Consider the following 72089-nt stretch of genomic DNA (forward strand, 5'->3'; position numbering starts at 1 on the left):
TATTGCAAATACAGTAGAAAAGAGAAAATCACGAAAAAGAATTTTTAAGTAGGTCAAATAATTAGGTCAAGGATCCGAAAGAAATATCGAATAACTTACAAACCGGATTGAATCAGTGAGGGGCAATTTGGTCAATTCACCCCTAGAGCTGACTCCTGACCTAACTGTCCAATAAAATGTGAGAAATTAAAATTTTGAAATATAGAATTAAATTAAAGAAGTGGGGAAAAAGAAAGGAAAAGAAAAGAAAAGAAAATAAAAAATAATGACATCATCATGGATGACATCATGTATGACTCAATAAATAATTATCAATTATTTACTTAATTTGACTAAGTCAATTTGGGATAAATACACATAAAAAAAAAATAAAGAAATCTATTTTTGGTCTTCCTCCTCATGGGATGCTGCCACACACTCTCTCTCTCTAACTCTCTCACAATTCCACCATTTTTAACCCTTAAAAGCTTGATTTCTCCTCCCTTCCTCACCATAAAAACCCTAACCTCCAACATTAAAGTTTGATTTTAGACCTTGGTGGAGTGATTAGTAACTAAAAGAAGAAGAAAAGAAGGAGACTTGGAGAATTAGAGAAACCATAAATCAAGATATGTATAAATTGGTTTTAAATCTTTAAATACTACTTGGAATTGAGTTGAGATGCATGGAAATTGTGAAAAAAATGAAAATAATCTTGCATGCGTGATAAGTAGAAATTTATGGCAACCATGGTAACCTAGGGTTTTGATGGTGTTTAGTTAGATTAAACATGAAATCTTGGTGAATTGATGTTGTCTAGGTGATTGGTATGTTTAAATTGTATGAATTGAGGAATTTAGTAAATTAGGGTTCTTGACTTAGGGTTTGGAAAAGAAAAATTGTAGAGAATTGGTCAATTAATGAAAATGACCTTATTTGAGTTGAGAAATGGTCAATTGTGACCATTTGTGGTTTGTGTGAATTGTTAGAACCAAGTTTCAATTCGGATTGGTTAAGGTCAATATGCAGACAGCTTGACCAAGGTCCCTTTCAGGGACTAAAATTGGAAATTTACTAACCCAATTGATGTGAGGTCAATTGGGAATGAAACTAGACACAAAATGACTATTTTTCATTGAGGAATCATGCCTAGAAAATGACCATAACTTAGTGAAAAATTAGGCCACATCCGGATCAGGGCACACTGCCCTGTACAAAAATGACCAAATAAACAGTAGTTACTTAAATGACCATAACTTGGTCTAGGAAGGTCCAAATGACCTGAATTTTATACCGATGGAAATCTGAGACATAGCCCTACAACTTTCATAAAGAAAACAAACCAAAATTTTGACCATAACCTATCTAAAAAACCACTTGCAGTTAACACACCAAAAATGGCCAATATCCAGAAATTGCCCAGAATTTTGGGTAGAACCAAATCTGGCCAACATTAGAAAAATAGGCATAGCTTAGGTTACAAAACTCCAAATGGAGTGATTCAAAAAGGAAAATAAAGTTAAGACAATAAGGAACAACTTCTATGAAGGACACTTAGCGAAATTCTCACAGTAACCAGACCAATAGAATAGTAGAATACAGGGGATCAAAACTGAAAAAATTGTAATTTCTCTTAGGAGACTTAGAAATTGAATTGGCAATCAATACCAACAAAATTGACACCCAAAATGTGGTATATGGGTGCAATTATAACTAATAAACCTATTAAGCATAAGAAAGTCAAGAAATTGACTTAAATAGTATCATGAATAGTAACCCCAAAATGAAAATTACCGAGAACGTTAGTTTAAGTATATTGGGGCTAGAATTAAGTATATATGAATTAATTATTGGAATTTAAGTATTAGAAATGGATACTGGAGCACTTTAAATTTATGTGTTTCAGTTGGAAAGGGATCTTCGAAGGAGAAACAAAAGTTTGAGTAAATTAAGTTGACAAAAGAGGTTTGTACACAACTAGTTTTTAATTGAATTTATTTTGAATATTTTACGTAATTAAATGATTTTATTTTTCCTTATGCACTATGTTTATCAATTATGGGATTTATTTCAATGATTATTAAAATTGGTATAGCAAACATGAGTTTAGTTTTTTGAAATATTATTTCAACAATTATTGAATATTGTTTTGGACTGGATAAATTATGTTTTGAATTGTGACGGGCAATTTGCATGAATAAAATGCAAATTTTTTTTTGGATTGTGATGAGCATAAAAAAATTATGGAATATTAGAATTGATCTCGAATTAATATTGTGTTGTGATTTATGCTCACAAAAAGGACAAAGAAATACATGATATGGTTTTATATTTCACTATAGATGCTTGACTAGGTTGTTACCCATCTCTATATCATTTGTTGATGAGACAATGGAGTTAGCTTTGTTTTGTTTTGAATACCATGGTATGTGCACAGGATTAGATTCTCCTCTTATTAAAGGTTAGATCTAAGTAATTGTTATGGTTCCATCGGAAGTTTCATTATTGTGTTGTGTACTATGCACGATGATTCGACCTCCCCGACCATAGGGAGTTAGAATCCCGATTCGACCTCCCCGACCATAGGGAGTTAGAATCACCCCGAAGATGGCCCTTTCAGACTAGTCTTGCATAGTTAGTGAGATAAAGAATGGGTTTTGATTGATGAGAAATTGTGATTTTAAATGAGATTGTGCAAAAATGATTTTGTTAAAATAATTGTCTATTTCCATAATTGCAGAAATTATTTTTATTGTTCAGTTGTGATTTGACAAATTAAAATTTTGATCAAGGTTATTTTAACAAGTGACTATTATTATTGGCTATGAAAATTTTGATATTTGATAATTGGTTAAATTTCGAGATTCCAAAATTTTTGGTATAATTATTGTCAATGTATATTGTATTACATTTTAAATTATAGTTGTACACCACTGAGTTCACCACTCAGCGATAGCTTTGTATGCTGTCGCAGGTGAAAGTAAAGATAGAGCAACCGAGTGAAATTTCCGGTAGCTGCACCTTGAAGAATCATTGGGATTAGCCTCAGGTATATTATAGGTATACTCTTGTATATTAGATTTTCAATATGGATGTAAATATATGTGTGTAAATTATTTAAGCAGATGTATAAAACTTTTGAAATGTTATTTTGGGTGTGTAATGGAAATGCAAATTATTGTAATGTTCAAACTTATTTTTGAGTTTTGTAATAAAGGTAAATTAATTTTTCTTTAGTGGAATATGAATGACGTTATTTAATATTATTTTTGAAGACAACTGAATTGAGAATTGTTTTGAATTATGGAGTTGGGAGAAATGATGTTGATTTGTGCTGTGGAAGTGGTTCATTTTGATGAAATGAATTATTGGAAGTGTTTTTACAGGTGTTTGAAGAACAGTTTTTCCAAAATATAGATGGCACTCTGCCAAAAATTTTCCAAAATTTGCGTAAAATAAAAATGTACAAAAATTTTAACTAGTCTTTAAACTTTAAGTAAATGTTTTTAACACCTATTATAAAAGCTTACCACTTTCAAAAAGTAAGAAAATTGTTTTAAAATCCCTTGTAGTGTATTTAATGGGTTTCCGGTAGGCGAAGTACTGTAATTTATTAGATGTACTACGAGATCATGTTACATCTTACTGAGGGGTAGGTTGTAACAAGGCAGATTCTGGAATCCCAAATTTGTCCAACCATTTGGACATATTATAGTCATATTTAGGCCTAATGTCCTTCATATGAGTTTTTCCCCTATGTCTTAGGGTCACACAGATTCAAGAATCACTAAGTTTTAGGTTGTGTAGGGTGAGTTATGACCAATTATCTGACCTGGACTCATTAATCCTACACATTCAGGATTTCAGGTTCAGGTCACTGTTTACAATTCCCATTTTAGGGTCCTTACACTCAAAATTTGAGTGAAGTTCTTAAACCAAAGTTAGAGTCTTGTTTCTTCAGTTTCCAAAACAGTTTGGCTCATCCTAATTGGAGTGTTTTAGTGGAAGTTATAGTCTATTTACCATTTAGGTGTCAAATGGCACATCTGTTCAGGTGCAAGAATTTCTAGATTGGGAATCCCTAACTTCTCCTAGCAATTTCCCTAAGTTGCACTTAGTTCTTGTCACACCTTATCCTTCTGTAAGGTATGGCATGATCCCGTAATATATCTAATGAATTATCGAACTTTACCTATCGATAACCCATTAAATATATTACAAGAGATTTTAAAACGATTCTATTTTTAATTTTGAGCTAAACATGGTGAGAAAATAATATTGAGGAGTTATTAATCTATGTTAATGCCATAAATTTGTTTGAAATTAATTTAACATTTTTAAAATTTTACTAAATTTCGGCATGATACCGACTAAAAATATAACAAAATAGTTCTTCAAAAACCTGCAGAAAGCAATTTATAGTAATATTTCATCTCAACCATCACAAACACAATCAATCTCAACATCACCCAATTTAGTTTGATTCATATATATAAATTTTAAAGTCAAGAAAAAGATAACAAAATACTATTATTACAAATTTATTGTACAACTGCTCATTTGGTTCTATAGACACATATGAACAAACAATTTACATCAAAAAGTAATTTACAAGGGCATAAATATTATACCCGTAAAAGATCTCAAAATTTTCTTCAATTGCAGCTATAAGCAACTCACTCTGCTGCATTATCCTTCTTCTTATCTGCGACAGTAAGAAAAAGCTATCGCTGAGTAATTTACTGTCACACCTCACCCCTCTGTAAGGCATGACATGATCCCGTAGAATACCTAATGAACTATCGAACTTCACCTACAGATAACTCATTAAGTATCCTACAAAGGATTTTAAAACCATTTTCTTACATTTTGGAAGGGTGTGCATTTTGGTAGGAATTAAAATCATTTATTCAAAGCTTAAAAACTAGTAAAAATTTTTGTCCATTTTTATTTTTCAGCAAATTTTACAAAAATTTCGGCAGAGTGCTGTCTGTATTTTGAGAAAATAGTTCTTTAAATACTTGAGAAAAACACTTCCAATAAATTTTCCACAACTCCCAACCTCCAAATAATCTCAAGTCAACACAATTCAATTCACTCCACAATTCAACAAAAAATTTATCAACTTAAAATATTTCATAACTTCATTCACAGTGCACATAGTATGAAATTCACAAAAAGAAAATCCAAAATAACATTATTACAATTTATTATACAACTACTCAACTTTACATTGATACATAGAACACTACAATATTTACATCAAATAATTACAAGGGTATAAATAAATACCCGTATAAAAGTGATCATAGAAGTTCTTGCCAATCCAGCAGCTCACTCTGCTGCTTTTTCCTTGCCCTTATCTGCGACAGCAAAATAAGCTATCGCTGAGTATAAAAATACTCAGTGGTACACAATAAAAATTTAAAATACAATACATAAATCATTCATTGACAAAACACAATTTAAATATTTCTCAATCACATTTCACAAATTATCAAAACTCATAGTAGCATAATTTGGTCAAATAATTTAATAAATACAGTGTTGCCAAATCATACACAACTTAAGCCATGACACAAAATTTTCGATCAATGCCATGTTGTACACCACGATAAAGCAATCAACAACCCCACTAATCGAAATCAATGAGAGAGGTGGCTAGCTAGCTAATGAGTACTCATCCGATCGACAACCTCAACTGGTAAACCAGAGAGAGAGGAAAATAATCGATCTCAACCCCATAAATGGAGGAGGAATAATGTGGTACTGTCATGCTAAGTGTGAACACAAAATTAATTCAAAACAATTTAATCAAATAATTTGTGAGAAATCTGATCAATTCCCAAAGTCATATTTGCGTTCATAAAATGGCAACACAATACATAAATAACACAGAAGTCAAATTTTCAAGAATAAAATATTTAAATAAGGATTATTGTGCACAGACCTGACGTGAGTCGCCTCTAGGCCTTGACTCAGTCTCTCAGACTTTCCGAGTCTTTTTCAGCTGAAACACAAAATTTATAGTGTCTCAGTATCTTTACTTCATAACAATTCCAATAACTAATTCCAATATGTTTAAACTTACATTCTTGCAATTTCATGTTAAGGTTATTATTAATGGGACTATTCAAGTCAATTTGTTGACTTTCTAAGGCTTAATAGGTATGAGAACTCCAACTTCACCCACATAACACATTTTGGTCACCAATTTTGTTGGTTTTGGTTGTTTACTCAAATTCTAAGTCTTTTAGGCAAATTTGCAAATTTTCAGTTTTGGTGTCTTAAGTTGCACTGTTCCATTGGTCATTTTACTGTTAGAATTTGGCAAAATTTTCTTCACAGAAAATGTTCCCTATTGTCTTAAATTTATTCTCCTTTTTGAATCACTCCAATTGGAGTTTTGTAGCTCAAGTTATAGCCATTTGAATCATGTCTGCCAGATTGGACTTAACCCAGATTTTCTGGGCAAATTCTGCTTCTGGCAGTTTTAAGTCACCAACTTTGGGTGGCTAAATAACTTGGTTAAGGGCATAATTTGGGTTTGTGTTCTTCATGAAAGTTTTAGGTCCATATCTCAACTTTCCACTGGTAAAATTTCAGGTCATTTAGACCTGCCTAGCCCAAGTTATGGCCAAATGAACAAACACTATTCATTTGGTCATTTTTGTATAGGTCAGACTGCAAAAATCCGGATTTGGTCAATTTGTTCGCTAGGTTTTGGTCATTTTTTAGGCATAATTCCTAAATGAAAAATATTCCATTTTGTGTCTATTTTCATTCCCAATTGGTTTCATACCAATTGGACTTGTAAATTTTTAGTTTTGGCCCCTCAAAGGGACCTTGGTCCTGCTGCCTGCAGCATGGCCATTTTCAATCCGAATTCACTCTCACTTCCAACACATCTCAATTGGTCACAAATGACCATTTCTCACCTCAAACAAGGTCAAACACACCATTTGACCATTTTTTCAATTTTTGGCTTCCAAAACCCTAGTCCAAACCCTAATTCATATTTTTGTTACATTTACTTGATTCAAAGCATACCAACATCATTCATCAACTCAATTAAGCTTCCTAACATATTTAATTCAATCAAAACACATGCATTTCCATCACAAACCCTAGCTGCCAGAATTTCCATCTAGTCCTCCAAAGATGTTTTCATTTCATTTTAAGCATATTTCTAGGTTCTTCATGCTATAAATACTTAAATTAAACTAAAAACTTAAAGTGAACTCACTAACCTTGAATTATAGAATTTTTTTTTTCTCTTCAACTCCTTCCTTTCTTCTTTCTTTCTTTCTTACTCAAACTTCTTTTCAAGACTAAAAGACCAAGTTTAATTAAGGGGTTAACAATTTTTATGGCTAAGGTTTGGTTTCTTCAAGCTCAAAATGAGCTTTAATGGTGATTTGGTGAGGGAGAGTTGAGAGGGAGTGTGGTTCACATTTTTTTTAAGAAGATGAAGTCTTTTTTTTTCTTTTCTTTTTCTTTTATGAATTTAGTCATATGGAAGACCATAAATCAAATTAAATAAATTTTTAATTATAGTATTTATGGCATCATGCATGATGTCATCTCTTTTCACTTTTTCAATTTTCTTTTCCTTTTTGTTTTTATTTATTTTTCTCTAGTTCTTTAATTTAATTTTCGATTCCAAAATTTTCTTTTCTCTGATTTTATTTGACACTTAGGTCTGGAGTCAGCTCTCGGGGTCAATTGACTAAATTGCCCCTCGCCGGTTCGACCCGATTTGCAAATAATTCAATATTTTTTTTGGCTTACTGACCTAATTATTTGACTGGCTTAACAATTCTTTTTCGTTATTTTCTCTTTTCCACTGTGTTCGTAATAGTCCTAAGGACCACAGCATCACATTTTACGGTTCGAAATTTGAGTTTAAATCGACTTCGTAATCCTTCCCGAGAAGGTCACCCATCGCTGTGGCTCTCGGCTCATTTAATTTCTTATGTTCTGTTTTTCTTATTTATACTTAACTAATTGGCAATTACTAATTATTTGTATTTAAGGCTTATCTAGTTGTCTTAATTGTGGTTCTAATCCCCTTAATTATCCAGACCAACACCGGTCACCGGAATAGTGAAATATACCAGGCTATGCAAATAGGGGTATTACAATTACTCAGTGGTACACAACAATAACTTTTAAAAGTCACTAAAAACATAATCATCAATTGGTAAGCAAAAATTTAAAGATTTTCATAATCCATAATTCACAAAGCTGATGCTAATGTTTTTTAATAACAATTTATCAAAATAAATTGTAAACAATAGTGTTCTCAATAATTAACACAACTTGGGTCATGACACAAAATTTCATGATCAATGTCATGTTGTACACCATGACAAAGCAATCTACAACCTCACTAATCGAAATTAATGAGGGAGGTGGCTAGCTAGCTATATGAGTACTCATCCGAACTCAACCTCAACTGGCAAGCCGAAGAGGGAGGAAACATAGTCAAACTTAACTCCATGGATTGAGGAGGAACACAATAGAATTATCATGCCAAGTGTGGTTTCAAAAACCCAATTCAAAGCCATATCATTCAAACATTTCATACAAATCACTAATCATATTTCTCAAATAAAATTCTCAAGGCCATATCAATAAAAAATCATTCACAACACTTATTCAAATGAATTTCCAAATGGAAAACAAAGAATTAAAAAAAAAAATTTTGTGCACAAACCTTCTTTACTTGTCTTGATCTAATCCAATTTTTCTCCTTCCTTGGAAGGCTCCTTTCCTACTGAAACACATAATTAAAGTGTCTCAATACTTATCCAAAATGTTTCCAATAACTAATCCAGCAATTGCATTATGCATACTTAAGTTACTTATGAAGTTTCATAAGATTTGAAATTTGGATAGTTTTACTGTTTGACTTTTGAACTTAATCTCGACCTAGTTTTAATCATAACCTTATAACACCCCGAACCTGTAGGCTTTGAATAGTGTCTTTACTTGTAATTTTTTCTTGACCAAGAGGGACTCAAATGAAATTTTCATAATTTAGAAATGAAAATTTGTGTTTTGAAGTATATTCATTGAAAATTTTATCAAAATAGTTTTCCAACGATTCAAACGGATCAAAAATCCGAGTTCTGATTAAAAAGTTACGCAATTCCAAAGCTTAAGTGCCCTTTTAACACTTTTTGTCTAGAGAGCATTTAGGCAGCCAAAAGTGGGAAGTTCGGCTGCCGAAGTTCATTCTTGATGTAACACCCTTACTATAGCAACTCCGTATATTCTACAGTTTCGGTGACCGGTGTCGGTCCGGACAGCTAGAACGTCTGGAAGAATATTTAAACTAAAGTGAGGAACCATAATTAACTCAAATATTAATAAGAAAAATTTAGAAAAAATTTTAGAAATAAAATACAACCAAGTTAAATGAGCCGGTGCCCTAGCGATGGGTAACCTAGTGGAAAGTTGCAGTTCTCGCAACTAGGAGCTCTAGACTCGAGGAAAAATTCATAAAATAATTTTTGGGACTCCAGAGAAGAGTCATTGAGGTTTCTAAGGCATTAGAATGCCAAGAAAATGCTTAAAAAAATTTTTCAATCAGTACAGACAATTTTGGTCTGTTAAGCCAAATGGAGGGCATTTTGGCCATTTCGCCTTCAGAGGTGATTTTTGGCCGACTTGTTCAGTTAAGTAAATAATTATTAGGACATAAAATGTGAATAAATATTGCTAAAAATTAAATTGAAAATGAGTAGAGGAGACAAGAAGAGAAAATGAGTTAAATGTGAATTTTTACCTCATGCTTATGTCATTTAAACCCTCCCCACCAATCACAATTAAGCTAACTTATTAAAAAGGGATAATTGAGACCAAAATAACCAAAAGCAATCAGATTTCATCTCCTTGAACAAACTTGCCGTTTCCCTTCAACCCACCCAAAATCACCATTAAAGCTTATACAAGCTTTCCAACTCACCAAATCTCACTTGAAACCCTAAGTCCACTTCAACAAAATTTGTCTATACAACTTGGCAAGGTGATTGGCTTCTAAGAAAACTAAAGTTGTGAAGGGAGAAAATTCTACTCACTTGTGGTAAGTAACCAAACTCTTGCTCTTTTTAGTTTAATTCATGTTTAATGGCATGATATGTGTAGGAAATGTAAGAAAATGAATCAAACAAGCGTGTGTGTGCACCCTACAAGTTTAGGCAGCTAGGGTTAGTTAGGGTTAGTGATTTTTCTTGATTGTAAAGTGTTGAAGAGTAGCCCTTAGTGCTAAATGCATGATTGAACTTAGTTGTGTAGGTGAAATGCAAGGATTAGGTATGTATGAACATGGAAAAATATGGACACTTAACAATATTAGGGTTTGCTCATGTAATGGTTCATTAACCTTGTAATGGTCAATTAGTAACCATTTGAATGTGTATAATGAGGAAATGAAGTGAGCTGAGGCTTGGCATTTGTGTATGGGTGAGCTACCTTGGCTGACCTGTAGAACTGAGCATGAGTCCAGCAAGTTTGGATAGTTATAAATGGAGTTGTAGAGGTTCAATTGGTAAAAGACCAATTGGACATGAAACTTGACACATAATGGCACAACTTTGGTATAGAAACCCTGCCAAGAAAACCAAACCAAGTTGACCAAAAAATTACCCAAATCCGGGTGACCTGCATTCTGCCTGGGCAAAATAACCAAATAAACAGTGTTTATTCATTTAGTTATAACTCAATGTAGAAAGGTCCAATTGACTTGAACTTTTACCAGCTAAAAGCATAGATATAGACCTACAACTTTCATGAAGAAATCTAACCCAAATTTTGACCATAACATGTTCAAAAAGTGACCTACAGTCACTACACAAAACATTGTGGATTTGGTCAGTCCAAAAAATCTGGAAAGTTTGCAATCCGGCCAGTTATAGTGTTTAGGCCATAACTTGTGCTACAAAACTCCAAATAGAGTGATTCAAAAAAAGAAATGTAACTAGACATAATAAGGAACAACTTTCATGAAGATAACTTTGCTAAATTCCTACTATAAAAATGGCCAATGGAACAGTAAACACAAGGTTTGAAATCTGAAAATTTTGAACAACTAACACTAAGCTTAGAAATGGTATTGGCAACCAATACCAACAACTTTAGATTGCAAAATGTGGTATGTTGGGAGTATTAGAACCAATGTACCTATTGCCTATGCAAAAGTCAACATTTTAGTTGACTAATGAAATGAATAGTAACACCTAAACTTAAATTTCAAGAATTGTACAATTTAAAAGTGTAACATGCCCTAGTACACCTTGCAAGGCTGGTTTGGATAGGTTGGCATGCCAATAGGGTTCAGTTAGTAGTACTACACATGGCATTATGCCATTTTGTGATTTCATGGCTTTTATCCATTCTGACATTGTGTTGATACTTGGCTTTGTGCCTAATGTTATTACAGCTTATTAGCTATTCTGTTGCACACTGGGAGATACATATGTGATCGATGGTGTGACGGCCCGGGGTACTTGATACCCAGTGCTAGTTTACCCGTTTATCCAGTCTAGTCATCCAGTATTGGTTACTTGGGCAACTAAAAATGAAAGTGGATAAATTTAATGAAATTATGAATATAACAAATACAAAATAAATAAAATTACCAATAATGATCGAAAAATTGTCTGCATAAGACATCAGAACATGCATTGCATATTTATTTTCTGTTATTTCTTTTTATTTTATTATTGGCACCACTAAGCATTATTGCTTAGCGCGTTGCTTTTTGCCAAGCGTAGGTTCTGGAGAGACCGACCGAAAGCCCAGTAGACCACAGACTGGGTGAGACCTTCTGCAGCTCTGCATAGTGTCCGTGTCACCTAACCGTCATCAGTGCATTGGTAGGACACTAGGTTTTATTTTGATATTTTGTAATTAACTTTTACTTTCTCATGTGAAATTGAAACTCATGTAATGTATTTCTTTATCAATGTAAATAATGGAAATTGTGCTTCTGAATGAAAAAGTGAATATTTATTGATGACTTTTACATAAATATCATATGAAATGAATGATTGAGAAATGGAAATGTTGTTGAAAAATATTGAGATTTTGTTGATGAAATGGAGTTTGGGATTGATTGAAAATTTTGGAAGTGTTTTTCACAAGTTTCGAAGAACTGTTTTCTCCATTTTTAGTCAATACTCTGCTGGATTTTCTATAAAATTTGCGGAACCTCAAATAAATTTGTAACACCCCTCACCCGTCTACAGTGTAGCCGAGCAAGGCGTGCTACAATCGGTGCAGAAGCACCCTAATTTATCTTACTTTATTTTTTTAATAATTTTGAATTCGTTAAATTTGACATCAATTATTTTTTTTCGACGGAGAAACTAGCGGAGTTTCTCCTATTTTATTATCATTTGACATATTTCAATATTCACCTATTTGAAATTCAATAATATTTCCAAAATAAAATCTTATCCATGCTAATCATAATTATCTTATATTTCAAATCTCATCCATACAATTTAATTTCATAATCATTTCCATACATTTCCATTCATACTCAATTCATATGTAAACATTCTCAAATTTCATGAGCAAAATTTTCAAATTTCCTTAATTTACATAATTTACAAAGTAATTACAAAATTTCATAATTTACATGATATACAAATTAATTACAATTTGCTAATTTATATTACAATATAAGAAATAAATAACATACACAAAATACATGATATGCTTAAGGTGAGCCCTATCTACATGCATTGCTGAGGAGGTGACAACCTTGAATGCTCTGCAGATCAAAACTCCAAAATCTCTGTTTAGTATTCGCTGGGCTTTAACTTCAGTACCTGCGCGAGGAAACAATTCCATCGCGCTAAGCATTGCTGCTTAGTGGTGCAATAATATAACAAGGAAATAATATATAAATAAAGATAGAAACAAAATTCGGATAATTAAGATTTATTTATACTTCACATGCGGTTTCTAAAATTTAATATGTTTTATCCTAATTTAGTCTTCTTTGGAAGTGTTTATTTCGCCAATGTACAGTAATAATGTACAAAGAAAAAATGATCTAAAAATAATAAATATATGCTTATTTTATCGTGTAAGTCACATTTGCAATATTTATGTGTGTTATAATTTTTAGCATTTTCTCAATACTTTCTAGGTTGTCTCAGATTATTTCATAATAAGTAAATTTTGATATCGGTCCAGTTCATTTCGATTTATTTCTAATAAATAATTATTCCAATTTATTTTAGGTCATCCTACTCATTTACTTAATTTCTAATATTTATAATTACTAATATTCTTAACTTATTTCAATAAATTTCACTGCCCAAGTAACCTATGACAGGCTGACTAAACTGGATAACGGGTCGTTGGCACTGGACACCGCGGTGTCTCGGGCCGTCATACCATGGGACGCAGAACGTCAACCACGTATGCAGTCAGTATGGCTAAGAAGCCATGATATTACCTAATCGGGCATTAAGCCATGAGTGCAGGCATAAAGCCATGAATACGGGCATAAAGCCATGAATACAGGCATAAAGCCATGAATACAGGCATAAAGCCTTTCGCAGTACTGCTAAAACAATACCCTATTGGCATGCCAAACTATCCAATCTGACACACATGTCTAGGTAATACAAGGGCACATAATATCATTAAATATTAATATATTGTGTTTTATGACTTTATTATTTCATGATAAATTTCAATTATAATTCATACATTCATTTGATCATTTATATGATCACAATTCACATCAATTATCCTTTTATACCATTTTACTCAAAATACTCCTCCCCTCTACAATAATGAGAACTAATGTCTCATTCATACATTAATATGGTTTATTTATTTATTCATTATGTTATTCATATTGATCACAATTCTAAACAATGGTTCACATGTACCATTGTATTCAAAACATTTTTCCTTTCTCATTTATACATTCAAGAATCTACTTATGTAATTACAAATTTTATATTTCAAGTTGAGTTACTAATATTTTATGAATTCCATTTGTGATGGGCATATAAGCCTTAGCTATATATTCACATCAATTAGGTGACTTATTTTTCATGTTTCAAGTAATCCATGAATATTTCATGGATTTCAAATTTATGGCCTTAATTTCTTTTTAACAATTTTGACTAGGATACATAGTCCACATTTGTCATACAATTCTAAGCATTTAAGCTTAGAATTGGTTCTAGGTCTTCATATTAGTTTGCTAATTATTTTGATTACTATTCACCTTACTAGTCAACCAAAATGTTGACTTTTTAATACATAATAAATTTATTGAACCTAAGTTCTCCAAGATACCACATTTTGAGTTTTACATTTGCTAGTATTAATTGCCAATTGCAATTTAAAGTCCCCTAGATGTATTTCTAATTTCAAATTTTGAATTTCAAGTTTTGGTGTCACTATTCACCTCATTGCTCAACAAAAATGTTGACTTTTGGATAGAAAATAGGTATATTGGTTTTAGCACTCCCAATGTACCACATTTTACATTTAAAACTTGTTGGAATTAACCACAAAATCCATTTCCAAATCTAAAACCAAGAGGGCATAATTTTCAGTTTTTGTGACCCAATTTTACTGTTCCATTGGGTCCTGTTGCAGTGGGAATTTGAGGAAATGGTAAACATGAAAGTTGTTCCTTATTTTGTCTAGTTGAATTTCATTTTTTGAATCACTCCATTTGGATTTTTGTAACTCCAGATATGGTCCAAAAACCGCAGCTGGCCGGATTTCAATTCTGCAGAATTTACCAAATCTACAGTACCATGAACAGTGACTGCCACTGCCTTGTTGGATAGGTTCTGGTCATAATTTGGGATAGGTTTCTTCATGAAAGTTGTTTGTCTATGTCTTAATTGTTGCTGTAAAAATTTCAGGTCAATTGACCATTTCTACAGTGAGTTATGGCCAAATGAACAGTTACTGTTCATTTGGTCATTATGCAGAATCAGTTTGCAGGGTATCCGGATTGGGGCCAACTTTTGGTCCTCTTTCTTTGGTCTTTTGGGCATGATTTCTTCAGCAAAAATGTGCCATTATAAGTCTAGTTTCATGTCCAATTGGCCAAACACCAATTGAACCTACACAGCCAAAGTTATGGCTGTCTAAGTGGGCTGGAATCACAGCCTCAATCTTTCTTGTCTCTAGGCGACTGCACATTTCACTTTGCCATGCATTAGCTCACTTCAAATTATGATTAACTTGCCTCAAATGGTCACTAATTGACCATTAAAATGTTCATTCACCATTACCTAAACAAGGTCCAAGTTTCTCTCCAAAACCCTAACCCTAATTGACCAAGCCTCCAATTCATGCATCCCACTCCTAATTTGCTATACTAATCATATAATTTATAAGATGGGCAGCAATATGTCACTTTAAACCAAAGATTTCTCCTAACCCTAACTCATGTCAAGGCTGCCAAAACTCATGGAATATAACCATGCTTCATTAATTCAATTTTTGTCAAAATTTTAACTTAACTTAGCTCAAATTCATGATTAGAAAGATGTAAAAGCAAAGGTTATGGCACTAACCTCTTTGGTGATTTTCTAAGCTTGTTCACACCTCACTTTCTTCCACTTTCTCTTCTTCTAATTGCTGCCCAAGTGTTGCTCTAGTGGTAAGGGAAATTTTTAGTGAAGGGAGGACAAGGTTTTGAGGTGGTTTGAAGTGGGAAATGAAGCTTAAGGGAGCTTTAATGGTGGAACCTTTTCTCTCTCTCTCTCTCTCTCAACGTTTTTTAGGCTGCCCAAAGGTTGAAGATGCAGATTGGTTTTTCAAATTTTAGGTCACTTTTATCTCTTTTAATGAGTTTAACAAATTGTGATTGGTGGATAGGTTTTTAATGACATCATATGATGTCATTATTAGGTATTTTCTTTCATTTTCTTTTCTTTTCATCTCTACTCATTTTCAATTTAACTTTTAGTAATATTTATTAACATTTTGTGTCATAATAATTATTTACTTAACTGGACAAGTCGGCCAAAAATCGCCTCTGAAGGCGAAATGACCAAAATGCCCTCCGTTTGGCTTAACGGGTCAAAATTGTCTGTACCAATTGAAAAATTTTTCTAAATATTTTCTTGGCATTCTAATGCCATAGGAACCTCAATGACCCTTCTCTGGAGTCTCAAAAATTATTTTATGAATTTTTCCTCGGGTCTAGGGCTCCTCGTTGCGAGAACCGCAACTTTCCTCTGGTTACCCATCGCTTGGGCACCGGCTCGTTTAACTTGGTTGTATTTTATTTCAAAAATTTTTACTAAATTTTTCTTATTAATATTTGAGTTAATTATGGTTCCTCACTTTAGTTTAAATATTTTTCCGATCGTTCTAGCTGTCCGGACCAACACTGGTCACCGAAACAGTAGAATGTACGTAATTGCTACAGTGAGGGTGTTACAATACTTCCCCTCTAATTTAAATTTCGTCCTCGAAATTTACTGGGTGTTTTGGGTTCTGAGATAATTCTTTTACCTTTCTATTACTCCCTCTGTCTACTTCTTTTATATATATGGTACTATTTAGTTTTTTTTTCGTATCTATCATTATACACTTAGGCATATCAGAAGGGAAGGATACTTTACCTCAAATTCACATTTGGGGCTTCTTGCTCCTCTCCGGCTTGGGTGACATTTGGAAGTGGTGTTACTGTTGTACTTGGTGCTTCCACGACCTCTGTCTGGGTTTGTGGTAAATTCCTCTTAGGACAATCTTTCAGACGATGGTCTATGGCCCCACATCTATAACAGGCTCCAGTCAATCCCCTACATTCACCTTTATGCCACTTGTTACAATGACCACATTTTCTTGCTAGTCCTGACGCACTCACTACTAGTGTTTCTGGTTGATCTCTTCAGGTATAGGCACAGTCCGGATCTCCTACTTTAATCAGATGTCTGACTTACCTGTTCTATCAGCCTCTTATTACTAGACTGTCCAAATTTCCTCTTTTGCTGATCACCACTCCTCTTCTGTTCCTCTTTATGAACACAGCTAATATATTTCTTTCTGAACTCTATCAGAAAGAATTCCCAAGTTACGTTAGCTGGTGGCACTACCTTGGTTACGACATCCCACCATCGATATGCAGCTTCTTGTAACAATGAAACTGCACACTCCAAACTCTGTTCTGGTGTGCAATGGAGCTGCTGCAAGACTTTTTCAGTCCTTTCTAACCAATACTCAGCCGCTGCAGAATCGTCTTCCTTTCTACCATTGAAATCTATAGCTCCATATTTCCTAATTTTTCCTAGAGGTGATTTCCGCTGAAGCGGTGGTGGAATAACCCCAGTCATCTGTCCGAAGAATTCAGTCATCTGCTCAAACAAGGCCTATTGGGGTTGTACAGGCACCTCTTGCACTGGTGCAGTAGGATCTGTAACACCCTCCCTGTACCAACTCCGTACATTCTACTGTTCTGGTGACCGGTGTCGGTCCGGACAGCTAGAACGTCCGGAAAAATATTTAAACTAAAGTCGGGAATCATAATTAACTCAAATATTATTAAGAAAAATTTAGTAAAAATTTTAGAAATAAAATACAACCAAGTTAAACGAGTCGGTGCCCTAGCGATGGGTAACCAGAGGGAAGTTGCGGTTCTCACAACGAGGAGCACTAGACCTGGGGGAAAAATTATAAAATAATTTTTGGGACTCTAGAGAAGGGTTATTGAGGTTCCCATGGCATTAGAATGCCAAGAAAATACCTAGAAAAATTTTTCAATCGGTGCAGACAATTTTGACCCGTTAAGCCAAACGGAGGGCATTTTGGTCATTTCGCCTTCAGAGGTGATTTTTGGCCGACTTGTCCAGTTGAGTAAATAATTAATATGACGTAAAATATGAATAAACATTACTAGAAATTAAATTGAAAATGAGTAGTGGAGAAAAGAAAGGAAAATGGGAAAAAGACTTATTTATGACATCATTGTGATGTCATTTAAAATTTTCCACCAATCACACTTAAGCAACTAATTGACTAACAAATAAAAGAGACTAAAAGAAGAACAAAATAACAAAAATTGCAGCAGTCATCTCCCTCCCCAAAAGCCAGCCGAAACATGCCCTAGACCCCTCCATTGATTTTTTTCAATCAAGCTTAATTTCTCCCTTTGTTACACCACTAAACCCTAACCCCTTTCATTAAACCTTGACCATATCACTTGAGGAAGCTTTTGGCAGCCAAGAAGAAGAAGGAAAGTGAAGTTTTGAGCTTGGGAAAAATCTCCCTACAAGAGGTTAGTGCATATATGTAGTTAAAACTCATTAATTCCATGATTGAGGCTTGTAATGGATAAGAAATTGTGAAATAAATGAACCAAATTCATGTGTATGTCCACCATAGAATTCGGCAGCCCTAATAGAGGAATGGTTTTGATTGTTTTAATGGACTTAAAGTGAGCAAGAAATGGTGTTTAAGGTATGAATATGCATGGATGTTGAACTAGTGTCCTAATTGAGGTTTATGGGTAAATTGAGTTGGACATTAGGGTTTTGAGAAGTGAAACTTTGACTTGGATTATGAAACTGTTAAAGAACACTCTAATGGTCAATTAGTGACCATTTGAGGTATGTTGACCATAAATTGGACTGAAAAATGGCTTGGCAAAGAGAATGACTATGCTGCCTAAAGACAGCAGAATGGGGACTGAGAATCCAGTCCAGTTACACAGCCATAACTTTGGTTGTGTTGGTCCAATTGGTGTTTGGCCAATTGGACATGAAACTAGGCTTATAATGACACATTTTTGCTGAAGAAACCATGCCCAAAAGACCAAAGCAAGAGGACCAAAACTTGGCCCCAATCCGGATACCCTGCAACTGATTCTGCAGAATGACCAAATGAACAGTAACTGTTCATTTGGCCATAACTCACTGTAGATTTGGTCAATTTACCTGAAATTTTTACAGCAACAAGCTAAGACATAGAAAAACTACTTTCATGAAGAAACCTACCCCAAATTATGGCCATAACCAATTAAAAAATGCAATCACAGTCACTATTCATGTTACTGTAGATATGGTCAATTCTGCAGATTAGCAATCCGGCCAGCTGTGGTTTTTGAGCCATATCTGGAGCTACAAAACTCCAAATGCAGTGATTCAAAAAACGAAATTCAACTAGAAAAAATAAGGAACAACTTTGATGTTTGTCATTTCCTCAAATTCCCACTGTAACAGTGTTTAATGGAACAGTAAACATATGCTTCAAAAACTGAAATTTTCTGCCCTCTTGGTTTTAAGTTAGAAATGGTAAATGTGACCAATCCCAACAAGTGTTAAAAGCAAAATGTGGTATGTTGGGAGTGCCAAAACCAATGTACCTAATTTCTACCTAAAAGTCAACATTTTAGTTGACCAAAGAGGTGAATAGTGACACCGAAACTTGAAATTCAAAGATTGAAAAATTTTAAAGTATCGAATGCCCTAGTATACCTAACAAGATTGGTTTGGATAGTTTGGCATGCCAATAGGGTTCAGTTAGCAGTACTGCACATGGCGATATGCCATTCTGTGATTTCATGGCTTTTAGCCATTCTGACTTTGTATTGAGACTTGGCCTTGTGCCTGATATTATTCTGACTTGTTAGTTACGCTGCACAAGGGAGATGCATATGTGACCGATGGTGTGAAGGCCCGAGGTACTAGGTACCCAGTGCCAGTTTACTCGTTATCTAGTCCAGTCGTCTAGTGTAGGTTACTTGGGGCAACCAAATGAATAAAAGTGAACAAAGTTAATGAAATAATGAATATACCAAACAAAGAAAGCATACACATTCTATACACATTTATTTTCTTGCTATTTTCTTTTATTATATTATTGCACCACTAAGCATTATTGCTTAGCGCGTTGCTTTTGCCACGCGTAGGTACTGGAGATCCCGATCGTGAGCCTAGTAGACCACAGACTGGGTGAGTCCATCCTGCAGCTTCGCATGCTGTCCTTGTCACCTCAACTTCTGCAGTGCATTGGTAGGACACTAGGTGTCATTTTGGCATTCTGTAATTAATTTTGATTTTCTTATATGTAATTAAACTTGTGTAATGTATATTGATGTTCATGTAAATTATGAAAATTGTATTTGTAAATGGAAAAGTAAATGTTTATTTATGATATATATGTGATCATCACATGTGATGGATGACTGAGAATTGAAATTGAAATGTTGAGATTTTGGATATTGGAGTTTGAGATGATGGAATACAAATATTGGAAGTGTTTTTAACAAGTTCCGAAGAACTGTTTTCTCCATTTTTAGCCAGACTCACGGATTTTCTTTAAAATCTTCGGAACCTCAAATAAATAATACTTTTGATAAATGGCTAAAATAAATTATATTTCATAAATTATATTCACAAGCATGGTATCAATTAATTAAGGTATATTAGAATGTGCCGGTACACCGTGTGGCATTACTTACTCGGGTATACTGTACACGGGTAAGGGGTGTTACAGGATCTCCCTGATTTCCAATATCACTCCCAGTCGGGATACGACTTACTACTTCTTCTTCTACTGCCCTCTGCGATTCTGAGTCCATACCTTAACCTAAAATGACAAAGAAAATAAATCTGCATTAGTGTCACCTCGACTCATATGAATGCAATGCATGTCATGCACACAATCTTATTCTATCTATCTATGCCTAGGAACGCCTAAACCGTGCTCTGATACCAATAAATGTAACACCCCTCACCCGTCTACAGTGTAGCCGAGCAAGGCGTGCTACAATTGGTGCAGAAGCACCCTAATTTATCTCACTTTATTTTTTTAATAATTTTGAATTCGTTAAATTTGACATCAATTATTTTTTTTCGACGGAGAAACTAGCGGAGTTTCTCCTATTTTATTATCATTTGACATATTTCAATATTCACCTGTTTGAAATTCAATAATATTTCCAAAATAAAATCTTATCCATGCTAATCATAATTATCTCATATTTCAAATCTCATCCATACATTTCAATTTCATAATCATTTCCATACATTTCCATTCATACTCAATTCATATGTAAACATTCTCAAATTTCATGAGCAAAATTTTCAAATTTCCTTAATTTACATAATTTACAAAGTAATTACAAAATTTCATAATTTACATGATATACAAATTAATTACAATTTGCTAATTTATATTACAATATAAGAAATAAATAACATACACAAAATACATGATATGCTTAAGGTGAGCCCTATCTACATGCATTGCTGAGGAGGTGACAACCTTGAAAGCTCTGCAGATCAAAACTCCAAAATCTCTGTTTAGTATTCGCTGGGCTTTAACTTCAGTACCTGCGCGAGGAAACAATTCCATCGCGCTAAGCATTGCTGCTTAGTGGTGCAATAATATAACAAGGAAATAATATATAAATAAAGATAGAAACAAAATTCAGATAATTAAGATTTATTTATACTTCACATGCGGTTTCTAAAATTTAATATGTTTTATCCTAATTTAGTCTTCTTTGGAAGTGTTTATTTTGCCAATGTACAGTAATAATGTACAAAAAAAAATGATCTAAAAATAATAAATATATGCTTATTTTATCGTGTAAGTCACATTTGCAATATTTATGTGTGTTATAATTTTTAGCATTTTCTCAATACTTTCTAGGTTGTCTCAGATTATTTCATAATAAGTAAATTTTGATATCGGTCCAGTTCATTTCGATTTATTTCTAATAAATAATTATTCCAATTTATTTTAGGTCATCCTACTCATTTACTTAATTTCTAATATTTATAATTACTAATATTCTTAACTTATTTCAATAAATTTCACTGCCCAAGTAACCTATGACAGGCTGACTAAACTGGATAACGGGTCGTTAGCACTGGACATCGCAGTGTCTCGGGCCGTCATACCATGGGACGCAGAACGTCAACCACGTATGCAGTCAGTATGGCTAAGAAGCCATGATATTACCTAATCGGGCATTAAGCCATGAGTGCAGGCATAAAGCCATGAATACGGGCATAAAGCCATGAATACAGGCATAAAGCCATGAATACAGGCATAAAGCCTTTCGCAGTACTGCTAAAACAATACCCTATTGGCATGCCAAACTATCCAATCTGACACACATGTCTAGGTAATACAAGGGCACATAATATCATTAAATATTAATATATTGTGTTTTATGACTTTATTATTTCATGATAAATTTCAATTATAATTCATACATTCATTTGATCATTTATATGATCACAATTCACATCAATTATCCTTTTATACCATTTTACTCAAAATACTCCTCCTCTCTACAATAATGAGAACTAATGTCTCATTCATACATTAATATGGTTTATTTATTTATTCATTATGTTATTCATATTGATCACAATTCTAAACAATGGTTCACATGTACCATTGTATTCAAAACATTTTTCCTTTCTCATTTATACATTCAAGAATCTACTTATGTAATTACAAATTTTATATTTCAAGTTGAGTTACTAATATTTTATGAATTCCATTTGTGATGGGCATATAAGCCTTAGCTATCTATTCACATCAATTAGGTGACTTATTTTTCATGTTTCAAGTAATCCATGAATATTTCATGGATTTCAAATTTATGGCCTTAATTTCTTTTTAACAATTTTGACTAGGATGCATAGTCCACATTTGTCATACAATTCTAAGCATTTAAGCTTAGAATTGGTTCTAGGTCTTCATATTAGTTTGCTAATTATTTTGATTACTATTCACCTTACTAGTCAACCAAAATGTTGAATTTTTAATACATAATAAATTTGTTGAACCTAAGTTCTCCAAGATACCACATTTTGAGTTTTACATTTGCTAGTATTAATTGCCAATTGCAATTTAAAGTCCCATAGATGCATTTCTAATTTCAAATTTTGAATTTCAAGTTTTGGTGTCACTATTCACCTCATTGGTCAACAAAAATGTTGACTTTTGGATAGAAAATAGGTATATTGGTTTTAGCACTCCCAATGTACCATATTTTACATTTAAAACTTGTTGGAATTAACCACAAAATCCATTTCCAAATCTAAAACCAAGAGGGAAGAATTTTCTGTTTTTGTGACCCAATTTTACTGTTCCATTGGGTCCTGTTGCAGTGGGAATTTGAGGAAATGGTAAACATGAAAGTTGTTCCTTATTTTGTCTAGTTGAATTTCATTTTTTGAATCACTCCATTTGGAGTTTTGTAACTCCAGATATGGTCCAAAAACCACAGCTGGCCGGATTTCAATTCTGCAGAATTTACCAAATCTACAGTACCATGAACAGTGACTGCCACTGCCTTGTTGGATAGGTTCTGGTCATAATTTGGGGTAGGTTTCTTCATGAAAGTTGTTTTTCTATGTCTTAACTTGTTGCTGTAAAAATTTCAGGTCAATTGACCATTTCTATAGTGAGTTATGGCCAAATGAACAGTTACTGTTCATTTGGTCATTCCGCAGAATCAGTTTGCAGGGTATCCGGATTGGGGCCAACTTTTGGTCCTCTTGCTTTGGTCTTTTGGGCATGGTTTCTTCAGCAAAAATGTGCCATTATAAGTCTAGTTTCATGTCCAATTGGCCAAACACCAATTGAACCTACACAGCAAAAGTTATGGCTGTCTAAGTGGGCTGGAATCACAGCCTCATTGCTGCTGTCTCTAGGCAGCCTGCACATTTCACTTTGCCATGCATTAGCTCACTTCAAATTATGATTAACTTGCCTCAAATGGTCACTAATTGACCATTAAAATGTTCATTCACCATTACCTAAACAAGGTCCAAGTTTCTCTCCAAAACCCTAACCCTAATTGACCAAGCCTCCAATTCATGCATCCCACTCCTAATTTGCTATACTAATCATATAATTTATAAGATGGGCAGCAATATGTCACTTTAAACCAAAGATTTCTCCTAACCCTAACTCATGTCAAGGCTGCCAAAACTTCAAGGAATATAACCATGCTTCATTAATTCAATTTTTGTCAAATTTTTAACTTAACTTAGCTCAAATTCATGATTAGAAAGATGTAAAAGCAAAGGTTATGGCACTAACCTCTTTGGTGATTTTCTAAGCTTGTTCACACCTCACTTTCTTCCACTTTCTCTTCTTCTAATTGCTGCCCAAGTGTTGCTCTAGTGGTAAGGGAAATTTTTAGTGAAGGGAGGACAAGGTTTTGAGGTGGTTTGAAGTGGGAAATGAAGCTTAAGGGAGCTTTAATGGTGGAACCTCTTCTCTCTCTCTCTCTCAACGTTTTTTAGGCTGCCCAAAGGTTGAAGATGCAGATTGGGTTTTCAAATTTTTGGTCACTTTTATCTCTTTTAATGAGTTTAACAAATTGTGATTGGTGGATAGGTTTTTAATGACATCATATGATGTCATTATTAGGTATTTTCTTTCATTTTCTTTTCTTTTCATCTCTACTCATTTTCAATTTAATTTTTAGTAATGTTTATTCACATTTTGTGTCATAATAATTATTTACTTAACTGGACAAGTCGGCCAAAAATCGCCTCTGAAGGAGAAATGATCAAAATGCCCTCCGTTTGGCTTAACGGGTCAAAATTGTCTGTACCGATTGAAAAATTTTTCTAAATATTTTCTTGGCATTCTAATGCCATAGGAACCTCAATGACCCTTCTCTGGAGTCTCAAAAATTATTTTATGAATTTTTCCTCGGGTCTAGGGCTCCTCGTTGCGAGAACCGCAACTTCCCTCTGGTTACCCATCGCTTGGGCACCGGCTCGTTTAACTTGGTTGTATTGTATTTCAAAAATTTTTACTAAATTTTTCTTATTAATATTTGAGTTAATTATGGTTCCTCACTTTATTTTAAATATTTTTCCGATCGTTCTAGCTGTCAGGACCAACACTGGTCACCGAAACAGTAGAATGTACGTAATTGCTACAGTGAGGGTGTTACAAAATTGATATTTTCCATAAATGACTCAAATAAATTATACTTCACCAATTGTACTTCATAACTATGATAAAAAATAAATAAGGAAGGATAAAAAGGACTAAAATAAAATAGGGTGTTCAGGTACACTGTGTGGCATATCTTACTCGGCTATACTGTACAAGGGTAAGGGGTGTCACATTTAGTGGTATCAGAGCAGGGTTTAGGCGTTTCTGGGCCTAGATTGAGTTCATACCCTGCATTGCATTTGTAAGAGTCGAGTTGACACTAATGCAGATCTGTTTGTCTTTGTTATTTTGATTAGGATATGGACCCCACATCTCAGAGGGCAGTTTAGGAGGAAGTGGAGAGTCATGCTCCACCTGCAGTTCCTGAGACTGGGGGTAGGGGAGAACCTGCTCCACCAGCTCCAGCAGAGCCTGCTCAGCCTCCATAGGCCATGTTCCAGCAAATGGCCGAATTCTTCAGACAAATGGCTGGGGTAATGCCACCACCACCACCACCTCCACAGCAGAAATCACATCTGGAAAGATTAAGAAAATTTGGAGCAGTGGATTTCTTTGGCAAGAGAGAAGATGATTTTGTTGCAGCCGAAAACTAGTTGAACAGAATAGGAAGGGTTTTAAAGCAACTCCACTGCACTCCAGAGCAAAACCTAGAAGCTGCTGTATCTCTGTTGCAAGATGATACCTACCAATGGTGGGATACAGTGTCTAGCGAAGTGCAGCCAGAAGTAATAACTTGGGATTTCTTTCTCTCAGAATTCAAGAAGAAATATGTGGGTAGTGTCTACCTAGAAAAGAGAAGAAGAGAGTTCATTAACCTGAGGTAGAGATAGTTGACAGTGGCGTAGTATGAAAAAGAATTTGTCAGACTGAGCCACTACGGAAGGGAGATAATCCCTAATAAAGCCAAAAGGTGTAAGAGATTTGAAGAGGGATTAAATGACAACATAAAGATCATAATTACTGCCTTGGGAATCACAGACTTCACCAAGTTAGTAGAAGCTGCAATAAAAGTTGAAAAGGTTAGAATAAGTGAGCAGACTAGAAGGGAGAGACAGCAAAAGAGGGGCCCGGGTCAGTCTAGTTCATCTCTTGCACCTGGGAAGAAGTTCAAAGGTCCACCTGTACTGAGTTCAGGTTAACCTCAAGGTCAGGGTCAGTCTCAGGGGCTCAGGCCACAATTCACCCCTAGGAGAGGTCAGTCCACACCATCAGTGGGCAGCTCTCGAGGGAAAGGATTTAGGAGACCAGCCCCAGCATTTTCTGCATGTCCGCATTGCCTGAAGTGGCATAAGGGGGAGTGTTGGAGAGTGACGGGTGCCTACCTAAGGTGTGGGTCTCTGTGGTATCGCTAAGGAACCGCCCATGCAGAATCAAGCATACTGCTCCAATGAAGCGAATAAACTGCTCTGCACCACAAAGGGGTAGGAAATCTAGAAAATCTGAGGCAGTGGAACCATCACAAAGACCTGCATCTGAGCCAGCAGAGAGGCCTGAGGTCAGAGCACCTGCCAGAGCCTATGATGCCCCGAACATCATCAGGGGTACGTTCTCCATCTACAATACATCTGTGCATGAATTGGTGGATCCAGGATCCACTCATTCATACATTTGTATCAACCTACCCGTAGAAAGGGGGATATTATTAGGGGAGAGTGACCAAGACATCCTGGTCACTTATCCATTGGGCCACAGTATAGTGGTGAACAAGGTGTACAAGGGTTGCCCGTTAAGGATTCAGGGGTATGAATTATTGGCAGACCTGCTTAAATTGCCTTTCCATGAGTTTGATGTGATTTTGGGAATGGACTGGTTGTCATGTCATCAAGCAATGGTTGATTGTAAACTGAAGAGGATTTCTTTGAAAACTCCTGAGGTTAATGAGATCACAGTTTTGGAGGAAAGGACAAATTTCTTATCCAATGTCATCTCAGCCACTATTGTAAGAAAACTGATGAGAAAAGGCTGTGAAGCCTACCTAGCACATGTGGTGGATACTAGGCAGGCTAAGCCAAATCTATTTGACATACCTACAGTAAGAGACTTCCCAGATGTGTTCCCTAAAGAATTTCCTGGCTTACCACCAGAAAGGGAAGTCGAGTTTGCTATTGAGATACTGCCCGGTACAGCACCAATCTCTATTACTCCTTATAGGATGGCACCCACAAAATTGAAGGAATTGAAAATCCAGTTACAGGAGTTACTGGATAAGGGGTTCATACGCCCCAGTGTATCACCATGGGGAGCTCCTGTACTGTTTGTAAAGAAGAAGGATGGGACTTTGAGGTTGTGCATCGATTACCGGCAGTTGAATAAAGTGACAGTGAAGAACAAATATCCGTTGCCTAGAATTGATGATCTATTTGATTAGTTGAAGGGAGCAGGAGTATTTTAAAAAATTGATCTTAGATCAGGGTATCATCAGTTGAGGGTGAAGGATGCAGATGTGCCAAAGACTGCATTCAAGACCCGGTATGGGCATTATGAGTTTCTGGTGATGCCCTTTGGCCTAACAAATGCACCAACAGCATTCACGGACCTTATGAACTGTATCTTCCATCCATATCTAGATCGGTTCATAGTGGTCTTTATTGATGATATTTTGGTGTATTCCAAGACTAGGGAAGAACATGATGAGCATTTGAGGATTGTTCTGCAAACCCTGAGAGAAAAGAAGTTGTATGCTAAGTTGTCTAAGTGTGACTTCTAGTTGAATGAAATTGCATTCCTTAGACAAATAGTGTCAGCTTATGGGATTAGGGTGGATCCCATGAAAATAGAAGCAGTGATGGAATGGAAGCCTTCCAGGAATACAATTGAGGTCAGAAGCTTCTTGTGGCTAGCTGGGTATTACAGAAGATTTGTGAAGGGATTTTCTTTAATAATTGCTCCAATGACGAAGTTGTTATACAAGAATGTCAGATTTGACTGGAATGACAAATGTCAGACTAGTTTTGAGAAGTTGAAGGCTATGTTGACAGAGGCACCAGTGTTAACACTGCCAGTGTCTGGAAAGGACTTTATGGTCTACAGTGATGCCTCTCATAATGGATTAGGGTGTATATTAATGCAAGAGGGGAAGGTGGTCGCTTATGCTTCCAGGCAGCTAAGGCCACATGAACAGAATTACCATACCCATGATCTAGAATTTGTAGCAATTATCTTCGCATTGAAGATATAGAGGCATTACTTGTATGATGAAAAGTGCTACATTTACATAGACCACAAAAGTCTGAAATACTTGCCAAACCAGAAGGAGCTTAACCTCAGACAGAGGCGATGGATTGAGTTCCTGAAGGACTATGATTGTGTGATTGACTACCATCCTGGGAAGGCAAATGTAGTTGCTGATGCTTTGAGCAGAAAATCCATCACAGCTTTGAGATCATTGAATGCCGTCTATCCTTGGCTCGAGATAGAGCTATTTTGGCTGAGTTGCAAGTGAGGCCAAACCTGCTATAGCAGATTTTAGATGGGCAGAAGGTAGATGAGAAATTAATGACTACTGTGAGTAAAATCTCAGAGGGGAAAGCAATTGACAATGAGGTGGAAGCAGATGGGTATCTGTACTACAAAGGAAGAGCATGTGTACCAGATGATAGGGAATTGAAAGTCAGTATCCTGAAAGAGGCACACACCAGTGTTTATGCTATACACCCAGGAAGTACAAAAATGTATAATGATCTGAAGCTTCAGTATTGGTGGCTTGGCATGAAGAAGGACATAGCTGATTATGTGACTAAATTCTTGACATGTCAGCAAGTCAAGGCAGAACATCAAGTTCCATCGAGTTTGCTACAGCCCATACGCATACCTGAATGGAAGTGGGATTGGGTCACCATGGATTTTGTAAGTGGTCTACCTCTCACCCAGAAGAAGCATGATGCAGTATGGGTGATAGTTGATAGATTGATGAAGTCAGCACACTTTCTGCCAGTTAGGACTGATTACTCACTGGAGAAGTTAGCAGAATTGTATATCAGTGAGATAGTTAGATTGCATGGAATTCCACTCTCCATTATATTTTCTCGAGACCCAAGGTTTACATCGAGATTTTGGAAGAAGTTGCATGAATCTTTGGGTACACAACTCCACTTCAGCACAGCTTTCCATCCTCACACGGATGGGCAATAAGAAAGAGTAATCCAGGTAAACAATTGAAACCAATTGAACTAATACAAATATTGAACTGAAATGATAATAATAACATGAAATATATGTCAGGTCCTTGAGGATATGCTGAGGAGTTGTGTCATTGAGTTTGAGGGAATTTGGGATAGATACCTCCCACTAGCAGAATTTGCATACAACAATAGCTACTAAGCTAACATCCAAATGGCCCCGTATAAAGCACTGTATGGGAGAAAATGTAGAACTCCAGTGTGCTTTACTGAATTAGGCAAAGATAAACTAGTAGGGCCAGACCTGGTGAAATAGACTGAGGAGAAGGTAAAGCTAATCAAAGCCAATCTGAAGGTTACCTTAGACAGACAAAAATCTTATGCCGACCTGAAGAGAAAAGAAATAGAATATGCGGTTGGCAACAAAGTATTCCTCAAGGTGTCACCGTGGAAGAAGGTACCGAGGTTTGGAAGAAAAGGTAAGTTAAGTCCTAGGTTCATTAGCCCATATGAAGTTATTGAACGTGTGGGTCCAGTGGCGTACATGCTAGCTTTACCACTAGAGCTAGACAAGATCCACAATGTGTTCCAAATATCTATGCTAAGAAGATACCGCTCAGATCCTTCACATGTCATCTGCATGGAAGAAATTGAAGTACAACCGGATTTGATATATGAAGAAGAACCCATACGGATCCTTACTCGGGAAGTGAAAGAGTTGAGAAATAAGCAGATTCCACTGGTGAAGGTGCTTTAGAGGCACCACAACACCGAGGAGGCAACTTGGGAAAGTGAAGAAACGATAAGGCAGCAGTTCTCTCAACTGTTTGCATCAGGTAAATTTCGAGGACGAAATTTAAATTAGAGGGGAAGAGTTGTAACATCCTCACTGTAGCAACTCCGTACATTCTACTATTCCGGTGACCGGTATCAGTCCGAATAGCTAGAACGTCTAGAAGAATATTTAAACTAAAGTGAGGGACCATAATTAACTCAAATATTAATAAGAAAAATTTAGGAAAAATTTTAGAAATAAAATACAACCAAGTTAAATGAGCCGGTGCCCTAGCGATGGGTAACCTAGTGGGAAGTTGCGGTTCTTGCAACTAGGAGCCCTAGACTCGAGAGAAAATTCATAAAATAATTTTTGGGACTCCAAAGAAGAGTCATTGAGGTTTCTAAGGCATTAGAATGCTAAGAAAATGCTTAGAAAAAATTTTCAATTGGTACAGACAATTTTGGTCAGTTAAGCCAAACGGAGGGCATTTTGGTCATTTTGCCTTCAGAGGTGATTTTTGGCCGACTTGTCCAGTTAAGTAAATAATTATTATGACATAAAATGTGATTAAATATTGCTAAAAATTAAATTGAAAATGAGTAGAGGAGAAAAGAAGAGAAAATGAGTTAAATGTGAACTTTTACCTCATGCTTATGTCGTTTAAACCCTCCCCACCAATCACAATTAAGCTAACTTATTAAAAAGGGATCATTGAGACCAAAATAACCAAAAGCAATCAGATTTCATCTCCTTGAACAAACTTGCCCTTTCCCTTCAACCCTCCCAAACTCACCATTAAAGCTTATACAAGCTTTCCAACTTATCAAATCTCACTTGAAACCCTAAGTCCACTTCAATAAAATTTATCTATACAACTTGGCAAGGTGATTGGTTGCCAAGAAAAGCCAAGAAAACTGAAGTTGTGAAGGGAGAAAATTCTACTCACTTGTGGTAAGTGACCAAACTCTTGCTCTTTTTAGTTTAATTCATGTTTAATGGCATAATATGTGTAGGAAATGTAAGAAAATGAAACAAATAAGTGTGTGTGTGCACCCTACAAGTTTAGGCAGCTAGGGTTAGTTAGGGTTAGTGATATTGCTTGATAGCAAAGTGTTGAAGAGCAGCCCTTAGTGCTAAATGCATGATTGAACATAGTTGTGTAGGTGAAATGCAAGGATTAGGTATGTATGAACATGGAAAAATATGGACACTTGACAATATTAGGGTTTGCTTATGTAATGGTTCATTAACCTTGTAATGGTCAATTAGTGACCATTTGAATGTGTATAATGAGGAAATAAAGTGAGTTGAGGCTTGGCATTTGTGTATGGGTGAGCTGCCTAGGCTGACCTGCAGGATTGAGCATGAGTCTAGTAGGTTTGGGCAGTTATAAATGGAGTTGCAGAGGTTCAATTTGTGAAAGGCCAATTGGACATGAAACTTGACACATAATGGCACAACTTTGGTATAGAAACCCTACCCAGAAAACCAAACCAAGTTGACCTAAAAATTACCCTAATCCAGGTGACCTACATTCTACCTGGGTAAAATGACCAAATGAACAGTATTTATTCATTTGGTCATAACTCAGTGTAGAAAGGTCCAATTGACCTGAACTTTTACCAACAAAAAGCTGAGATATAGACCTACAACTTTCATGAAGAAATCTAACCCAAATTTTGATCATAACATGTTCAAAAAGTGACCTGCATTTACTACACAAAACACTATAGATTTGGTTAGTCCAGAAAATCTGGAAAGTTTGCAATCCGGCCAGTTATGGTTTTTAGGCCATAACTTGAGCTACAAAACTCCAAATGGAGTGATTCAAAAAAAGAAATGTAACTAGACACAATAAGGAACAACTTTCATGAAGATAACTTTGCCAAATTCCTACTATAAAAATAACCAATGGAACAGTAAACACAAGGTTTAAAATCTGAAAATTTTGAACAACTAACACTAAGCTTAGAAATGGTATTGCAAACTAATACCAACAACTTTAGAATGCAAAATGTGGTATGTTGGGAGTATTAGAACCAATGTACCTATTGCCTATACAAAAGTCAACATTGTAGTTGACTAATGAAATGAATAGTAACCCCTAAACTTAAATTTCAAGAATTGTACAATTTAAAAGTGTAACATGCCCTAGTACACCTAGAAATGTTGGTTTGGATAGGTTGGCATGCCAATAGGGTTCAGTTAGCAGTACTGCACATGGCATTATGCCATTTTGTGATTTCATGGCTTTTAACCATTCTGATATTGTGTTGATACTTGGCCTTGTGCCTAATGTTATTACAGCTTATTAGCTATTCTGTTGCACACCTGGAGATACATATGTGACTGATGGTGTGACGGCCCGAGGTATTTGACATCCAGTGCCAGTTTACCCGTTTATCCAGTCCAGTCATCCAGTATAGGTTACTTGGACAACTAAAAATGAAAGTAGATAAACTTAATGAAATTATGAATATAACAAATACAAAATAAATAAGATTACCAATAATGATAAAAAAAATTGTCTGCATAAGACATCAGAACATGCACTGCATATTTATTTTCTGTTATTTCTTTTTATTTTATTATTGGCACCACTAAGCATTATTGCTTAGCGCGTTGCTTTTTGCCACGCGTAGGTTCTGGAGAGATCGACCGAGAGCCCAGTAGACCACAGACTGGGTGAGACCTTCTGCAGCTCTGCATAGTGTCCGTGTCACCTAACCGTCATCAGTGCATTGGTAGGACACTAGGTTTTATTTTGATATTTTGTAATTAACTTTTACTTTCTCATGTGAAATTGAGATTCATGTAATGTATTTTGTTATCAATGTAAATAGTGGAAATTGTGCTTCTGAATGAAAAAGTGTATATTTATTGATGACTTTTACATAAATATCATATGAAATGAATGATTGAGAAATGGAAATGTTGTTGAAAACTATTGAGATTTTATTGATGAAATGGAGTTTGGGATTGATTGAAAATTTTGGAAGTGTTTTTCACAGGTTCCGAAGAACTGTTTTCTCTATTTTTAGTCGCTACTCTGCTGAATTTTCTATAAAATTTGCGGAACCTCAAATAAATTAATGTTTTCCATAAATGACTTAAATAAAGTATACTTCACCAATTGTACTTCATAACTATGATAAAAAATAAATAAGGAAGAATAAAAAGGATTAAAATAAAATAGGGTGTTTCGGTACATTATGTGACATATCTTACTCGGCTATATTATAGACGGGTAAGGCGTGTCACACTTGAATCATAGTTTTTAAGCGTTAAAAGCCATTTTGTCCAGAGAGGACTCCAGCAGCCGAAAGTGGGCACTTCGGCAGCCGAAAGTGACCTTATTAAAAGCTCATTTTCTTTCTTCCGCTTCTCATTGTCGCCACTCTCTTCCCATTCTCTCTCTTTTCTTCATTTCTCCCATTTGTAACCTTTCCCCCCACTCTTGATTTCTCCACTTTCCTTCCATGGGTCCTTCATCTAAATACTAGGAAACATAAAAACAAACTTGGATTTAGAGATTTAAACAAGAAGAGTAAGAAATTGAAAGAGATTTGAAGTGGGAAAAATCATCAAGTGAGGTAAGCTCTCTCTTTCATGCTTGATTTACCAAGAATGCTTTGAATCAAGTTTGGGTGTGATGAATTTACATGAGCAAGCATGAAAAACATGCATGAATCTTGAGAGGGATTTTTGGCTAACTTGGGTAATCTAGGGTTTTGATGGTTTTGATTTAAATTTAACATGAACCCTAACTTAAATGAGGCAGTATGTAAGATTTGTGAAGGGAAATTGCATGGAAATTTCATGAATTGGAAAATGGAGAATTAGGGTTCATGGTAAAATTGGTGCTCTTAATGTATGAAATGTAATTAGTATTTATAATGATAAATTATGGGTGTAACACCCCTATGTTTGGTAGTGCGTTTGTTCCTGTGACCAGTGTTGTCCGGACAGCTAGGATGCCTAGAACTACACTTAGATATGGATGAGGAGACATAAAATAATGAAATACAAGAAAAGAAAAGACAAGAAAAATAAAGGTAAAATAATAGCAATGAAATGTAACCAAGTTAAACGAGCCGAGAACCCTTGCGATGGGTGACCGCACCGGGAAGTTGCGGCGTGGACCGTTGACTAGCCCTGGATTGCAAGGAACCCTGTAAAATATTTTTAAGACTCAAATAGACATCTATTGAAGCATAAATGCTATTAGAAATATCAAAGAAAAATTAATTAATTAGTACAAAGAAAAGTGAGAAATCGAAAAACGGATAAAACCCGGTGTTATCGAAAAATGGGGAATGCAACCCGAACAGGGGCATTGTGGTTATTTGACACCCCGAGTTGTCTTTTGACTTAAATGTCCATTAAAAATACATGATATTACACTTGGAAAATATAATAAAAAATTAAATTAGTGGTACTTAATGTAAATAGCAAAAACGGGGAGTTAAATGTGGGAAAATGAAAGTTAAGATTAAACTAATATTAAATTAAGCTTAGTGCTCCACTCACCTATCAAAGTGGACCACTAACTCATCATCTTGGGCAGAATACACATCTTCATCGTCAACCTTAGAACCAGCAGAAAATTGCTCCCAAAAAAACTCCATTGACGCATGGTTTGAAGCTCCATGCATGTGAGATTCAAGCTCCTTTCTTGGCACTTTCCTTCATTAAAGATTGTCCATACACCTTGGGCAGTAGATAGGCAACAAGAAGACCAAGTTTTGGAGAAGTTTTGAAGAGTTTCCAAAGTGGTAAGTTTGTGTTTTTGGTTAGTGCTTCATTAAAGTTAGTAAGAATGTTATGGGTACTTGAATTATGGAGAGATTTTTGAGGTTTGATGTTTAAAGGGAGAGGTGTATTTTTGGCAGCCATGGAAAGTCCTTGAGGACAGTTTTATTCTTGCTTGTAAATGGTAGATTAAAGGGTTGATTAAGTGTTTATATGTGTAGGAATTTATTTGGGTGATGTATATTAAGTATATGTAAATGTGTACTTGAATTTGGAAACTTGGAAATTAATGGAGTGTGATGTATGAATCGGCAGCTTGATTTGGTGAACCATAAAAATGTTATTTCATGTTTGGTCTATGGAATATTAATGTTGAATTGTGGTAGTCATTATGGCAGCTTGGGTATATGTATGATGGTGTGAGGTTGGACATGTAAATGAGCTAGGTTAGGTGATTGAATTGTTGTAATTGAGCTTGAAAAAATTCTGTACTAAATGGTGCATATTGATGTGATTGTAAGCTACCAAAATGACCAACAATATGTTGTGAAATGTGTTTAGGTTATGGTACAAATCAGAATTGGCATGAATGTGTCATTTGGTAAGTGTTAAATGTATCATTTGATGAGTGATGGACAATGTGCAATAGGGCAGTATGTGTTTTGTGGCTTAGAACCTTAAGTGTGTGGCTCCAATTAGTATGAGACTAATTGGAGGTGAAACTAGGCACAAAATGTGCCAACTTTCATGAAGAAAGCTTACCAAAATTCTACTTGTAAGGTAACTTGAAAAATGACCAAATCCGGATTAGTGCAATTAAGGCCTGAAAATTGACCATTTCGGCAATAGTTAGTGTTTAGGCCATAACTCACTCAAAACAGGTCCAATTGACCTGAAATTTTGACCATGAATAGTTAAGACCTATATATACAAGTCTTATGAAGATACCAAAGCCCAGAAATGACCATAGGCAAGTCAAAAAGCTTGCACAAGTTCGGATCCAAAAACTGGCAGAACCTAAAATGACCTAAAATGACCTAAAGTGGCCAATTTTGATGCATTTTGACCAGCAATAGTAAAATGACCATAACTTCGTCTAGTAAACTCAGAATGACCTGAAATTTTGCTCCGTGTGCAATAAGACATAGATCTACAAGTTTGTAATTTCGACTGAAATGCGAAAACCGAGGGAACTAGGTCGTCCGGCTAGGTCAAACTAGTATCCCGGAATCTAGCAAATTGCAATAAAACGCAATATACATGGAAATGAATTGGGTAACATGTACCAACCCTAAAAGGCTACAAATGTGACATATTAGTAACATTAAAACCTAATTTACCTAGAACACATCGAGGGTCGACATATTAGGTTGACTAAGCAAATAATAGAATTCAGTGAATTAATTATCAAGCATTATCGTTAGAGACAGTTTAAATGAGTACTGAAACACTTAAAATTGTGTTTCTTAGTTAGCAAAGATTCAGGGAAAGGGAAGGAAACACTGAGTCAAGGCCAGGAGACAGTTATCAGAGGTTTGTGCACAATAAACCCTATTTGGGCCTTTTGTCATTGAAAAATTGATTTAGTGTGATTTATGAAAATTTGAAGTTAATTATGAATTGTGTTGCTATCTTGTGAATGAAATTATGACTTTGGAAATTTATTGGATTTCTTAAGAATCATTTGAATAAAATATTTGAAATTGATTTTTGATTCACACTTAGCATGACAGTATCTTATTATTCCTCCTCCATTTATGGGGTGAGATCGATTATTTTCCTCCCTCTTTGGTTTACCAGTTGAGGTTGTAGATCGGATGAGTACTCATTATATAGCTAGCTTCCTCCCTCATTGATTTCGATTAGTGGGGTTGTAGATTGCTTTGTCGTGGTGTACAACACGTCATTGATCGGAAATTTATGTCATGGCTTAAGTTGTGTATGAATTGGCAACACTGTGTTCTTAAATTATTTGACCAAATTGTGTTATTATGAGCTTTGATAAATTGTGAAATGGAGTTCAAATTCTTTATGACATTCATTGTCTTGAATTTAACTATGGTTTAAGTATCCACTATTTATATGACTTATGATTTGTGATTTAAAGTTGTATTTGGTTAATGTTGTGCACCACTGATACATTGTCTCAGCGATAGTTTTTCATTGTTGTCGCAGGTAGACAGACGGACAGGGCAGCAGACTAGGCTGCTAGTGCATTCAGCGAGAGATCATCGGGTATATTGAGTATACCACATTTTGCATTTTGTACTGTAATGTATGTTCACTATATGTATATATTGTTCTTGGTTTTGAGCAGTTGTAAATTAAAATTGTACATTGAAGTTGTAAAATAAATTGTAAATTATTTTTGTTTGTAAATATTGTGATATATTTCTTTTATCTTAGCTTTGAAAATACTGAAAAATTACTGTGGATTTGAGTTGAGAAACATATTGAGTTGATCAAATATTGGAGTTGAGATTGAGAAATATATTGGAGGTGCTTTTTACAGGTTTTTGAAGAACTGTTTTATTCAAAATACAGATGGCACTCCGCTAAAATTTTTACAGAAATTGTTAATTCTTCAAATGTGTTAGCTGTTTCACTTTAGTTCAAAAATTTTTTTTAACACCTGTAAATAGTGCTCACCACTGTAAAAAGAAGTAAGAAAAGTTTTAAAATCCCTTATAGTGTATTTAATGGATTATTAGTAGACGAAGTTGGTAATTCATTAGGTATACTACGGAATCATGTTATGCCTTACAGAAAGGTAGGGTGTGATAATGGGTATTTGAAGCCCCTTGAATGTGAAATGATGTTGAGTTGATGAATGGATGTTATGAAATGGTGGGATTGAGAAAAATTGCGAACTAGGGATTTGAAAAATTGGGAGTTTTTGTGCTATGAGTACTATGAAAGCATTAATGTTAAATTATGGTCATTTGGGGTGAGTTAAATGTGAATTTATGTTGGTTAATGGAAGTATTTGAAGAAGTGAAAATTTAACCTTAGGCAGCATTTTGCACACTGAGTTCAGTGTGCTTAGCAACCCATAAATTGAGTTACACAACTCTAATTGGTATGAAATCAATTGGAAATGAAATTTAAGACATAGGGCTAGAATTTTTATGAAGAGACCTAGCCTAGAAACTACCCAGAAATTGTCTAAAACTTGGCTTGAACTTGGAGATGAAATTTTGCAGTCTGCATTGTGCTGACGTGAACAATAAATTTTGTAAGGCCATAACTCCCTCTAGAAGACTCCAATTTAGGTGATTCTTAAACAGATGGAAACCTTAACACATAAGAACATTTCATATGAAGAACTTTAGACTAGATTATAGGCTTAACTTGATCAAATTGCTAAGCGAAATTGGATCAATAAATCTGCCAGAACTAGAACAGTGTGGTGAATAGTCACGTGAACAGTAACCATGTTTTGGTCATAACTTGAGCTACACCGCTCTGAATTAGGCAATTCAAAAAGGGAAATAAAGTTAAGACCCAAATGAACAATTTTCATGAAGAGAACCTCACCAAATTATAATTGGAATTAGATATAAATTTCGTTTAAAAATTAGACCACTAAAATGTCAAAGATTCAAAACTCTTTGAAATTTCTCAATCTAAAATAGTGAGGCATTAGACATCTATGAAATGAGTTTCGGCAATAGTTGCGATGAGTATTAAAATATTTCACTTGTGTGTTTTCAGAAGAAAATGAAGTTGGGACGGGCAAGGAAAAGTAAGAAACAAGGAGAATTTTGAGGGTTTGTGCACAACTAGTTTTACATTGTTAAAGTTTTGCATATTTTATTTGGTTAAAGGATTTTAGTTTCTTTATGTATTATGTTTACTAATTATTGAATTTATTTCAATGATTATTAATAAATGAGTTTAATTGTGGGAAAATGATTAACTTATGATTTTATTCTTGATATGGATTTGAATGAATTCAATTTGGAAGTTGTGATTGAAATGGGATTTGCATGGAAAAATACAAATTTATGTTTTCAATTGTGATGAGCATAAAAATGATTGGATATTGGAATTGACTTTGAATTGAATTGTGTTGTGATTCATGCTCACAAAAAGGACAAAGAAATTGTGATATTGTTTTATATCTCACTACAGATGCTTGACTAGGTTATTACCTGTCTCCCTCATTTGTTGAGGAGACAATGGAGTTAGCTTTGTTTTGACTACCATGGTACGTGTTGTCACACCTTATCCCTTGTAAGGCACGACATATTCCCGTAGCATACCTAATGAATTACCGAACTTTACCTAACGATAACCCATTAGTTATGCTACAAAGGATTTTAAAACAAACCATAGCTTTTTATCTTATCAATTCTTTTGCTGAAAACTGCATGAGAATAGTTAAAATTCCATGTAAAAATTCATTGAAAATAATGATAGACTAAATATTGCAAAAGTTACATTTTCATAAGTCTCAAAGTAAAATACAAAATAGTTACAAACTCAAAATGTGATAGCAATACAATGCTTTTAAATACAAATTGCTCAATGTCCGTACATCCATAGATATAGGTACAAAATACATCCAAAGGAATCAAAAGGGTATACTTAATGTAAATACCCACAAACAATACCAAAATGTTGCTTTCAAGTCTCTCACTCGGTAGCCTTCTCCTTTCCCTTACCTGCGACAGCATAAAGAAGCTATCACTGAGTATATCACTCAGTGGTGCACAACTAATAACTTTAAAACTTAAGGTAAAACACAATTTGTCAAAGCATAATAAATCACATTTTTCTTAAGCATGAAAACTTCACAATAGTTCTAAGTCCATAAAGGCCATTTATTGGAATAACATTTCAAATGAGAAATCACACTTCATAAATCATAATTCACAAAGCATTAGTGTTGCCAACATCAACACACAGTTCAGGCCATGACACAAAATTTCAAGATCAGTGTCGTGTTGTACACCACGATAAAGCAATCTCAACCTCACTAATCGTTATTAATGAGGGAAGGGCTAGCTAGCTAATGAGTACTCATGTTGTCTTACCCCACTAATCGTTATTAATGGGACACATAATCAATATCAATTATCAACCCCAAATAGCCATTACTACTAGGGAGTTCCGAAAGGGACTGTTATATTAACTGTAGTATCAAAATAGTTTCTAAAAATTTCTCACTCAACAATCACATTTATAAACCAATAAACACATTTAAATTCATCATAATATCCATATAAAGGTGGCAACACCCAAATTTCTTAAATGCAAGAGAAAAACCATATTTCAGTCAAAGTAAATTTTTTCAAAGCAAACTCATTCAATTTAACACATTCTAAGCAATTTACAAGTTTAAAAACGGAGAAAAGGTTAGTTGTGCACAAACCTTCAATAATTCTCCTTCCTTATTACCTACTTCTCCTTATCCATTCCAACTTCTTTTTCTACTGAAAATACACAAATAGAATACCTCAATACCAATCTCAATTGCTGCCAAGAACTCATTACATACATGTCTAATGCATCCCAAGTTAGCTTTGAAAATTTTAGAATATTTTGGTTTTGGGATAGCTTGATGCCCCAATTTTTTAACCCAATTTTTACCTAGTTTCGATCATAATTTGATGGAGGCATTCCGATGCTTGACTGATAACTTTTGTTGTAGGCAAATTCAATTAAAGGCAAGTGTGTGTCCCAACTCCCTTCAAACTCCATCACATAAGCCCGAAGCATATCCTCCAAAATCTAAATGATCCTTTCGGATTGGCTGTCTGTCTATGGATGGAATGCTGTACTGAAGTTCAATCTAGTTCCTAGGGCTTTTTGGAGACTACCCCAGAATCTATAAGTGAACCTTGGGTCTATGTCCGACCCAATAGACACTGGCACTCCATGTAACCTCACAACATCATCAATGTACAGTTTGGCCAATCTTTCCAGGCTGTAATCCATTCTCACTGGCAAAAAGTGTGCAGACTTGGTCAATCTATCAACAATAACCCAAATTGCATCATGATTCTTTTGTGTACGTGGAAGTCCTATCACGAAATCCATAGTGATTCTTTCCCATTTCCACTCAGGAATTGGCAATGGCTGTAGCAACCCTGTAGGCACTTGGTGTTCTGCCTTTACTTGCTGACAAGTTAGGCATTTGGCAACATATTCTGCAATGTCTTTCTTCATTCCTCTCCACCAATAGTGCTCTTTCACACTTCTGTACATTTTGGTTCCACCAGGGTGCATTGCAAAAGGTGAATCATGTGCTTCCTTTAAAATGGTCTGCCTCAGTTCAACATTCTCAGTAATGCACATTCTGCCCTTATATAATAACAAGCTCTCATCATTTACTGATAATTTTGGTTTCTTGCCATCCTGAGCCTCTTCCATTAACTTCACATAGTTATCATCCTTCTGTGCAACTGCTTTAATTTGTTCTGCCAGCATTGGCTTCACTTGCCAAGTAGCTACCATCTGCCCATCTTCATTAATCTCCAAATTAGCATGCAATGCCCTTAACTCATGCACCATGGACAATGGGGAAACCCTCAAACCAGCCATAGTCTTGCAACTTAAAGTATCAGCTACAACATTAGCTTTTCTAGGCTGATAGTCTATCAAACAATCATAATCTTTTATCAGCTCTAACCATTTCCTTTGCCTCAAATTTAACTCCTTTTGTGTGCCCAAGTACTTCAAAATTTTATGATCTGTGTATATATAACATCTCTACCCATACAAGTAATGTCTCCAGATCTTCAAGGCAAAGACAATGGCTGCTAGCTCCAAGTCATGTGTAGGATAATTCCTCTCATGCGGTTTAAGCTGGCGTGAAGCATAGGCAATGACGTTTCTATCTTGCATCAACACACAGCCTAATCCGTTATGAGAAGCATCATCAGATATGGTATACTCCTTACCCAAAGTGGGCAAGGTTAAGACTGAGCTTCAGTTAAATGCCTCTTTAACTCATCAAAATTTCCGCATCGATCACCCACCAAATTTTACATCCTTCCTAAGTAGCTTGGTCAGTGGAGATGCTAGTATGGAGAATCCCTTCACAAACCTTCGATAATACCCAGCTAAACCAAGGAAACTCCGAACTTTCGTGACTTTTCTAGGTGGCTTCCAATTAAGAATGGCTTCTACTTTGCTAGGATCCACCTGGATACCCTCTGCAGATACAATATGCCCCAAAAATAAAATCTCCTTTAGCCAAAACTCACATTTCGACAGTTTGGCATACAACTGCTTCTCCCTTAAAGTCTGCAATACTATTCTCAAGTGCTTGTCATGTTCCTCTGCATTTTTTGAGCACACCAAAATATCATCAATGAACACTACAACAAACTGGTCCAAATATAGCCTGAAGATAGTGTTCATTAGGCCCATAAAAGTAGTTGGAGCATTAGTCAACCCGAATGGCATTAACAAGAACTCATAGTGGCCATACCGAGTCCTAAAGGCAGTTTTAGGAATACTTTGCTCCTGCACCCTCAACTGGTAGTAGCCCGATCTCAAGTCAATTTTGGAGAATACAGTTGCGTCCTTCAACTGATCAAACAAATCATCGATCTGTGGCAGAGGATATCTATTCTTTATGGTCACCTTATTCAACTGTCTATAGTCTATGCATAGGCGGAGAGTACTATCCTTTTTCTTCACAAATAATACTGGTGCTCCCCAAGGTGACACGCTAGGGCGGATGAAACCCTTATCTAACAATTCCTGCAATTGTACCTTTAACTCTTTCAACTCAACAGGTGCCATCCTATAAGGAGTGATGGAGATTGGCTCCACACCAGGCATAGTCTCAATTTCAAACTGCACCTCTCTTTTCGGAGGCAATCCCGGTAATTCTTCCGGAAAGACATCCAGAAAATCCCATACTGTAGGAATATCTTTAAGATCTGGACTCCCCACCTGGGTGTCTATCACATGAGCTAGATAAGCTTCATATCCCTTTCTAATCATCTTTCTAGCAAGTGCAGCTGAAATGATGTTGGATGGCAATAACTGCCTCTCCCATGTATCATTACGCCTACATACTCGAGAAGACCAAAAGTGACTATCTTCAGTCTACAGTCGATCATGGCGTGATGCCTGGCTAACCAATCCATGCCCAAGATGATATCATAATCTCAGAAGTGCATGTCAATTAAGTCTGACAGGAATGTATGTCCTTGGATCACCAAAGGACAATCCTTATACAATTTGTTCACCCTAACCTCTTGTCCTAAAGGACTAGTCACTAGCACATCATAATCCAATTTCACACAAGGAATAGCAACAGAGCATGCAATACTGGCTCTAGCATAAGAATGTGTAGAACCAGGGTCAAACAACACATATACATCTCAATCAAAAATGGAGAAAGTACCAGCCACAACATCTGATGTCTTAGCTTCATCCCTCTGGCACATGGTGTACACCCTGACTGGTGCAACACTCTGCTCTAGTTGGCTCACTGTGCTCTGGCTGCCAGAAGTGTTACCTCTACCCCTGCCTCTGCCTCTACTAGTTGTCTGTTGTCCTCTGGAAGCAGAACCTTGAACAGATCTCTCAGTGGTAATAGGAGGCCCAGATCTGCGGGCACTAGTGCAATCTCTAGCAAAATGCCCACTTCCACCACAGTTGTAACAGGCTCCTATGGCCTTATAACATACTCCTCCATGAGTCCTGCCACAAGTCTCACGAGCACGGGTAGGAAAGGAACCCCTAGATGTCTGCTGTCTGGATCTAGGTGGCCTCTGCCCTAAGAATCTTCCCCTACTAGATCCTCTGTTACTTGGTCCCCCAAAGCTCTTCCTCTTACCTGAATTGTTACTTGGACTCTGACCTGTAGGCTTACTGCTCCTCTCTTTTTCAGTGGTTACCTTCTCAGATGCCCCTTCCAGTTCTATCCTTTCCAATTCAAGGGCCTGTGATATCAACCCAAAGAAGTTGTCATGTCGAAACCCAACCACTTGCAATCTCAAACTAGGCCTCAAACCGGCCTTAAACCGTTTGCACCTGTCTCTACTGGTAGTGATAGGCTTCCAGCATAGTGGCTGAGGCGAGAAAAGTCTCTCTCATACTCGGCTACAGTCTTGTTCCCTTGCTTCAAACTGAGAAACTCCTGTAGCTTCATATCCACATAGGTATCAGGAACATACTTCTGTCTAAACTCCCTTAGAAAGTCATCCCATGTCAGCACTGGCGGCTCAGCCAAACTATGGGGAATGGTCTTCCACCACTCATATGCATCTCCATGTAGCCAGGAAATTGAATATTCAAACTTCAACTCATCTGTGCAGTGTAATTTCTTGAAGACCCTCTCCATCCGTTCTAACCATTGCTCAACTTCCAATGGGTCCACTGTACCCTTGAACTCTGTTGCCCCATACTTCATTAACTTGTCATATTGTCTGGCTGGGGAAGGTGGTTGCACTAGAGGTGCTTGAACAGGAGCTTGGACTGGTATATTGCCAGCCATTTGCTGAAATAATGCAGCCATCTGCTGAGCAAACTGAGCAGGAAACTGCATGGGTGGGAAGGGTGCAGCCGATCCACTTACATTTTGAGGAGCTGGGGCTTCCCCCTGTACCTTAGCTGCTACTGATTGCTCTACTATGTGATCCCCCTCTTCCATATTGAATCACAAGGAATTCTACTCCCTGAACAACCAACACAAGGAGATTTCCCTCCATTAGTCCATATTTATGATGTAATGCACTATATGTATCAATAATGACAATTGAGCAGTTGTACTTATCAAAATTTTTTTTAAACATACAATTTAAAAACTTGTATAAAAACCAAAGCTCTGATACCACTAAAATATGTCACACCCTATCCCTTATAAGGCACGACATGTTCCCGTAGCATACCTAATGAATTACAAAACTCCACCTACAGATAACCCATTAGTTATGCTACAAAGGATTTTAAAACAGACCATAACTTTTTATCTTATCAATTCTTTTACGGAAAACTGCATGAGAATAGTTAAAATTCCATGTAAACATTCATTGGAAATAATGATAGACTAAATATTACAAAAGTTACATTTTCATAAGTCTCAAAGTAAAATACAAAATAGTTACAAACTCAAAATGAGATAGCAATGCAATGCTTTTAAATACAAACTGCTCAATATCCGTACATCCATACATATAGGTACAAAATACATCCAAAGGAATCACAACGGTATACCTAACGTAAATACCCACAAACAATACCAAAATGCTGCTGTCAAGTCTCTCACTCGGCAGCCTTCTCCTTTCCCTTACCTGCGACAGCATAAAGAAGCTATCGCTGAGTATATCACTCAGTGGTGCACAACTAATAACTTTAAAACTTAAGGTAAAACACAATTTGTCAAAGCAAAATAAATCACATTTTTCTTAAGCATGAAAACTTCACAATAGTTCTAAGTTCATAAGAGCCATTTATTGGAATAACATTTCAAATGAGAAATCACACTTCATAAAATCACAATTCATAAAGCATTAGTGTTGCCAACATCAACACACAGTTCAGGCCATGACACAAAATTTCATGATCAATGCCGTGTTGTACACCACGACAAAGTAATCTCAACCTCACTAACCATTATTAATGAGGGAAGGGCTAGCTAGCTAATGAGTACTCATATAGTCTTACCCCACTAACCATTATTAATGGGAGACATAATCAATATCAATTATAAAACCCCAAGTAACCGTTACTACTGGGGAGTTCCGAAGGGACTGTCATGATAACTATGGTTTCAAAACAACTTTTAAGAGTTTCTAAATCAATAATCACGTTTGCAAAACAATAGCATATTCAAATCATCATAAAACCCATAAAAAGGGTGGCAACACAAAAATTCCTCAAATACAAGAGAAAAACATACCTCATTCAAAATAAACTCATTTCAAATCAAACTCATTCAAATAAACTTATTCAAATCAATTTACGAAGCTAAAACAAAGAAAAAGGTTAGTTGTGCACAAACCTTCAATAATTCTCCTTCTTTGTTACCTACTTCTCCTTTTCTATTCCAACTTCTTTTTCTACTGAAAATAAACAAATAGAATACCTCAATACCAATCTCAATTGCTGCCAAGAACTCATTATATGCATGTCTAATGCATCCCAAGTTAGCTTTGAAAATTTTAGAATATTTTGGTTTTGGGACAGCTTGGTGCCTTAATCTTTGAACCCAATTTTTACCCAGTTTTGATCATAATTTGGTGAGATGTTCTTCATGAAAATTGTTCATTTAGGTCTTAAATTTATTTTCCTTTTTGAATCGCCTAATTTGGAGCTGTGTAGCTCAAGTTATGCCTAAAACACCATTACTGTTCACATCACTGTTTATGCTGCAGATTTTGTTCTGGCAGATTTATCGATCCAAATTCGTTTAGCAATTTGACCAAGTTAAGTCCATAATTTGGTCTAATGTTCTTCATATGAAATATTCTAATATGTCTTAGGTTTTCATCGGTTTAAGAATCACAAAGATCGGAGTTTTCTAGAGAGAGTTATAGCCATTGAAACTTTACTGCTCATGTGGCAATTCTGCAGTTTTGCAGATTCAGTAACTCTAATTTGCTCAATAATTTGATTAGGTTAATGTCATAATTTGGATTTGTATTCTTCATAAAAGTTTTAGGTTTATATCTCATCTAACTATTGGTAGAATTTTAGGTCATTTTGACCTTCCTAGCTCTAGTTATGACCCAAACACGATTACTGTTCCTGTGTACTATTCATACTACAGTTTTTCAAGTTTGGTCAGTTTGTTCACTAGGTTTTGGTCACTTTTTGGGCATGCTTCCTAAATGAAAATTGTGTCATTTAGTGCCTATTTTAAGTCCCAATTGATCCCATACCAATTGGACTTGTAAAATTTCATTTTGGTCCCTCAAAGTTGACTTTTGGTCATGCTTCATACCCAATCCGAATTTGGCTTTGATTTAAACACTTCTAACACACTTAATTAGGTCACAAATGGCCATTTCTTTCCTTAAACTATGTCAAAGACATCATTTAGCATTTCTTCACATTTTTTGTCTCTAAACCCTAATGTTCAAAACCCTAATTTTTCTCCCATTTGGCTAAAACCCTAGTTTAGGTTCCATATATGCTTTCTTTCATTTTCTTATGAAATTTCATCATAAATTAACTTCATTCCAAGCTTATACAACTAATCTAACATGAAAAGAAAATTACCTCTTGTTGATTTCTTTCCAACTTCACTTTTCTTCCAATTCTTGTTCTCCTTGCTTTTAATCTCTCAATCAAAGATCTCTTTGATGTTTTCTTTTAGTGGGCTATGGAATTTATGAAGGGAATTTAAGCGAATTAAAACTTGGGAGGGGAAATCAATGAGGGGAAGAAGTGGAAGAAGAAGAGAAAAAGAGAGAGAGGGAGGAAGAGAGAGGAGAGGGTGGTGGCCTCTTATGAAAAAAAAGAAATGAAGAAGACATTTGTCTTCTTATATATATATATATATATTTATCCCCAAAATTAGCTTATTAAAATTATAAATTTTAATTGTGTCATAAAGATAATTAAACTTAAATTTTTATTCCCTTTTTTATTTTTTTACATTTACACTTAATTTTTCCTTTTAATTAAATAATTAAATTTAACTATCAAAAGCCCATAAGTCTTTCATTTTAATTTTGTCATAATGGAAATAAAAGTTCAAGTTTTCATTTCTTAAATTTTCCCTTACATATTTTTTTACTTGAATTTTTCTTCAATTTTTATCCCATAATTCAATTCATTAATTTCATTTAATTTAATTGACATTTTGGTCAAAAGTCAACGCTTGAGGTGAATTGACCAAAATGCCCCTCATCGGGTCATAATCCTTCTTTTTATAATACTCGATGAGTCCTTAGTTTTTTTGTTCACTAGAATTTTATTGTGTCTATCTCAATTAATTTTCTATTTATTTTTGGTCCTCAAGGTGTCTTTGAATAGTATTAGTCACGGACCAAAAATGGTACTATTCATAACTCGGAGGTTCGGGGTGTTACAACCCCAGAATCTAGAAGTGAACCTTGGGTCTCTGTCCGACACAATAGACACTGGCACTCTATGTAACCTCACCATATCATCAATGTACAGTTTGGCCAATCTTTCCAGGCTGTAATCCATCCTCACTGGCAAAAAGTGTGTAGACTTAGTCAATCTATCAACAATAACCCAAAATGCATCATGATTCTTTTGTGTACGTGGAAGTCCTATCACGAAATCCATAGTGATTCTTTCCCATTTCCACTCGGGAATTAGCAATGGCTATAGCAACCCTGCTGGCAACATATTCTGCTATGTCTTTCTTCATTCCTCTCCACCAATAGTGCTCTTTCACACTTCTGTACATTTTGGTTCCACCAGGGTGCATTGCAAAAGGTGAATCATGTGCTTCCTTTAAAATGGTCTGCCTCAGTTCAACATTCTCAGTAATGCACATTCTGCCCTTATATAACAACAAGACCTCATCATTTATTGATAATTCTAGTTTCTTGCCATCCCAAGCCTTTTCCATTAACTTGACATACTTATCATCCTTCTGTGCAACTGCTTTAATTTGTTCTGCCAGCATTGGCTTCACTTGCTAAGTAGCTACCATCTGCCCATCTTCATTAATCTCCAAATTAGCATGCAATGCCCTTAACTCATGCACCATGGACAATGGAGAAACCCTTAAACTAGCTATAGTCTTGCGACTTAAAGCATCAGCTACAACATTAGCTTTTCGAGGATGATAGTCTATCAAACAATCATAATCTTTTATCAGCTCTAACCATCTCCTCTACCTCAAATTTAACTCCATTTGTGTGCCCAAGTACTTCAAACTTGTATGATCTATGTTTATATAACATCTCTCCCCATACAAGTAATGTCTCCAAATCTTCAAGGCAAAGACAATGGCTGCCAGCTTTAAGTCATGCGTGGGTTAATTCCTCTCATGCGGTTTAAGCTGGCGGGAAGCATAGGCAATGACATTTCTATCTTGCATCAACACATAGCCTAATTTGTTATGAGAAGCATCACTATATATGGTATACTCCTTACCCAAAGTGGGCAAGGTTAAGACTAGAGCTTCAGTTAAATGCCTCTTTAACTCATCAAAACTTTCCTAGCACCGATCAGTCCACTGAAATTTTACATCCTTTCTAAGTAGCTTGGTCAGTGGAGATGCTAGCATGGAGAATCCCTTCACAAACATTCAGTAATACCCAGCTAAACCATGGAAACTCCGAACTTCCATGACATTTCTAGGTGGCTTCCAATTAAGAATGGCTTCTACTTTGCTAGGATCCACCTGGATACCCTCTGCAGATACAATATGCCCCAAAAATGTAATCTCCTTTAGCCAAAGCTCACATTTTGATAGTTTGGCATACAACTGCTTTTCCCTTAAAGTCTGCAATACTATCCTCAAGTGTTTATCGTGTTCCTCTGCATCCTTTGAGTACACCAAAATATCATCAATAAACACCACAACAAATTAGTCCAAATATGGCCTGAAGATAGTGTTCATCAGGCCCATAAAAGCAGCTGGAGCATTAGTCAACTCGAATGGCATTACCAAGAACTCATAGTGGCCATACCGAGTCTTAAAGGCAGTTTTAGGAATACTTTGCTCCTGCACCCTCAACTGGTAGTAGCCTGATCTCAAGTCGATTTTGGAGAATATAGTTGCATCCTTCAACTGATCAAACAAATAATCAATCTGTGGTAGAGGATATCTATTCTTTATGGTCTCCTTATTCAACTGTTTGTAGTCTATGCATAGGCAGAGAGTACCATCCTTCTTCTTCACAAATAATACTGGTGCTCCCCAAGGTGACACGCTAGGGCGGATGAAACTCTTATCTAACAATTCCTGTAATTGCACCTTCAACTCTTTCAACTCAGCAGGTGCCATCCTATAAGGAGTGATGGAGATTGGCTCCACACTAGGCATAGTCACAATTTCAAACTGCACCTCTCTTTTCAGAGGCAATCTCGACAATTCTTTCGGAAAGACATCCGGAAAACCCCATACCGTAGGAATATCTTTAAGATCTGGACTTCTCACCTGGGTGTCTATCACATGAGCTAGATAACCTTCACATCCCTTTCTAATCATCTTTCTAACAAGTGCAGCTAAAATGACGTTGGATGGCAATAATTGCCTCTCCCCATGTATCACTATATCTGCATACTCGGGAAGACCAAAAGTGACTGTCTGTAATACCATCCTCAAGTGTTTATCATGTTCCTCTGCATCCTTTGAGTACACCAAAATATCATCAATAAACACCACAACAAATTGGTCCAAATATGGCCTGAAGACAGTGTTCATCAGGCCCATAAAAGCAGCTGGAGTATTAATCAACCCGAATGGCATTACCAAGAACTCATAGTGGCCATACCGAGTCCTAAAGGCAGTTTTAGGAATACTTTGCTCCTGCACCCGTAACTTGTAGTAGCCTGATCTCAAGTCAATTTTGGAGAATACAGTTGCATCCTTTAACTGATCAAACAAATCATCGATCCGTGGTAGAGGATATCTATTCTTTATGGTCACCTTATTCAATTGTTTATAGTCTATACATAGGCGGAGAGTACCATCCTTCTTCTTCATAAATAATACTGGTGCTCCCCAAAGTGACACGCTAGGGCGGATGAAACTCATATCTAACAATTCCTGCAATTGCACCTTCAACTCTTTCAACTCAGCAGGTGCCATCCTATAAGGAGTGATGGAGATTGACTCCACACTAGGCATAGTCTCAATTTCAAACTGTACCTCTCTTTCCGGAGGCAATCTCGACAATTCTTTTGGAAAGACATCCGGAAAACCCCATACCATAGGAATATCTTTAAGATCTGGACTCCTCACCTGGGTGTCTATCACATGAGCTAGAAATCCTTCACATCCCTTTCTAATCATCTTTCTAACAAGTGCAGCTGAAATGATGTTAGATGGCAATAACTGCCTCTCCCCATGTATCAGTACGTCTGCATACTCAGGAAGACCAAAAGTGACTGTCTTCAGTCTATAGTCGATCATGGCGTGATGCTTGGCTAACCAATCCATGCCCAAGATGATATCATAATCTCTGAAGGGCATGTCAATTAAGTCTGACAGGAATGTATGTCCTTGGATCACCAAAGGACAATCCTTATACAATTTGTTCACCTTAACCTTTTGCCCTAAGGGACTAGTCACTAGCACATCATAATCCATTTTCAAGCAAGGAATGGCAACAGAACATGCAATACTGGCACTAGCATAAGAATGTGTAGAACCAGGGTCAAACAGCACATATACATATCTACCAAAGATGGAGAAAGTACCAGCCACAACATCTGATGTCTCAACCTCATCCCTCTGGCGCATGGTGTACACCCTAGCTGATGCACCACTCTGCTCTGGTTGGCTCACTGTGCCCTGGCTACCAGAAGTGTTACCTCTACCCCTGCCTCGGCCTCTACTAGCTGTCTGTTGTCCTTTAGAAGCAGAACCTTAAACAAATCCCTCAGTGGTGGTAGGCGGCCCAGACCTACGAGCACTAGTGCAATCTCTAGCAAAATGCCCACTTCCACCACAGTTGTAACAGGCTCCTATGGCCTTATAACACACTCCTCTGTGATTCCTGCCACAGGTTTCACAGGTACGAGCAGGAAAGGAACCCCTAGATGTCTACTGTCCAGATCTAGGTGGCCTCTGCCCTAAGAATCTTCCCCTACTAGATCCTCTGTTACTTGGTCCTCCAAAACTCTTCCTCTTACCCGGATTGTTACTTGGACTCTAACCTGTAGGCTTACTGCTCTTCTCTTTTTTAGTGGTTACCTTCTCAGATGCCCCTTCCAGTTCTATCCTTGCCAATTCAAGGGCCTGTGATATCAACCCAGAGAAGTTGTCATGTCGAAACCCAACCACTTACAATCTCAAACTAGGCCTCAAATTGGCCTCAAACCCTTTGCATCTGTCTCTACTTGTAGTGAATAGGCTTTCAGCATAGTGGCTGAGGAGGGAAAAGTCTCTCTCATACTTAGCTATAGTCCTGTTCCCTTGCTTGAAATTGAGAAACTCCTATAGCTTCATATCTACATATGTGTTGGGAACATACTTTTGTCTAAATTCTCTGAGAAAGTCATCCCATGTCAACACAGGGGCTCAACCAAACTGTGAGGAATGGTCTTCCACCACTCATATGCATCTCCATGCAGTAGAGAGACCGAGTATTCAAACTTCAAATCATCAGTGCAGTGCAGTTTCTTGAATACTCTCTCCATCCGCTCTAACCATTGCTGAGCTTCCAATGGGTCCACTGTACCCTTGAACTCTGTTACCTCATACTTCATTAACATGTCATATTGTCTGGCTGTGGATGGTGGTTGCACTGGAGGTGCTTTCACAGGAGCTTGGACTGGTATATTGCCAGCCATTTGCTGAAATAGTGTAGCCATCTGCCGAGCGAACTGAGTAGGAAACTGCATGGGTGGGATGGGTGCAATGATCCATCGCATTCTCGAGGAACCGGGCTTCCCTGTACCTCAGCTGCTATTGATTGCTCTATTGTGTGATCCCCCTCTTCCATACTGAATCACAAAGAATTCTACTCCCTGGACAACCAACACAAGGAGATTTCCCTCCATTAGTACATATTTATGATGTAATGCACTATATGTATCAATTAATGACACTTAAGCAGTTGTACTTATGAAAAATTTTCAAACATGCAATTTCAAAACTTGTATAAAAACCAAAGCTCTAATACCACTAAAACATGTCACACCTTATCGCTTGTAAGGCACAATATGTTCCCGTAGCATACCTAATGAATTACCGAACTCCACCTACCAATAACCCATTAGTTATGCTACAAAGGATTTAAAAAAAAAACCATAGCTTTTTATCTTATCAATTCTTTTGTGGAAAACTGCATGAGAATACTTAAAATTCCATGTAAACATTCATTGGAAATAATGATAGACTAAATATTGCAAAAGTTACATTTTCATAAGTCTCAAAGTAAAATACAAAATAGTTACAAACTCAAAATGTGATAGCAATGCAATGCTTTTAAATACAAACTGCTCAAAGTCCGTACATCCATACATATAGGTACAAAATACATCCAAAGGAATAACAAGGGTATACCTAATGTAAATACCCATAAATAATACCAAAATGCCGCTTTCAACTCTCTCACTCGACAACCTTTTCCTTTCCCTTACCTGCGATAGCATAAAGAAGCTATCACTGAGTATATCACTCAGTGGTGCATAACTAATAACTTTAAAACTTATGGTAAAACACAATTTGTCAAAGCATAATAAATCACATTTTTCTTAAGCATGAAAACTTCACAATAGTTCTAAGTCCATAAAGGCCATTTATTGGAATAACATTTCAAATGAGAAATCACACTTCATAAATCACAATTCACAAAGCATTGGTGTTGCCAACATCAACACACAGTTTAGGCCATGACATAAAATTTCACGATCAGTGCCGTGTTATACACCACGACAAAGCAGTCTCAACCTCACTAACCGTTATTAATGAGGGAAGGGCCAGCTAGCTAATGAGTACTCATGTAGTCTTACCCCAATAACCGTTATTAATGAGAGACATAATCAATTTCAATTATCAACCCCAAGTAGCTGTTACTACTGGGGAGTTCCGAAAGGGACTGTCATGCTAACTGTAGTTTCAAAACAGTTTCCAAAAATTTCCCACTCAACAATCACATTTATAAACCAATAAACACATTTAAATTCATCATAATATCCATATAAAGGTGGCAACACTCAAATTTCTTAAATGCAAGAGAAAAACTATATTTCAGTCAAAGTAAACTTGTTTAAAGCAAACTCATTCAATTTAATACATTCCAAACAATTTACAAGTTTAAAAATGAAGAAAAGGTTAGTTGTGCGCTAACCTTCAATAATTCTCCTTCCTTGTTATTTACTTCTCCTTGTCCATTCCAACTTATTTTTCTACTAAAAATACAAAATATAATACCTCAATACCAATCCCAATTGCTACCAAGAACTGATTACATGCATGTCTAATGCATCCCAAGTTAGCTTTGAAAATTTAAGAATATTTTGGTTTTGGGACAGCTTGGTGCCCCAATCTTTGAACCCAATTTTTACCTAGTTTCGATCATAATTTGGTGAGATGTTCTTCATGAAAATTGTTCATTTAGGTCTTAACTTTATTTTCCTTTTTGAATTTCCTAATTCAGAGCTGTGTAGCTCAAGTTATGACCAAAACACAGTTACTGTTCACTTCACTATTCATCTTGCAGATTTAGTTCTAGCAGATTTATTGATCCAATTTCGTTCAGTAATTTGATCAAGTTAAGTCCATAATTTGGTCTAATGTTCTACATACGAAATTTTCTACTATGTCTTAGGTTTCCATCGGTTCAAGAATCGCCTAAATTGGAGTTTTCTAGAGAGATTATGGCCATGCAAAATTTACTATTCATATGATAAATCTACAGATTTCCAGATTTCTGCAGATTTGGTGATTCAATTTTGCTTAGTAATTTGATTGGGTTAAGTCCATAATTTGGCCTCAAGTTCTTCATATGAAATGTTCTACTATGTCTGAAATGTTCTACTATGTCTTAGGTTTCCATCGGTTTAAGAATCACCTAAATCAGAGTTTTCTAGAGAGAGTTATTGTGACACCCCTTTCCCGTGTACAGTATACCCGAGTAAGCAATGTCACACGGTGTACCGGCACACTCTAATATACCTTAATTAATTTTTATCATGCTTTTGAATATAACTTGTGAAATATAATGTATTTGTGCCATTTATCGAAATTTTAATTTATTTGAGGTTCCGAAAATTTTAAAGAAAATCCGGCAGAGTACCGGCTAAAAATGGAGAAAACAGTTCTTCGGAACCTGTGAAAAACACTTCCAATAACCATATTCAATCATCTCAAACTCCAATATCATCACAAATTCAATATTTTTCAACATCATGTTCTCAATCATCATTTCTCAGGGTACTCATATATGAACAACAAATAAATACTCAAATTACTTCCATACATAACCATAAATCTTCATTATTTACATGAACCTCAAAATACATTACATAAGTTCATTTACATATGAGAAAATAGAAATTTAGTTACAAAATACCAAAATGACACCTAGTGTCCTACCAATGCACTGCAGAAGTTGAGGTGACACGGACACTGTGCAGAACTGCAGGATGGACTCACCCAGTCTGCGGTCTACTGGGCTCACGATCTGTATCTCCAGAACCTACGCGTGGCAAAAGCAACGCGCTAAGCAATAATGCTTAGTGATGCAATAATAAAATAAAAGAAATAGCAAGAAAACAAATATGTAGTGAATGTATATGTTTTATTCGTTTTGAATTTGTACATCATTACTTTGTCCACTTTCATTCATTTGGTTGCCCAAGTAACCTACACTAGACGACTGGATTGGATAAATGGGTAAACTAGCACTGGGTATCAAGTACCTCGGGCCGTCACACCATTGGTCACATATGCATCTCCCGGTGTGCAACAGAATAGCTAACAAGCTGTAAATAATATCAGGCACAAGGCCAAATCTCAATGCAAGGTCAGAATGGCTAAAAGCCATAAAATCACAGAATGGCATATTGCCATGTGCAGTACTGCTAACTGAACCCTATTGGCATGCCAAACTATCCAAACCAATCTTGTTAGGTATACTAGGGCATTTGATACTTTTGAATTCTTCAATTTTTGAATTTCAAGTTTTGGTGTCACTATTCACCTCATTTGTCAACAAAAATGTTGATTTTTGGATAGAAAATAGGTACATTAGTTTTAACACTCCCAATGTACCACATTTTACATTTAAAACTTGTTGGAATTGAGCACCCATACCATTTCTAAACTTAAAACCAAGAGGACAAAATTTTTAGTTTTTGAAGCCTAACTTTACTGTTCCATTAAGCATTGTTGCAGTGGGAATTTGAGGAAATGGTAAACATGAAAGTTGTCTCTTATTTTGTTTAGTTGAATTTCCTTTTTTGAATCACTCCATTTGGAGTTTTGTAGCTCCAGATATGGTCCAAAAACCACAGCTGGCCGGATTGGAAAAACTGCAGAATTACCAAATCTACAGTACCATGAACAGTGACTGTGACTGCCATTTTGGTTAGGTTCTGGTCATAATTTAGGGTAGGTTTCTTCATGAAAGTTGTTTTTCTATGTCTTAACTTATTGCTGTAAAAATTTCAGGTCAATTGACCATTTCTACAGTGAGTTATGGCCAAATGAACAGTTACTGTTCATTTGGTCATTCTGCAGAATTGGCTTGCAGGGTACCCGGATTGGGGCCAACTTTTGGTCCTCTTGCTTTGGTCTTTTGGGCATGGTTTCTTCAGCAAAAATGTGTCATTATAAGTCTAGTTTCATGTCCAATTGGCCAAACACCAATTGGACCAACACAACCAAAGATATGGCAGTCCAAGTGGGCTGGAATCACAGCCATCCTGCTGCACCCACTAGGCAGCATATTCATTCACTTTGCCATGCTATATTTCAGTCCAAATTATGGTCAAATTTCCTCAAATAGTCACTAATTGACCATTAGAATGTTCGTTAACAATTTCATAAGCCAAGTCCACATTTTACTCTCATAACCCTAGTTTCCATTATAAATTTTCACAACATACCTTAATTACTAACTCATTCACTAACCACATGCATACATGCTTTAAACATGATCTCTAATCCACTTTAAGTCCATCAAAACACTCCATCATTGTTCCTTCCTTAGGGCTGCCAAAATTCATGGTAGGCAAACACACAAATTTGGTTCATTTAATTCACAAATTCATGTTGATTTCAAGTCCCTAACATGGAAAATAAGAGTTTTGAGTAGATAGGTGCACTAACCTCTTGTAGGGTAGATTTTTCCCAAGCTTAACTTCACTTTCTTTCCTTTTCTAGGCTGCCAAACACTTTCCCAAGATGAGTGGACAAGTTTTAATGAAAAGGGTTTAGGATTTAGTGGTGTAACAAAGAGAGAAATAAAGCTTTTTTGTGGTGTTAATGGAGGTTTGGGCAAGGGCTAGGTTTCGGCTGGTTTGGGGGAGAAGATGGCTGCTGTGTTTTTTTAATTTCTTTTGGTCTTATTTATCTCTTTTATTAGTTAATGAATTGGTTGTTTAATTATAATTGGAGGAAACTTTTAAATGACATCATAATGATGTCATATTTGGCATTTTATTGCATTTTCTTTTCTTTTCATCACTACTCATTTTCAATTTAATTTTTAGTAATGTTTATTCATATTTTAAGTCATATTAATTATTTACTTAACTGGAAAAGTCGGCCAAAAATCGTCTCTGAAGGCGAAATGACCAAAATGCCCTCCGTTTGGCTTAACGGGTCAAAATTGTCTGTACCGATTGAAAAATTTTCTAAATATTTTCTTGGCATTCTAATGCCATAGGGACCTCAATGACCCTTCTCTGAAGTCCCAAAAATTATTTTATGAATTTTCTCTCGGGTCTAGGGCTCCTAGTTGCGAGAACCGCAACTTCCCTCTAGTTACCCATCACTAGGGCACCGACTTGTTTAACTTGGTTGTATTTTGTTTCTAAAATTTTTACTAAATTTTTCTTATTAATATTTGAGTTAATTATGGTTCCTCACTTTAGTTAAAATATATATTTTTTCCGAACGTTCTAACTGTCCGGACCGACACCGGTCACGGGAACAGTAGAATGTACGGAGTTGCTACCGGGAGGGTGTTACAACTCTTCCCCTCTAATTTAAATTTCGTCCTCGAAATTTACCTGATTCAAACAATTGAGGGAACTGTTGCCTCATCGTCTCTTCACTTTCTCAAGTTGCCTCTTCGGTGTTGTGGTGCCTCCAAAGCACTTTCACCAGTGGAATCTGCTTGTTCCTCAATTCTTTTACTTCCCGAGCTAGGATCCGTATGGGTTCTTCTTCATATGTCAAATCCGGTTGTATTTCAATTTCTTCCCTGGACATGACATGTGAAGGATCTGAGCGGTATCTTCTGAGCATAGATACATGAAACACATTGCGGATCTTGTCCAGCTCTGGAGGTAAAGCTAGCCTAGAAGCCACTGGACCCACACGTTCAATGATTTCATATGGGCAAATGAACCTAGGGCTCAACTTACCTTTTCTTCCAAACCTCAGTACTTTCTTCCACGGTGACACCTTGAGGAACACTTTGTCGCCAACCGCATATTCTATTTCTTTTCTCTTCAGGTCGGCATAAGATTTCTGTCTGTCTGAGGCAACCTTCAGATTGGCTTTGATTAGTTTTACTTTCTCCTCAGTCTGTTTTACCAGGTCTAACCCCACCAGTTTGTTTTCGCCCAATTCAGTCCAGCACACTGGAGTTCTACAGTTTCTCCCATACAGTGCTTCATATGGGGCCATTTGGATGCTAGCTTGGTAGCTATTATTGTATGCAAATTCTGCCAGTGGGAGGTATCTATCCCAACTTCCCTCAAACTCAATGACATAACTCCTCAGCATATCCTCAAGGACCTGACATATATTTCATGTTATTATTATCATTTTTAATTCAATATTTGTATTAATTCCATTGGTTGCAATTGTTTACCTGGATTACTCTTTCTGATTGCCCATCCGTCTGAGGATGGAAAGCTGTGCTGAAGTGGAGTTGTGTACCCAAGGACTCATGCAACTTCTTCCAAAATCTCGATGTGAACCTTGGGTCTCGATCAGATATGATGGAAAGTGGAATTCCATGTAGTCTAACTATCTCACTGATATACAATTCTGCTAACTTCTCTAGTGAGTAGTTAGTCCTAACTGGCAGAAAGTGTGCTGACTTAGTCAATCTATCAACTATCACCCATACTGCATCATGTTTCTTCCGGGTGAGAGGTAGACCACTTACAAAATCCATGGTGACCCGATCCCATTTCCATTCAGGTATGCATATAGGCTGTAGCAAACCTGATGGAACTTGATGTTCTGCCTTGACTTGCTGACATGTCAAGCATTTAGTCACATAGTCAGCTATGTCCTTCTTCATACCAGCCACCAATCAAGCTTCAGATCATGATACATCTTTGTACTTCCTGGGTGCATAGCATATACATTGGTGTGTGCCTCTTTTAGAATACTGGCCTTTAATTCCCCATCATCTGGTACACACAGTCTTCCTTTGTAATACTGACACCCATCTGCTTTCATCCCATAGTCAGTCACTTTTCCCTCTGAGATTTTGCTCATAATAGCCCTTAGCTTCTCATCTACCTTTTGCCCATCTAAAATTTCTTTGTGCGAGTTTGGCCTCACTTGCAACTCAGCCAAAATAGCTCCATCTCGAATCAAAGATAGACGGGCATTCAATGATCTCAAGGTCATGGACTTTCGCTCAAAGCATCGGCAACTACATTTGCCTTCCCAGGATGGTAGTCAATCACACAATCATAGTCCTTCAGGAACTCAATCCATCGCCTCTGTCTAAGGTTGAGCTCCTTCTGAGTTGGCAAATATTTCAAGCTTTTGTGGTCTGTGTAAATGTAACACTTTTCACCATACAAGTAATGCCTCCATATCTTCAGTGCGAAGATAATTGCTGCAAGCTCTAGATCATGGGTAGGGTAGTTCTGTTCATGTGGCCTTAGCTGTCTGGAAGCATAAGCGACCACCTTCCCCTCTTGCATTAATACACACCCTAACCCATTATGTGAGGCATCACTGTAGACCACAAAGTCCTTTCCTAACACTGGCTGTGTTAACACTGGTGCCTCTGTCAACATAGCCTTCAACTTCTCAAAACTGGTCTGACACTTGTCGTTCCAGTCAAATCTGACATTCTTGTGTAATAGCTTGGTCATTGGAGCAGCTATTAAAGAAAATCCTTTTACAAATCTTCTGTAATACCCAGCTAGCCCCAAGAAGCTTCTGACCTCAGTTGTGTTTCTAGGAGGCTTCCATTCCATCACTATTTCTATTTTCTTAGGATCCACCCTAATCCCATCAGCTGACACTATGTGTCCAAGGAATGCAATCTCATTCAGCCAAAAGTCACACTTGGACAACTTAGCATACAGCTTCTTTTCTCTCAGGGTTTGCAGAATGATCCTCAAATGTTCATCATGTTCTTCCCTGGTCTTGGAATACACCAAAATATCATCAATAAAGACCACTACGAACCGATCTAAGTATGGATGGAAGATACGGTTCATAAGGTCCATAAATGCCACTGGTGCATTTGTTAGGCCAAAGGGCATCACCAGAAACTCATAATGCCCATACCGGGTCCTGAATGCAGTTTTGGACACATCTACATCCTTCACCCTCAACTGATGATACCCTAATCTGAGATCAATTTTGGAAAATACTCCTGCTCCCTTCAACTGATCAAACAGATCATCAATTCTAGGCAACGGATATTTACTCTTCACAGTCACTTTTTTCAACTGCCGGTAATCGATGCAAAGCCTCAAAGTCCCATCCTTCTTCTTTACAAACAGCACTGGAGCTCCCCATGGTGACACACTGGGGCGTATGAACCCCTTATCAAGCAACTCTTGTAACTGAGTTTTCAACTCCCTCAATTCAGTGGGTGCCATCCTATAAGGAGCAATGGAAATGGGTGCTGTACCCGACAGTGTCTCAATAGCAAATTCGACTTCCCTTTCTGGTGGAAAACCAGGCAATTCTTCAGGAAATACCTATGGGAAGTCTCTTACTGTGGGTATATCACTCAAGTTTGGCTTAGCCTGCCTAGTATCCACCACATGTGCTAGGTAGGCTTCATAGCCTTTTCTCATCATTCTTCTTGCAACTGTGGCTGAGATGACATTGGACAAGAAATATGTCCTTTCCCCCACAACTGTGATCCCATTACCCTCAGAAGTTTTCAAAGAAATTCTCTTCAATTTGCAATCAACTATTGCCTGATGACGTGACAACCAGTCCATTCCCAAAATCACCTCAAACTCGTGGAAGGGCAACTCAATTAGGTCTGCCAAGAATTCATACCCCTGAATCCTTAACGGGCAACCCTTGTATACTTTGTTCACCACTACACTATGGCTCAGTGGATTAGTGACCAGAATGTCTTGGTCACTCTCCCCTACTAGTATCCCCCTTTCTACGGGTAAGTTGATGCAGATGTATGAACGAGTGAATCCTGGATCCACCAATGCATTAACAGGTGTATTGTAGAGGGAGAACGTACCCCTGATGACGTCCGGGGCATCTTGCTCCTCCTAAGCTCTAATGGCATAAGCTCTGGCAGGTGGTCTGCTATCAGGCCTCTCTGGTTCGATGCAGCCTCGTGATGGTCCCATCTGCGTCAGTTTGCGATTTCCTACCCCTTTGTGGTACAGAGGCAGTGCATGCGCTTGTGTTGGAGTAGTCAGTAGTAGTTCTGCGTGGGACGGTTCTTCAACCGATGCTCTGTTGATCCACACCTTAGCGAGCACATTACTCTCCAACACTCCCCCTTGTGCCACTTCGCATGGTGTGGACATGCGAGAAGTTCCGGGCTGGTCCCCTGAAACCCATCCACTGAGCTGCCCCGATGGTGTGGGTGACCTCTCCTAGGGGTGAACTATGGCTCAGGCCCCTGAGACTGACCACGACCTTGTGGCCCGAACTGCATGCAGATGGACCTTTAAACCTCTTCCCAGGTGCAGGAGATGAACTAGACTGACCCGGGCCCCTCTTCTGCTGTCTATCCCTTCTGGTCTGCTCACTGATTCTTACTTTTTCAACCTTTATTGCAGCTTCCACTAACTTGGTAAATTCTATGATTCCCAGGGCAGTGAGCTGGATCTTTATGTTGTCATTTAGTCCCTCTTCAAATCTCTTATACCTTTCAACTTCATTAGGGACTATCTCCCTTCCATAGCAGCTCAATCTTACGAATTCCTTCTCATACTCGGCCACTGACAACTGTCTCTGCCTCAGATTAATGAACTCTCTTCTTCTCTCTTCCAGGTATACACTACCCACATATTTCTTCTTAAATTCGGAGAGAAAGAAATCCCAAGTTATAGCTTCTGGCTGCACTTCACTGGATATCGTGTCCCACCATTCATAGGCATCATCTTGCAATAGAGATATGGCACCCTCTAGGTTTTGTTCAGGAGTGCAGTGGAGTTGTTTTAGGACTCTGCCTGTTCTGTTCAACCAATTTTCAGCTGCAACAGAATCATCTTCTCTCTTGCCGAAGAAGTCCACTGCTCCAAATTTTCTCAATCTTTCCAGGTGTGATTTCTACTGTGGAGCTGGTGGTGGTGGTGGTGGTGCTGGCATTACCCCAGCCATTTGTCTGAAGAATTCGGCCATTTGCTGGAACATATTGTAACAGCCCAATCTTTCTCCAGTTAGCATTGTTCGCTTTGGCCCACGGGCCTCACGGATTTGTCCCTTGGGAGGTTTCATTCCCAAAAGCGCGCTGACCAGGTGAGGAAGGCTCCCACATATATGGCCCAAATCTTTTCTTCCCGTTTCCGATGTGGGACACGAAGTTTCCACCCCAGTGCGTAGCTGGTTGAACAAGCACGTCCCAACCCCATCCCTGGGTCGTGACAACCCCACCAGCTTCCGCCTGGTGCGTCCTCGCACCACACACCGTACTAGAGGGAGTCCAACTCTGATACCAAATAAATGTGACACCCCTTACCCGTCTACAGTGTAGCCGAGCAAGCTATGCCACACGGTGTACCGGCACACTCTATTTTATCTTAATTAATTTTCATCATAATTTTGAATATAACTTGTGAAATATAATTTATTTAAGTCATTTATTGAAATTATAATTTATTTGAGGTTCCGAAAATTTTATAGAAAATCCGACAGGGTACCGGCTAAAAATGGAGAAAACAGTTCTTTGGAACCTGTTAAAAACACTTCCAAATAATTTCCAAACAATCCCAACTTCAATTCATCAACAAAGTCTCAATATCAAAATCTCAACATTTTTCAATCTCATTTCTAAATCATCATTTCTCAGGGTATTCATATATAAGCAACAGATAAATACTCAATTTACTTCCATACATATCCAAGTCATAGATAGATATTTACTTTTCCATTCACAAATACAATTTTCATAATTTACATGAACTTCAAAATACATTACATAATTCTAAATACATATGAGAAAATAAAAATTTAGTTACAAAATGACGAAATGACACCTAGTGTCCTACCAATGCACTGCAGGTGGTGAGGTGACACGGACACTGTGCAGAACTGCAGGATGGACTTGAAGGAACGGAAGCGTGAAAAGCACAAGTTTATACCATTGAATTCAAAAATTTTCACTTAGGGTCACATGCATCATGCAAGATTTATTTTTATCTATTTGATTTCAATGATAAACAACATATTAAAACTCTTTTAATATGTTTTTGGATCTGTATTTGCCATTTAAGATTTTAAAATTAATCAGATTAATTTTAGAACCCTAGATTAAATCAAGAACGATTACACTAACCTCTTGATGCACTGCAGCGTGTCTGCGCCTTTGAGATTCGTCTTCAGGACACCAGATGTTGTCCCTCTAGCTTGTCTACACCAAGAACACCTATGGCAGCCCTTGAATAGCTTCTAAAGCTTTTTCTATTAATTAGAAAATCAAGTTCTACCTTTTAAGAGATTAAAGATGTAAACAGGACACTAGAAACAATTCCTAGTGTTCTTAATTCAAGAGATTGATGGCTAATCTCTTTGAATTGATAAGAGATGAAGAAGAAGAGATAAAAACCCTCAAAGTGGCGTGACAAAGGAGTGTGGCTGCTGGTTGTATTTTGTTTTCTCATAACAACACTTAAATAGCTAGGTTAACACATTAAACCCTTGCCACATGTCACCCTTTGATTAGCTCTAGGTTTAAGTGACCCAATCACATTGTGCCAAGTGTCAAACCTATATTTAATCTTGATTTTAATCATCTTACATGATTAAAAAACATTTGGCAAGCTTATGTGTTATGCCATGTGTCACCATCTCATGGTGCCACGTGTCACACTGCAAAATGACCAAAATGCCCCTGTGTCTTAATTTTGAGTTCTTAACCCAAAATAATTATTTTTCTTCTTCTAATCAATTTATATCAAATATAAATTAATTAATTAATCTCTAATAATTAATTTCTCATTAATTAAATTCATATTTAAACACTTTAAATATAAATTTAACTTATACATCCAATAATCTAGATTTGGTTTCAAGTCATGCTAGGGACTTTGCAATCTAATTGCAAACCAAACCTATTTAATTAATCAATTAAACCCTTTAATTAATTAATTAAATCATATTTAATTAGGTGATAACTTGTGTATGTGTGTGACTTACTAAGCTCATCACTAATTGGCAATGAGACATGATATCAACTCTTAATATCATCAGAACTCTTTCTTACCATAAATGATTTCTCTAAATCATTTTATAAACCTCATAGACCATGGTTAACACCTAGTATAGCATGCCATGGCCACCCAATTAGTAATAAGGTTTACCTTAAATGAACCTATAATCATATGTTACCATGCACTAGAATCTCTCCGTTACAAAATCCCAACTCAAGCTGGAGTCATGGTTTATGTCAAACTCCATTTGCTATGAATATTATGTTCTCTTTTAATTCCAGTTCTTGATTAAAAAGATTTTCTCATCAGAAACTCTTTTCTGAATAAATCTATCTGTCCTGGCCAGGAACTTGAAACATCAAGAACAATTAAATGAACATAGGATTTTATCTCTATTTACTTAGAGGAACAGATTCCATCTTGATCAATACCTACCTCCATATATAACTAGTAGGAGCCAACACATGCCCATATACCCATACACAGTACAAGTATGAAAGCAGTATCAAAGTCAAACTACCTATATACAAGATAACCGTGCTATCTCAGGTCTAAAGATTATATGCACCGATATGATTTATGACAAAACATTGACAAGAGTAAACTCCATGTGCTTGTCATAAGTGTCACTGGTTCGGCCTACTTATCATTTATAAGTGCCTATCATGTTTGTTATATGGCATGAGACTCACTATTCCATCTTATTTATATCTCATATAAATAACTTGGGAACAAACATGAATACAATCTTTCTGGATAAGTCATGTCCTTATTATGAAGTATCCTCGATTGTGAACCTATTTATGATACTTCGTGCTAGAAATATTGTCACTCATATTCTTAACAACTTAAGAATAATATTTCTAACAAAATGTCAATGGACCTTTTCTATTACACATAAATATATTATGTAAACGGAAAAGTGGAAATGCCTTTTTAATTAATAAAAATATGTACAAGATACATAGTAGATGATATGCTCTAGGGCATACTACTAACAATCTCCCACTAGCACTAGAGCTATTCATTACAATATCTTAGACCCATCTTCTCAAGATGTCAGTCTAACTGAGTCTGTGACATAGGCTTAGTGAATGGATCAGCTGGATTTTCAGCTGATGCTATTTTCTGCATGGCTACATCGCCTCGCCCAACTATATCTCTGACAATGTGGTAGTGCCTTTCTATGTGTTTGGATTTTGGGTGAGACCTTAGTTCCTTAGCCTGTATGACTGTTCCATTATTGTCACAGTGTAGTGGAACTGCTGACTCAATGGAAGGAACTACTGTAAGTTCTGTCACGAACTTCTTTATCCAAGCGACTTCCTGCAGATCTCGATGCAAAGAATATACTCACCTCGTAGTGGAATCTGCAATGCGTGCTCGCTTGGAACTCTTCCAACTGACTGCACCTCCATTACAAATGAACACATATCCAGAGGTAGACTTTCTATCATCGATATCTGATTGGAAATCAGAATCAGTATAACCATCCAATTGCAAGTCTCCACCTCTATAAATCAAGAATAAATCCTTAGTTCTTCTCAAGTACTTAAGGATATTCTTGACAGCTATCCAGTGTTCCAAACCTGGATTGGATTGATACCTGCTAGTCAAACTAACAGCATATGCAATATCCGACCTAGTACACAACATTGCATACATTAAACTTCCAATAGCCGAAGCATATGGAATCCAGGCCATCTTATCTCTTTCTTCAGGTGTCTTTGGAGACATCTCTTTAGAAAGATGGATACCATGTCTCACTGGTAACAATCCTCTCTTGGAATCAAGCATGTTAAACCTCTTTAACACATTTTCCAAGTATAGACTTTGGGATAAACCAATTATTCTTTTCGCTCTATCTCTATAGATGCGAATCCCAAGAATATAGGTTGCCTCCCCTAAATCTTTCATGGAGAATGTATTTGACAACCATACCTTTATAGTCGTCAACATACCTGTGTCATTACCCATCAACAGTATGTCATCCACACAATGTTCCTTATCCTTTCCCGTGTCTTTTTCAACTAAAACACACAATTTGCAGTATTTCAGTGTCTTAACTTATAATAATTCTAATAAATAAATTCACACCTACTTAATTCTAGCCTTAATTTGCTTAAAATAATGTTATTTGAAGTTTGCATTTTGGGGCTACTATTTATGGTACTATTCAAGTCAAAATATAGACTTTCTTATGCTTAATAGGTATGTGGATTCCAAATACACCCACATACCACATTTTGAGTGTCTCATTTGTTGGCAATAATTGCCATTTTAATTTCTAACTCTCCTAAGAGAAATTGCTATCTTTCAGTTTTGATCCTCTATTTTGCGCTATTCCATTAGTCTGGTTACTGTGGGAATTTGGCTAAGTGTCCTTCATCAAAGTTTTTCCTTATTGTCTTATCTTTAATTCCCTTTTTGAATCACTCCATTTGGAGTTTTATAGCCCAAGATATGATCATCTTTCTAAGGCTGGCCAGATTAGTTCAAACCCAGAATTCTGGGCACTTTCTTGGTTCTGGCAGTTTGGGTGTATTGACTGTAGCTCACTTTTTGGATGGATTATGGTTAGAATTTGGGTTTTTGTTCTTCATAAAAGTTGTAGTGCTATATCTCAGCTTTCCATCGGTATAAAATTTAGGTAATTTAGACCTTCCTACACCAAGTTATGGCCAAATGAACAAACACTATTCATTTGGTCAGTCTGGTACAGTGGCAGTGCATATTACCCGGATTTGACCTAATTGTTCACTATCTTAATGTCATTTTCTGGGCATAGTTTCTGCACAAAAATTGTGTTATTATGTGTCTACTTTTATATTTAATTGGTCTCACACCAATTGGGGTGGCAGAATTACAGTTTTGATCCCTAAAAGGGACCTAGGTCATACTGCTTAAGGTTGACCCTTCTCCAATCTGAATTGCATTGCACTTCTAATCACTACAACACATCTCAATTTATCATAATTGACCATTTCTAACCTCAATTAGGGTCAATTGCATCAATTGACCATTTCCTCCAATTTTTCCCCGAATTTCAAGAACTCAAGAACCCTAATTTTTTTTCAAATTGTTCAATTAGTTAAATCAAAGTGCATAATCTTCCTTTACACACTTAATTCATCTCACTTACCCTTTGTAATTCTTCAAAATCACTCAAATCCTATTCCCACTAATGTTGACCGAAAATCCCTCTTGGCCTCACATGTTTAATTTGTTTGATTTTATCACAATCTCTAAGTTATTTCACTACATACATATGAATTTAACTAGGAAGTGAAGATTTAAAACACTAACCTTTACTTGGGATTTCAATTCTTCAATTTCTTAACTTTCTTCCTTCCCTTTTTTCTTCAATCTTCTTGTCAAGGTCAATTTAGAAGCTTTTTATGTAACATGTAACACCCTCCTGGTAGCAACTCCGTACATTCTACTGTTTCGGTGACCGGTGTCGGTCCGGACAGCTAGAACGTCCGGAAAAATATTTAAACTAAAGTCAGGAACCATAATTAACTCAAATATTAATAAGAAAAATTTAGGAAAAATTTTAGAAATAAAATACAACCAAGTTAAACGAGCCGGTGCCCAAGCGATGGGTAACCAGAGGGAAGTTGCAGTTCTCGCAACGAGGAGCCATAGACCTGGGGAAAAATTCATAAAATAATTTTTGGGACTCCAGAGAAGGGTCATTGAGGTTCCTATGGCATTAGAATGCCAAGAAAATATTTAGAAAAAATTTTCAATCGGTACAGACAATTTTGACCCGTTAAGCCAAACGGAGGGCATTTTGGTCATTTCGCCTTCACAGGTGATTTTTTGCTGACTTGTCCAGTTAAGTAAATAATTATTATGATCTAAAATATGAATAAATAATGCTAAAAATTAAATTGAAAATGAGTAGAGAAGAGAAGAAAAAAAAATGGAAGAAAATACCAATTATGACATCATATGATGTCATTAAACACTTACCCACCAATCACATTTAGTCAACACTTAAATTAACTAATAAAATATATATAAGAATACAACAAAAGCTCCTAAAATTCCAGCAGCCATCACCTTCACAAAGCTCACCCGTAGCTTTCAAATTCCATAGCCAAACCTCCATTGATTTTCAACCAAAGCTTCATTTCTCTCCTCTTTTCACCATAATTCCTCCTACTCCTTTCACTAAAATTTATCCTTGCACCTTGCATAACCTTTTGGCAGCCAAGAAGAATAAAGAAAGTGAAGATTTAACTTGGGAAAAATCTGCCACTTAAAGGTTAGTGCATCTATACACCTAAAACTCCTTACTTTCATGATTAAGGACTTGAATTTAGTGAGAAATTGTAGTTTAAATGAATAAAAGTTGTGTGTATGGCCTTCATAAATTTCGGCTGTCCTATTGAAGGAATAGAAATGGAGTGTTTTGATGGACTTAAGGTGGATTAGAGGTTATGTTTAAACCATCTATCCATGTGGTTAGTGAATGGGTTAGTAATTAAGGTGTGTTGTGAAAACCTATAATGGGAACTAGGGTTTTAAGGGTGAAAATTGGACTTGGCATTTGAATTGATTAATGGACATTCTAATGGTCAATTAGTGACCATTTAAGGCAAGTTAATCATAATTTGAAGTGAGTTAATGCATGGCAAAACTGAAATGGAAGGCTGCCTAAAGACAGTAGAAATGAGGCTGAGATTCCAGCCCACTTAGACAGCCATAACTTTGGCTGTGTAGGTCCAATTGGTGTTTGGCCAATTGGACATGAAACTAGGCTTATAATGGCACATTTTTTCTGAAGAAACCATGCCCAAAAGACCAAAGCAAGAGGACCAAAAGTTGGCCCCAATCCGGATACCCTGCAACAGCACCTGCAGAAATGACCAAATGAACAGTAACTGTTCATTTGGCCATAACTCACTGTAAAAATGGTCAATTGACCTGAAATGTTTACAGCAACAAGTTAAGACCTAGACAAACAACTTTTATGAAGAAACCTACCCCAAATTATGACCAGAACCTAACCCAAATGGCAGTCACAGTCACTGTTCATGGTACTGTAGATTTGGTAAATTCTGCAGAATTGAAATCCGGCCAGCTGTGGTTTTTGGACCATATCTGGAGCTACAAAACTCCAAATGGAGTGATTCAAAAAATGAAATTCAACTAGACAAAATAAGGAACAACTTTCATGTTTACCATTTCCTCAAATTCCCACTGCAACAGTGCTTAATGGAACAGTAAAGTTAGGCTTCAAAAACTGAAAATTCTGCCCTCTTGGTTTTAAGTTTAGAAATGGTATGGGTGCTCAATTCCAACAAGTTTTAAATGTAAAATGTGGTGCATTGGGAGTGTTAAAACAATGTACCTATTTTCCATCCAAAAGTCAACATTTTTGTTGACCAATGAGGTGAATAGTGACACCAAAACTTGAAATTCAAAATTTGAAATTAGAAATGCATCTAGGGGACTTTAAATTGCAATTGGCAATTAATACTAGCAAATGTAAAACTCAAAATGTGGGATCTTGGTGTAATTAGAATTAATATATCCACTAAGTATGAAAAAGTCAACATTTTGGTTGACTAGTAAGATGAATAGTAATCAAAATAATTAGTAAATTAAGATGAATACCTAGAACCAATTCTAAGCTTAAATGCTTAGAATTGTATGACAAATGTGGACTATGCATCCTAGTCAACATTGTTAAAAAGAAATTAAGGCCATAAATTTGAAATCCATGAAATATTCATGGATTACTTGAAACATGAAAAATAAGTCACCTAATTGATGTGAATAGATAGTTAGGGCTTATATGCCCATCACAAATGGAATTCATAAAATATTAGTAACTCAACTTGAAATATAAAAATTGTAATTACATAAGTAGATTCTTGAATGTATAAATGAGAAAGGAAAAATATTTTGAATACAATGGTACATGTGAACCATTGTTTAGAATTGTAATCAATATGAATAACATAATGAATGAATAAATGAACTATATTAATATATGAATGAGACATTAGTTCTCATTATTATAGAAAGGAGAAGTAATTTGAGTACAATGGTATAAAAAGGATAATTGATGTGAATTGTGATCATATAAATGATCAAATGAATGTATGAATTATAATTGAAATTTATTATGAAATAATGAAGTCATAAAACACAATATATTAATGTTTAATGATATTATGTGCCCTTGTATTGCCTAGACATGTGTGTCAGATTGGATAGTTTGGCATGCCAATAGGGTATTGTTTTAGCGATGCGATCGCGAAAGGCTTTATGCCTGTATTCATGGCTTTATGCCCGTATTCATGGCTTTATGCCAACATTCATGGCTTTTATGCCCAATTATGTGTTATCATGGCTTTTTAGCCATATTGACTGCATACGTGGTTGACGTTCTGCGTCCCATGGTATGACGGCCCGAGGCACCGCGGTGTCCAGTGCCAACGACCCGTTATCCAGTTTAGTCAGCCTGTCATAGGTTACTTGGGCAGTGAAATTTATGGAAATAAGTTAAGAATACTAGTAATTAAAAATATTAGAAATCAAATAAATGAGTTAATAAGACTTCAAAAGAATTAGTTAGAATTATGAAATGATCCAAACCACATAAAAAAATTATTAAGCAAAATGCTAAAAGAGTTGTAAAAATAGGTATAACTTAACTAAATATTTTAAATGTGCCTTCTATTGCCATATAAATATAAACTGAGTATTTTTTTTAATTCTGTATGTTGTACATTATCCCTGTGAATTTCGGAATTAAACGCTTTCAAAGCGAAACAAATGAGAACAAAAGATAATTAATATTAGACACATTGTATTAAATTAAATTGATTCTTAAATATTCAAATTATGCTTCGTATTTTATTTTCTTGTTCTATTATTGCACCACTAAGCAGCAATGCTTAGCGCGATGGATTTGTTTCCTCGCGCAGGTACTTTGACTAAGATTTTTGGAGTCCAGATCTGCAGAAGTGGCTGGAGTATTCAAGGTTGTCACCTCCTCAGCAATGCATGTAGATAGGGCCCATATAGATCATATTTTGTATTTAGTACAAAATGCTAGATATTGTATTATAATGTAGATTATGAGCAGGTAATTAATAGAAATGTAATGTAATTTAATAAATTAGCTTTTTCATATGTAATTAATTTATACATCATGTAAATTATGAAATTATGTAAATTAATTTAACGAGCCAGCACAGCAACGATGGGTGACCGCACGGGGAAGTTATGGCGCAGGCAACAGTCGACCCCAGGACTGCGAGGAACCCTCAGAATTAAGTTTCGAGACATAATTAAAGACTTATTGAAGTATAATTGACATTAGAAATGTCTAAGAAAAATTAATGAAATAGTGCAAAGAAAAAATGAAAAATCGAGAAACCGATAAAAATCGGTGTTACCGAAAAATCGGGAATACAAATCGAATAGAGGCATTTTGGTCAATTGACACCTTGAGTGGACTTTTGACCTAATTGTCCATTAAAAATAAGTGGTATTAAATGTTGAAAATGCCATGAAAAACAAGAAATTTGACATATAATATAAATAGTGAAAGATTGAGGGTATAATTGCAATTTAAGGGACTTTGGATTGATTAATCTGTTAATCAACATTAGTGCTCCACGAAGTGTGATTTAGTGGACCAATATAAGCCAAAAGTGGGCAGATTTAACTTCATCTTCCTCATACCTTCACATTTCCGAAACCATTTCATTCCAAAGAAAAAAAAAACTCCATTGCCGTCCCATGTGTGGAGCTTCATCCACTCAAGATCAAGCTATCCAAACATCAAGTCTTCTTCATTAAAATTAGAGTACACACCTTGGGCAGCATTTTGGGAGCAAAAAGTGAGAGATTTGAAGAAGATTTAACAAGCTTCAAAGATAGGTAAGTGCTTGTTTTCCATTTTTGCTTCATTAAAGTTTGTGTGGGTGTTGTGGTGAGTTAGATTGTGGAAGAAGTTGAGGAATTTGATGAGTATGGACAAGGTATTATTTTTGGCAGCCATGGATATTGAAGAAGTTTGAGTTGTTTCCACTTGAATTTGATGGGTAATGAGGTTAATTAGAGTACTTAAATGTATAAGAGTTTGATTACCATGTGTATAGTTTGAATCATGAGTTTATGAATTGAAAATG

This window comes from Hevea brasiliensis, chromosome 8 (assembly GCF_030052815.1).
Source record: "Hevea brasiliensis isolate MT/VB/25A 57/8 chromosome 8, ASM3005281v1, whole genome shotgun sequence".
NCBI classification, from domain to species: Eukaryota; Viridiplantae; Streptophyta; class Magnoliopsida; order Malpighiales; family Euphorbiaceae; genus Hevea; species Hevea brasiliensis.